Raw genomic sequence first — 72,089 nt, 5'->3', positions numbered from 1 at the left:
TTTGTTGATAACTCATATATTCAAGCGGGATTAATCTCGTACAAGGCTTACCGGTTTGATCAATGTATAGGTATATTTCGTATCGGTTAATATCGGTGTACCGTTTCGAATTTACCGCTATTTTTTATATTTATAATAATAATAAATAATATATAAAAATAAAATTTACTATAAAATATTATTCAATTTAGAACAAATTATTCATGGTGTTAGACTTTAGCATCAACTAAAAGGAAAAAAAAAAACAAAAAAAATAAGAAACTTAATTGTTTATTACTAAGAAAACAAATAATACAAATAAGTTACTCATTCTCTCTTATAAAAATTAAAAATAAAAACAAATAAAGGCTTTTCTCTGTACCGACTTGCGTACCTATCGAAATGCCGAATTAGCTGTAAAGCGTATGACTAGTATTTAAACGGTAAGAAAAGTTGGAGTTTAGTACGATGCACTACGTACAGTACATACTGGTACGGTATGGTATCCTCTTCTTGTATTCAAGTTCTTTATTTATTAAATTGTGTTTAATTTAAGTTTCTTAGTACCCTCTTAAAAATTTCATCGAGCCTTTACTCACAATGTACAATTCCTAGGTCAAAAATATTTAGTGTTTCTGAGGGCACTTTAGCTTAGGCCACTTAGGTCATGACATAGGCCCCCTATTAGAGAAAAACCCCAAATGTAGGGGATATAATTTTTTTTTCTTTTATTAAAAGAAATATATGAGGTATAATTTTTCCTCCATCTTAAGAAGACCAAAATAATTGACTGATGTTAAAGATAGTGCAAAAATACATTAGTCTACAAATTGATGTATTATTAATCAAAGAAGTAATTCAAAACTCATTTATTATCTTTTCAAGTTCCACCAATAAGTGTTTTGAGGTCATTAGGTAAGGTTTGAGCTCAAATCTACTTGAACCAGAACAAAGACCCTTCATTGACCGAGTGCACAACGGGTTAAATTAAGTTGGATTTTCCATGGTCGAGTTGGTTTTGGTCGAAATGAGAGAGGGTGTTGAGATCTAATCAATGGTTCTTACTCAAAGATCTTATGATCTCCATTAGATTTGGTAAAGTTCTCTCAAAAATCAACCTAACTACCATTAAGTGAATTTGTCATATAAAAATAAGAATAGTATATTTTACATAAATAAATAAAATATAGAAACTAGATATTATTTTTAGTGATATTTGTAAATAACAAAGGAATTATGGTTTTATAAAAAAAAAAAAAACTCACATAATTAATTCAAACACACATGATTCTAAAAAAAAAAGTATCCTACACACTCATACACATATAATATAGATTTATAATAAAGCGAGAGATACCTACTACTCACAAACATTTCTTTACTCTTAAAGTCAAAGATATCAAGATAGTCAAATAAAAAAAAAAAAAGATGAGATGAGAATCATGATAATAAGATCAAATATCATATCAGAAAGAGAGATTAATTTATAATTTGTGTTGTTGTTTGGATCTGGCTCATCTTCGGGCTTGTAAACAAACGTAAGAAAGTAGGTCATTTTCCAAAGAAAAACATTTCCGAGTGAGTACAAGTTGACTGATGACTAGTGAGTCTAGTCGTCCAATATGACTTAACAACTAAGGTATAACGTATGAGTTAGATTATCCAAAGAAAAACATCTTCAGGCTTGTATTATTGTTTTGTCACTTTTTGACCGTGGTCCGTGGGTGGAAGTTTCTATTTTCATATTAATTTTTGGGTTAAACGACCATGAATACTTGTCGTACGTATGAATGGGTGAACTTCCATGAATATATGTATATGGAGACTGATGAAGCGTGAGTTCGTCAGTCGAAGTGATCAAATGGAGATACCCTTCTGCCTGCGTGAGAATGCTTTCCAAAGGTGGTCACCGGTGTGGTGCCTGCCACAGCGCCTCCGATGCCAAAGTCAATTTATAGATAAAAGTGCAGTGTCTCAAGATAAAAAGAATTGCTATTGGTTTTTCGTACCTTCCGCCTTGCGATGTGTGGCCTTTATATATATACTCTTAAAGCTCCTAGCCGTTTGAGTAGTTATGGAGGTCTAAATACTTTTTTTGGAGTAACGCTTGATGCTATGTAATGGCCCTTAATGTGCTCCAACGGCTCGTACAGTCGGCTTTGTAACCGTCTTACATTGAATAGTGGATCTTGTCCTCGTCCGTGATGTGGGAGTCTTTGCTCGTCTGGATAGGTTCGTCATTATAATTAGCTTCGTCCATGTAAAGCAATTGCGTCAGTCCTGTCAGTTACCCCCCGATTCTATGGTCGTCAAGGAATGACAGCCATGGAATGTGGAAGGTTTTGCTAAAGGTGAGCGACTCTTGGGTTTTCGTTCCATATTGAATGCGCAGTGGCAGCGTTTTCCGGGTTACAGCCCACGTGGCACACCTTGATTGGGGAGGTTAACACACCATTTGTTGGGGCGATTGGCCTTCCCGCTGCTTTTTCAGTTTCCAAGGCCTTGGTTTTTAAACCTCTTTCCTTCTCAATTTCCCTTTTTACTTTTCTCAAAAACACCCAATCATTTTTCTGAGTGTCTTCTTCGCCATCCACTCCTTCTGCAACTTTTCTTCTAACCGATATGCAGCGCGGCAGTTTTGTTTGAGGTACGTTTTTCTTTTCACTTCTTTTCATTTTGCCTATATACATTGTAGTAGATTTTTTATTTTCCATTTCTTCTCCCTTTGTTTTGGCTTCCTTTTGATTTTGGGGTGTCTAGATTTTTTCTTTTTGCGTTTTCTAGTTCTTCCATGGTCAGTAACTCTGAGGTCAGATTAACTTGCCCCTCGATTTCATTTCTTTTTGCTCGAATAGGGGGATCGTTAGGAAATTTTCCACATCTTGAAAATTTCGTTTACGAGGGTAATAGTTTGGTTGCTGTATTGGTTGATTTACTGCCTCTGTTGCGTCAGTCAGTTGTTTGGTTTGATAATTTGAAGAAGGGGGGTAGGACGATGTCAGAGATTAGGTCCAATGAGCTCGAGACTGGGTTATCGTCTAGTGGTAACCCAGTGGAGGAGGATACGACCCTTTCTAATCCCCGAGAAGTTAGGGCTTTTTATGCTCTCGAGGAGGAGTGTGGGCTGGACGCTGATACGCTGGGTAGGTAGATTTAGGGACAGATTCCAGTTCCCAGATAGGGTTAGGGTTCATTTGCCTGATGAGGGAGATCGGGTCTGTCACTTTTTTCCCAGTGAGGTTTGCTTCTACGAGTCTGCCTTCGTCTGTGAATTGAGGCTCCTGGTTCATCCTTTCCTTATGGAGCTTTTGGACCGTTTCGGTATCGCTCCTAGGCAGCTTATACTGAATTCATGGAGGATTCTGGTGAGTTGTATGGGGATTTGGTTGGCTGCCAATGACAGGGACATGCTCAGGGTTGACGAACTTGTTTATCTTTACCGTCTTAAAGCGTCTAAGGAGCGTGGGTACTACGAATTGGTGCCCTGGGAAAGAAGGACTAGGATCGTCAAGGGTTTACCGTCCTTTTTTAGGTACTGGAAGTCCAGGTTCTTTTTTGTGTCTGGGGACGATTTTGAGACACCCTTTAGCGAGTTCTGGGGTGATCTCCCAAGGTTACGTCGTCGGTGGGAAACCCCGACTTTAGGTGCGTCAACATTTCCACTTCATCTCTTGAATTCTGTTGTGCTTACAATTATGGTTGCTAAATTTTTTTTTTTTTTTTTAGTTAATCATTTTATTATTTAAGTAATGTTATTGGTTTTTTTTTTTTTTTTTTTGTTTATCATACATAAGATAGCATTAGATAAAACAATGAATAAAAAAAAGAGAATATTGCATTTTATTATTTAAATGATGCTACAATGAAGAAAAAAGAGAATATTGCATTTTATTATTTAAAATATATAAAGGGACATTAAAAAATAAAAACTAATCATTGAGCTTGGAATCTTCTTGAAGGCGCCAATAAAGCGCTAATGTATGAGAGTGTGAAGTAAGGAAGAGTAGAATTGAACATTGTGTTTGAACCCGATCTTGCTCTGAGAAATCCGTAAGGAGGAGGAAGGGGTAGTGTGTGGATCTAGTTGGTAGAGGTTGAGAGGAGACATGGGATGACAATATGGAATTAGGAGAAGATGATGTTTTACTTTTATAGTCTTTCTCATTGAACTCCTTGGTTCTGGTTGTGGAATTAGAAGAGTTCCAGACTCTATTGAGATCACCCATAAAAGTGTGCAGGTGAGATGTTCTTACTTAAGCCAATGAGTATTATTATTGTGGTTTTCTTGGCTTCCGTGTTAAATGTTAATGCATAATTTATTTAGGCACAAAAATTAAAAAATTTAGATAAGATACATGACACAAAATTGAAGTTCAATTTATAATCTCCATAAAAGTGTGCAGGTGAGATGTTCTTGCTTAGGCCAATGAGTATTATCATTGTGGTTTTCTTGGCTTCCGTGTTAAATATTAATGCATCATTTATTTGGGCACAGAAATTAGAAAATTTAGATAAGATACATGACACAAAATTGGAGTCAAATTTATAATCTAATTAGATTTTTTTTTTTTTGAGTTTTGGTTAGGACAAGTGGCGCAAAATTGAGAATCCAATTGAAATTTAATTGGATTTTCTCTCTGCTTCACCTATTATTATATATATAGATGGGACATGTAAACCTACCCTTCTTTAAAATAAAAATAAAATAAATAAATAAATAAATAAAACAAAATTCAAACATTACAAGATATGGAGGAAGGGAGACTCAAGATCTAGTCTATATATATATATATATATTATATATCTGTAAAACCGAAATTTTTGAAACTCCCATAATTTTTCACATCAACAATACTAAAATAAATAAATATAAATATTATATAACCAATATCATCCCTTAATTTAAAAAATAATAATAAATAGTTTCAGCCTTTTTAATTCCTTTGATTTGCAACCCGACTTTTTTTGTGAAATAGTTCTTCTCCTTGCTACCCAGCTTCTCACCCAATTCATAAAATTATCTTAGACAACCCGTTTAGAGAAGGAGGAAGATGAGAGGTATGGTACCCCCAAACTAAAAACCTAATAAAGACCCACTATACATGGTAAAAATCTTACGAAATCTCTGTAAGCTTGAACACAAAGTAATCCACTTCGAGTGCGAACTGCGAAGCCTCTGTGAACAACGAAATCTCCTCTAGTGAGCCATGAAGCCTTCTCATATACGAAGCTTAAATCGAGACCCTAAACCCAGAAAGTTTGACCTCTCGAGCTGGCAAAAATTGGTTTGAGCTCGCACCATGAAATCTCATCGCATGCGAGCTATGAAGTCTCCTCACACACGAAGCATAATTCGAGACCGTAGACCCAGAAATTTTGACCTCAATGATTCGAACTCAATAGAAATTCAAACTTATCAGCCCATTAAAGCAATATTAGACAAATTGTTGCGATGGTGGTATGATCAGTAAAGTGTATGCCATGGTTAGTTTCAAAAGTGAGTTAATAAGGCCCGTGTAAAGGAAAAGGAAGGGTCAGATTAAGATATAAGGAACTAAAGAAGTGAATGGTCTTTAACCACGTGGATGGATTGAAAAAAGAGGAATGTTGATGTGGAATTCTTGCTCATCTTTTAGACCCACTACAAGTGAAGGCACTGCAATTGGCAAAGCCACATATAAAAATGTTTATTCAGATAAGATTTATGTATGCTTCATCAAAGTGCATCAGTTTTCCTCAAATTATGCAGAAACTGTAATGCTGAACTTGCACCACTATCTGCAATTATGGAGACTTAAAAAAAAAATAGTGTTTTTCAATTGAGTAAACCTTCGGTTTGGATGTGGCGTAAATGAGTTAATTTATGCCACCAATAAAACACTGCCACGTCCGTCTTGTATTGAAAGAGTAATGCATACTAGCATGCACAATCACATCTCAATTAAACTCAAAATCCTTCCCATATGATTCAGACCTGAAGAACAACTCCTCCGACACCTAAACATAGGGACCACTTTAGGTCTGAATCGAATGGGGAGGATTTTGAGTTTAATTGAGATGTGATTATGTGTGCTTGTATGCATTACTCTTTCAATACAGGATTGACGTGGCAGTGTTTTATTGGTGGCATAAATTAACTCATTTACGCCACATCGGGACTGAAAGTTTATTATTTTCAATTTATTACATATTGTTCATTTAAAGTTGCAATGTCTATTGGATAGTATAGTACGTTGTTATTCATTTTATTGCTATTTTTTATGGTTGAATAGTATCGTGAATAATTGCTACATTTAGTAAACAACGTAAATAAATAAATAAATAAATATATATATATATATGTGTGTGTGTGTGTGTGTGCGTGCGCGCGCATGCGCGCGCGTGCGCATTCTTTAAAGTCTCAAACTTAATAGTTTTTCCGTGCATTGCACGAGTTAGCAATTAGTTTTTCTTATAAAAAAAACTAAACAATTCTAAATTTTTTGGAATACCTAAACTTTGAACTTTAGTCATTTAATTAAATTAGACTAAGAAGTCCAAGACCAAAAATAAATAAAATTTGATTACCCATTGCATTTTGTCATGGATTTGTAGATCCATCAATTCTTGAATGGATCAGCTCACAAGGATTACTACACGTCATGGAAACAACCAAGGCCAATCCAATACAGTCTAAGGCCCAAGACAATAAGTTCTACTGGGCCTTTTATTATTTAAACTAGCTTATAGCTTCTGCACATAAATAGGTACATTTTAAAAATATGCAATTATATGCATTTTGTATAATGAAAATTTAAATGATGTGATACTATATGTCTTTAGATTCATGAAACTAAATCTAAATCACTAGCATTAACCCTCTCCATTCGTGGTCCCAACTACAAACCATGAAACACCGAAGCTTTAATAAAAATATAATTTGAAAAGAAAAATCATGTGAAATGGCATTCGTCTTTTGTATTTTAATGAAATAGCATTCCACTTTAGTGTTTCCTCAACAGCTATGTTAATGTGTAATAAATTGTGGGCCTTACACCCGCCTTGGTTACTTGTATAACACGCATACTTGTACTACACACTATCTCCTATATACATGTATGTTTTATTATTTGAGAAATACAGTACATTCATTCAATACTTCTAACAAGCTAGCACCTCTTAAATCTCACATACATTTGAGCTACTACTCTGATGAACTTTCTATAAATGCAAGTTGAGGTAGGCAAATTTTTTTTATTGCTAAGAAAAATTTATAGTAAAAACTCAAAGCACTATAAACTTGAAGAACCTTATAAAACAAATTGAGATCCATGACATATGGATGGTCTTGTGACTCTTGTCCTAGGTGCACCATTGGAGAATCGAGTTGTGCCTCTTTCAATTTCTTCAAATGTTAGATGAGTTGGATATATATACAGTTAATCCCTTGGCAGTGTCATCTATCATCTAGCTATCTCTCCAATCTCCATCTAGGGAATAACCAAAGAAGAGAACAACTTAAGAGGTCTGAGAGGAGAAATATGCTACAATTAGACTATATATGTCAACTAGAGTAAACGACAATTAATTGAAAGTCCACAGGTAATGTGGGTGCATCCAGAGCACTTTCCACAATTTAAAATTATGTTGTAAGCATACTGTGACATCAATATGGTATTACCTTGGCATTGATTTCGAATTTCAAATTTAAATTAGGCATTAGGTAATATGTTAATGTCACTAAAAGGCTAAAGGATTTGGGAATTTATTTGATGGTTTTGTGGGTGGCATTTTTTACATCTATTGAAAAGTGCTGTCTTTGTATGTCTAGGTACCCAATTAAAATATGCAAAAGAATAAAATGGAGCGTCTGATTTTGTTTGGTTTTTCCATAATAAATTTTTTTTTGGTCCTTTTAAACACTTCTATTGCCCATCCTTTGTATTGACAAAGAAATCTTTAATCCCCCTTCAACCTCATTCCTTAATAATAGTATTAGTGAGCTACTAGGCTGTTGGTGTTGACCTTCATGGTACTATTGAAGCATTTCATTTTCCATATAGTTGTTAGCCTATCTTGATTGTAAGTTGCTATCATTATGGAGTGGGCCAACTCGGCTACAAAATTATCAAACTGAGGTCCAAAGTAAGAGAGTTGCCTCTCAAACTGAGGTCCAAACAATTTGAACGTGTAGCTTATAGGACTAATGGGCCTCCAACTCCAATGGACCAAAAGTAAAAGTTCCAAATTAGCAAATACACTAAATAATATCCAATATAATACACTCTCCTTGCCATTTTCATGTTCTGTTGTCATATTGTTTCTTTTTTACTTGAGGACCCATGATGTTAGACCGTATAGGTGGGTAACATGGGATACTATGATTGTCTGCTGTGCTGTCCAAATTCTCCAAAAGCTTGGGGTAAGATGATTTCTTAAACTATGGGGATTGTATATCTCTTTTTCCTTCCAAGCAATAACAAAACATACTTCTTGCTGCATTAGCTTCCCCAAAAGCAAAACTAGAGCTACCCCACATCATCTTTTGCTTGTTTTATTAACTTCTCTATGTCTCAGACTCAGAAACTTATTCCTTTTACCCACATGACCTCTGCATCACTTGTGCTTATAAACACAAAGCTTGCTACCCCACACTTCCACTTTTGCTTATCCATAGACACGTGCACCCAAATTTTTTTATGGTATTAAATGTCCGTTTAGGAACAGTTTATTTAGTTGAAACTAAAATTTTTTTACTGAATGTATTATAAATAAAAATAAAAACTAGCTAAAATAATACAGTAAAACTTATGAATAGTACCAGAAAGTACAGTAAAACTCATGAATAGTAGGAAAAATAAGCTGAATAATAACAAAAATAAGTTAAATAGTAAAATAAGCTGACTTTAAATTCACTTTCCAAATGCAACTTAAGTGGTTGAAAAATGATTTATATTATCACATTTTAATGCCAAATCTTGACTCAAATATAACATATGTAGTGTTGCGGCATTAGTTTCAAAAAAAAAGAAAAAAAAAATAGTGTTGCGGCATTAATACCTCAATTCCATTCGTTGGGCTCTTCTATGTATTAATTACTTTGTCTTTCTTTATCTTCTTGTTTGTATGATGAATGATAAATAATCAGCAGCCTCCTTATCTTTGAAACATGTTTCAGTTTGACCAATTTTACTTGGAACAACTTGACTTACAGAATAAGCCCACCAACTAACTTGCTGCCAGAATGAGGTTGGCAATTGGGACATGTTAAGTAAGAATACGACACTTTTGCTCTGCTACCACTTTAGCTTAAGGAACATGTTAGCAATTGGAGTTTAAAGCAGCATATGGTTTCATAGTTGGAAAGAATCAAAATATCTTTCAGTGTAAAAGTCAGTGAAAAAGGCCACACGTAGATGTATATAAGTAGTCATGAAGTAAAGCATACGCAGCGTGTATGTAGAGTATGTACCAAGTAACAGTTTCACTTCACTCAACGAAAGAAACTAAGAAAGCCAGTGTATTTATCTGGCCATTGCTGAGCCTTTTCTTTTTCTTTTTTCTTTTTTTAATTTGTTTAATAGAGTGGTGATCCAAATGCCTCTATACCATCCATGTGTCCTTAACCATATATGTGTGGAAGAGGATTTGTTCACGTTCAAAGAAGTTAATGACATCTCTTTTTCTTCTGTTTTTTTTAGTGTTAAATGAGCAATCATCATTATGGCTGATTAGGTGAATATATTGTCAGTATCACCACAGTATGGAAGTACCACACATGATGGGAGCTGGCTTAATTAAATAGAGAAAGTCAAAGTATTGTATTAAATAAGATTATGATGCGTTTAGGATGCGAAGAGTCAAAGTAGTTTTTTTTTTTTTTAGTAAATAAGGAAATTGCATTAAATGAAAAATAGTTCTAATACACTTTAACTCTGATTTGTCAAAAGCTAACAAATCAAGATAGGGAATATCTTACAAAATAATACTAATAAGGAGGCGGTATACCATACATTAAAAGAGATACACCATACATCCTGTGAGGTTCACTTCTATATAAAAGAGAATAAACTTGCATCGGATACTTAGTGAATTTTTTTGTGGAGGGAAAAGTTGATTTTTTAACTACCTCATACAAAGTGTCACGGGCAAATTTCTTGCCCAAATTTTCTACCAATAAGCCAACACAAACACGAAAAAAAACCAACCAACAGTTATGAATCTTAGAATACACGGCACACAGAAATTACATAGGATCATTTTCTCATAAACTCATCCAAAGAACGTTCACCTTCCATGATTTAGAAACCACACTCTAATACCGATTGTCATTAAAAAGTTTCTCACCACTAAATAAATTAAATCCTACTTAATCTCAGTCAATAACCCTACAGTACACAAAGCAAAAGGAAAACAACTAACTGCTTGTGTGAAAGAGTTCACATCACAGAAAAATTACAAGAGACTACTCCCAACTTTTAAAACTTTACCACAAAACACAGAGAAATCACAAGAGAATACTCCCGACTTTTAAAACTTTACCACAAAGTACGATGGACACAAATCACTCACTTGGGATATGCCTTAGTCAAAATCAGCTACCAAGACTTACAAAATTTACACAAATAGACATAATATATTATTTTCCCTTATGATATATTCTATTTTACCTTCTCTTTAATGATGCCCCCCAACAACTTTAAGAGACATATAGGAAATTACCATAATGGCAGCTATTTGGGTATACTGAACCTGGATTTGCTAACTAATTAGGAACTGTCTTTGGGACACAACTGGTTTTCCATGGAAGCATTTTATGCTATTCCATCACATTGACAAGGCTGTTCATAACAAGTAACTACTTGGTAACTGTTCTACCATGTCGGCATGTTGCTACTTGCTACCACCTATTTTATACTTGTACACAATATGTGCACATGTTTAATATTTAACACACCACAGGCCGTGTAAACACATCGAACTGTTCAAAGTAAACTGGCTAGAACTCAGCATTGTTCCATGCGCACCAAGTGGAAGGTGCCACCACGTTCAATCACCCATCTTGAAAATCAAGGGTCTAACATAAAAAGACATGTGAGATATAACTTATAAGAGTCTTGTAAAATAAAATTCCCCAAATTAAGTTCCTTCAAAATGTATATAGAAAAATGTCTGATAATAGGGCAAGATTGTATTAAATTTCATTAACTTTTTTTTTTTTTTTGGTAAACAAAAAATGGGTAGAGGGGCAACCAATGTGGCTGCTTTCTTACTTGGACATGACTATAGTAGTATCCTACCCGCTCCTAGGCAAGACCTCATACCCCCGGTCTGTGTCAGGAACTCACTTATTTTTTAGGTCAACTATTTAAAATGGAAATTGGATATAAGAAGCACCAATACATAATTAATTGTTGAAGTTCGAACTGAAGTCCTAAGACTTTTTGGCCCAATATCCTACAAACTAAACCACCCGAATGTTGGTATTGTATTAAACTTTATTAGTTTTTTTTTTTTTTTTTTGGGTAAACAAAAAATAGTTTTTCTTACTTTGAAGGAAATTACATTAATTTCTCTTACCTGTTTTGAACTTTTTCTAGATTTTTATACTTCTGGAAATGAATGGTCACATGAGGATGTACCTTTTTTTTTTTTTTTTAATTTATCAATAATCGAACTTTACTTCTTTCACTTTTATCCCCAAAAAAAAAAGAAAAAAAAAATCGTTACTTCTTTTTGACTTCTATAAGGACTTACAGTTACAGTTTACAGGCTACATGGTTGATGGTGGTACGTTTAATAATTTCGTTTCATATTGGTGAGAATGACAATAAAGAGCCAACGACGGTCAAAACAAAAGCCCCAATCGAATCAAGGCACAGAATTGGCCTAAGCTTGATGGATACTGAAGAACCGAATACCAAATATATAGTAGCGACTCTAGGAAATTTTTTCAGGCTGTTCCTTAATAAGCATAAATTACACAATCTAATAAAAAGAAAATTTTATATATTGACAACAACAATAATAAAAAAACACACAAATACATAAAATTTACAATTGCTTTTTATGAGTTTTCATATTTTGAAATCGTTGCATGATAATCTCATTATCAACGCTACAAGTTACATCTTTTTCAATATACGCAACCAAGAAATCATTCATCCACTGATCTCCCATTCAATAGCGCAGTTCATTCTTTATATATTTCATTGTTGCAAAAATTCTTTCTATTGTTGCAGTAGCAACTGGAAGGGTCAAAGCTTGTTGGAAAATTTCGACCCCTATTGATAGAAACAACATGTTTTAAATCCAAGTTATTAATTAGATTTATTATGAATAAAACTTATTAAAACAAACAAACATCAATATCATGTCAAAATAATATGCAGCAAAAAAGTAAATAAGACAAGATATGATGACCCAAGAAAATCAATGAAACAAACTAGTTTCACAGTAAAAAACTTGGGGGAAACCTTCCCAAAGCAATTCACTATCGTAAAGAGAAGTTTCAAATCTAGTACAAAATCTTTGTTCCTAGACTCTACAATCCTCGTAGATGAACTTACAGCAGAAACCTTCTACCTCTTCAGAACCTTTGAACTCTTCAATATATGAACGCCACTCTTTGATGCATAAATCCCAGTACATGACTAACCAATTGCATGGATTCCAGTACGCGACTTAATCATCAACTAGAAGAAGATTGTTGGCTGCAAAGTTCTTCACTTCATTAACAATGAAGATCAAGAAGCATTTGGTTACAAAACTCTAAGGCGCAAAGACACAGTAGCCTCTTTTAGAGATAATAAGGCATCGGTCACCTTTTGAATGTGTTCTCCTTGTATTTTCCTATGTGATGACCTCTAAAATAAGCCTTATATAGGTCTAGGGTTGTAAGAAAAGAAACCCTACACAAATACATAAGCTTTGCCTGAAAATCAGATTTGAAAATCAAAATTCCTATAACCTCGACAGATAGGAGGTATCGAGAAGGTGTCGAGTTTTAAANTAGCTATCTATCTGCAGCTAGGTTGCACGAACACGCCATTTTGGCGTCGTGTCGGTGTCAGACACGTGTCGGACACCGGAACGGGTACGACTCGCTGGATTTCGGTGTCCGGCGAGTGTCTTTTTTTTTTTTTTTTTTCGTTTTCTCCGACAAGCGCCGACGCGGCGCCGACCACGCTCCGCATGTACGCAGTTCCGACGCGTCCGACATGCCAGCAGTGAAGAAAAAAAATAGAAAATCACAGATTGAAGAAAAAATTTGGCCGAAATCACTCATTTTGGGCTTCTTTCCTCTTAAAAAATAAAAAGAAAAATCACGCCACTGGATCTTCTATAGAGGAGATGAAAAAGAAAGGAAAAAAAACAAAGAAAAAAAAAGAACGAGATGAAGGCATGAAGCAAAGCCGGTGTGAGAGAGAAAATACAGAAGAGAAGAAGAGAAAAAAGAGAAGAAAAGAGAATGAAGAACCTGAGCCACTGAAGATTGAAGAGACGTGGGAAGTGGAACGTTGGAAATGAGAAAAAGAAGAAAAGGGGTCAGGTGAGAGGTGAAGTAAATAGTGTAGGCCATGTGAGTGGGTTGGGAAATGGGAAAAGTTAGTGGAAGGAAACTTTTGCCCAACTTGTTTCTTTATTTACAAAAAGACATTACTAATTATATTTTTAATAAAGTTAAAATATATTTATTTACTTTATTTTATAGGGAAAATCATATGCTTACTTTATTTGAGTTTTTTTTTTTTTATATATAAAAAAGTGTATATATATACACACAAGGTAATATATATAAAATGTTTACCAAAAATATATATATATATATATAATATGCCTAAATATAAAATATAATTAATTATTTAACCGTCGTGTCTCCGCCGTGTCGTGTCCTTATTTTTCAAAAATTGTCGTATCCCCGTATCCGTGTCTGTGTCGTGTCCGTGTCCGTGTCCGTGTCTATGCAACATAGTCTGCAGGTGTTGAGCTATTTGTCCAGCTTTATTGAATAGCTTTTCTTCACTTGTTTCTTGGTCCAATCTTTATAGATTTAATACTAGATTTGAACAACATGTTTCTTAAAGTATTAAACACATCCTAGATCTACCCAAATACAAGTAAAGTGCGTTTTGTCAAATGATTAGCCAATTACATAAAAGAATGACATGTTTTTAACAAATGAACCACATATGTCCCAACAAAGCTAACTTCACAAGCAAATAAACTAATGGATAAGTCTCATGCTTCCTTATGCTCACTAACTTTTCAGCAAGTTCACTAACTCCTTGAAGCTCTAAAAAGAAGTCATTGCTGCGCATATCAAAAATGTAATTCTGCAGTTGAGAGTCAAGTGTCAAAATATTTGTCCCAAGAAAATCAGAGGGATAGAATTTAGCTAGACGTATCAACTTTTCCTTATCGAAAGCCACAAATGAATTACTTGGATTCAAGCAAGCCATACAAAGTAGCAAATCAATATTCGCCCCAGAAAAACGGTTGTTAAGCTCTTGAAGTTGCGTCGTGGCCTCCCACTAACTACAAATATTTCATACATGTTCAAAATAGGAATATCATGTGAGTTATAAAATGAAGTCACTTCAGCCAATAAAGACATCCATTCATTATCTCTGATCACTTGCAACCGTTGCTTAGACACTTTAACAAGATCCATAGCATTTACTATATCTTGACTTTTTTTTTTTTTGCAATGCTATTGACAACTCATCTGTGGTCCCTAAAATGTTTTTCATCAAGTGTAGAGCAAAAAAAAATTCAAAAATAAAATTGACCTCATAATAGATCGAACTTCAACTTTTTGGTCAGAGAGGCCATCTTCTTCAATAATCTAAAGTACATCAACAACAGCAGAGAATATCAAAATCAAATTGAGAATAGTCCCATAATATGATCTCTCAACGTGTATCACTAGTACGTTTAAGATTTGTCTCTTGATTCAAACCTTGCCCACTTCTACATACACCATTCTCTACATCTTCTTTAATTTTGGCAAATTGTGCATCTCGAAGAGCATCTCGTCTCTTACAAGAGCCTCCAACAACAGTTACTAAATTACTAACCACATAAAAAAATTCAGTAATGTTAATGTGATTTTTAGCAACAGCAACAAGTGTCAATTGAAGTTGATGTGCAAAACAATGGACATAAAATGCTGATTTATTCTCTTTCAAAATTAAATTTTTGAGACCATTGATATCACCTTTCATATTACTAGTCCCGTCATAATCTTGCCCACGTAGGTTCGATAAACTCAAATTATGTTCACAAAGTAAACATTCAATAGCATATTTGAGTGACAAAGTAGTGGTACTTGCTACATGTACAACACCAAGGAACCGCTGTATAATAATTCCTTTTTTGTTCACATAACGAAGAACGAGGCTCATTTGTTCTTTCACTGAAATATCACATGACTCATCAACTAATATTGAAAAGAACCCATTGTCAAGATCCTTGATGATGACTTTGGATGTTTTACTTGCAATTGAATTCACAATGTCTTTTTGAATATCAGAGTGGGTAAGCTTGCATTTTTTTCGGAGCGTTCTACAACACTCCATTGATAGATTCATTGTGATCCCCTAAAAATTGTAGAAGCTCAAGGAAATTTCCTTTATCACTTGAACCTTGAGATTCATCGTGACCACGAAAAGCTAATCCTCTGCATAAAAAAAATCTTATGCAATCAACTATTGCATTTGATTGAACCCAATATTCAAATTTATCTTTATTTGATTGCTTAACCAAAACATTTTGAATGTGTTACTTTTCCTTCAGTATATCTGCACTCTTCTTGACAGCTTGGTTATAAGCACTATTAACTCCTTCAACATGGGAATCTAACTTCATAAGCTGATTCCAAAGTTTGAATTCATTCGTTACAAAAATCTCACCTCCTCCTTGCTTACCAACATCTTGCCCAACTAGGTAGCAATAAAAACAAAATGCCGCATCCTTGTCTATGCTATATTCCAACCACTTTCTATTTACATACCATTCAGATCTAAATCGACAGGGCTTTCTAGAAAAATATGATACAGGGTAATTATGAACAAGTTGACAAGGGCCTTTTGTTAAATAATATCTTCTTATTTCATCATGATTATTAGGATGATAAGATAATATCTTTTGTCATAGCCTAGGATCTGAAGAAAGATTTTCTAAGTTAAAGTCAACACGAATTCGCTTAGAAGATGAAGATGAATCGTGCACAGGAAATTAATCTTGCACAGGAGATGAATCTTGGGTACATGGTTTTCTTATTAAATATTTGTCCATAATTCTAGTAAAAGAATAAATAATAAACTATAAGTTCATTTGAAATATTAATAAAATTATTAATTATTGTTGTTTAGTTATTTTATTAATTTGTTTGTCTTTTATAAATTATAATTTGTTATATTGTTGTTTCATTAATTATAAAATTATTAATTGTTATTTATCCTAACATAATTTAATTTATTTGTCTTTTATAATGTATTGGTTAATTTAATTATACAGCTTTAATTATTGTTGTTTAGCGTAACAATAAACTATATTGCTTTAATTTGTTTGTCATTAATTGCACTGCTTTAATTTGTTATATTGTTTAGCCTCTTATGCACATTACACTAAAAGAGTCAGACATTACACATCCCATGTGCAGCACAATAATTAAAGCAATGTAATATGCAGCACATTACACTGCTTTAATTATTGTTTACCCGGCCCCATGAGCCCATGAGCCCATCTGCCCCCTCCCCCCTCAACAGACAAGCATAAGCCTCATGCTTGATGCCCTAATCACAATAGCCAGTTGCCAATCAGAAAATTTCACAATCATAAATCACAATACACATTACACTAAAAGATAATCAGTATCTCACCAACATCAACACACTGACCAACACCAACAGATAAGATAAAGCCAAATTCAAAAAGAAAAGAAAAAAAGGCAAAAAGAAAAATATAAATAAAGCTAATTTGGCCAGCCAATCAAAGAATTCAAAAGAGAGAGAGAGAGTTACTGAGTTAGACTATTAAAGAATAAAGAGAGAGACTCATTCATTAATTTCATTTCACTTTTTCATTTCAATGAGATAAAAAAAAAAAAAAAAAAAAAAGAAAAAAAAAGAGAGAGATTGAGAGAGTTAAAGAGAAAAAGAGAGTAAAATACCTTGAGGGAGCCAAGCACCAAGCACTGAGCACCGAGCACCGGAGCAAAGCGATATGCGATCTGCGATAAGGGGCGAGTGAGCGAGCGACGAGGAGGAGGAGAAAGCTACGGCGACGACGAGTGAGTTGCGAACAACATGACCGTGGGTTTGGTTTTGCTTTGCTCTGTATTGGGGGCTTTTTTTTTTTTTTTTTGATAAACACCTCTGTATTGGAGTTTGTTTTGCTTTTGCTTTGTATAGACTATATTGGGGTTTGGTTTTCTCTATCAGCGACGTGACTGTGGGTTTGATTTCTGATTCTTTGTATTGGTTTTTTTTTTTTTGAGAATCCATGGGTTTGCTACCTCTGTAATCTATTGGGCTCATCTTGGGCTTGGCTCTGTTACAATTTTTTTTTTTTTTTAGATTTCAGTTCAAATTTTTTTTTTTTGGCTTTTTTTTTTCCTTAAAAGTAGAACAGATAATTTTTTTTTTTTTTTTAATTTCAGGGTGTTCCTAATTTTGTGACTGAGGGTGTTCCTAATACAAATTAAATATAATTTTTTTTTTAATTTTTTTTTCCAGATCAGGGTGTTCCTGGGAACACCCTGAGCTATACGTGGCGTGACCACTAGGTAGAGGTTGTAATTTTGAGTTCTGACCCTTGATTTGCATCGCATGCAATAATTTATCTTTTTCTTGAATAATCACATGCCACACCGCAAAACATAAAGAAATTGAGCTGGGCTTGAGAAGTGGTTTCCATTCATAGTAAGTACTTGAAGGTAAAAAATAAATTTTTTAAAAAAAGGACAGGATTACAATTCGAAATTATGGCTCAAATATGAGTTTGGATTGGGTAGAGCCATTTGTATTTTTTTTTTTTTTTAGATGACACGTCACTGAAAATAGGCCATTTTTTTTTAAAATTAAGGGAACCATATGGAAAAACTAATAGACCTTATTTTTTTAAAATTATGAAAAAAAATCTCATTTAAAACATTAAGGACTAAAAGCACTCAATGCGTAAACTTTAAGGACCTATAATGTATTTTAGCCAAAATTAAAACTTTGGCAAGGAACAAGGGTTAGAATAGTTCTGAAATTAACCAAACACCAAGTGCACACTTATAATAATGGAAAAGTTTAGTTACAAAATTGACTACAACCTTACTTAATATCTTTTTATTGAAAGTGAATTTTGACAAATCCACCATTAGATTACATCTTCTCTTTATATCCTTCATGTTAGGTTCTAAGGAATTAGGAACTAATATATTAGAACTTCATTTTGTAATGTTGCCAAACCATGATCAAAACGTTTTAGTCGTGTTTAGACTTGCTCAAAGTATGTGTTTTTATGTAAAGTTGGAATCGAGTTACTGCAAGATTTACTGTGTAAATTTGCCTGGCTTGATCGATCAAAAATTATGCTCGATCAATCGAAAGTTGTGCAGATTATTTTTTCTGCAGAATTTCCAACTTAACCTAAGCCCGTTTGATGTGTAGGGTTTTATGTTTTGTTTTAAGTATAAAAGGGAAAACCCTAGCCACGTTTTGGGGTTGCTCTTTATGCTATGTGTGTGAATCTTCTGTGAGATCTAGAAGTGTTTACATTCACACATACTTAGGGTTTCCAATCTCAAGATTGATGTCAAGAGTTTGGTGATCGATTCAGTTGCAGATTCAGGAGCTTAAAGATACACAAGCGAGAGTGCTTGTACTTGCTAGGAATCAATAAAAGAAGTAGTCTATGGACTTAGAGCTATCATGGGGTCGTGGTAGTAAGTTTTCTGCTCGAGGTAGCAATAGGATGTTAGTGGTCCAAGTCGCTATTGTGTGAACTTCAATTCTTTCATAGTGAATTCAGTTTTACCTTAAGAATAGCTAGATTAAATCCTCCCCATGTTTTTTTCTAGTTTGGTTTTCCTGGGTCATCATATCTTTGTGTTCTTTATTTTCCGTACTTTACATTGATATGTTATATTTGTGTTAACCTAGATCTGTTTAATTTGACTAAATAATCATTTGGCTAATTAACTAGGTTAATCTAGTTGTGTTTTAAGGGGTCTAAAAACATACAAGTGGTATCAGAGCGGGTAACTCTCTTGTTGTAGATCCTTTGATCTTAAAGCTGATCCTTAACCCCGGTTGTCATGGATTCTTGGAAAATCTTTTTGCTAATATGTCAACTTATCTACTTGTCATTTTTTACTCTTGTTGCTTTTATTAAATCTTTCCTTTAGCATCTTGGTATAATTACATGTGATGATAATTATTTGTGTTATACTGCTTTAATCACCTTAAAGGCATGTGATTCTTGTCTTTGGTATTTGGATAGTGGTTGTTCTAGGCATATGACAGGAAATAAAGCTTTGCTTAAGACACTCTTTGAAAGAAATATTGGGACAGTCATGTTTGGAGATGGAAGCAAATCTGTGATCAGAGGCATTGGAACTATAGACATTCGAGGGTTGCCGATTTTTGAAGATGTTTGGTATGTTGATGGGTTGAAGGCTAACTTACTTAGCATCAGTTAGATTTGTGACAATGGATTGAATGTTCTCTTCACCAAGTACGAATGTGAGATACTTGATGGAGGAGGTGACTGTATGTGTATTGGTGTGAGGACAGCTAACAACTGCTATGGTATAACACCAAGTATAAGCAACAAGTGTTTCAGTGCAAAGATTAATCAAGTTGACTTATGGCATCAATGGTTGGAACATGTAAGTCACAAGAAAAATTAAAGCAGATTTCCAAGTGTGATGCAGCTATTGGTTTGCCTAAGTTTGAGAAGATAGAAAAGTGCATCTGTGGACCATGTCAGATGGGTAAACAAGTGAAGTCCAAACATCCGTTTGTAATTGATATTCAAACTTCAAGACCTCTAGAGTTGTTACACAATAATCTCATAGGTCCTACCAGAGTTCTGAATTTAGGTGGAAAGAGGTATATTCTAGTGATTGTGGATGACATTACTAGGTATACATGAGTTGTACTTTTGAAAGATAAAGCTGAGGCTCTTGAAAAGATGATTCATTTGTGCAAAAATCTGTAAGTTGAGAAAGGTACTATGATAGCTAGAATCAAAAGTGATCATGGAAGAGAATTTGAGAACATAAAGCTAGCTACCTACAGCAATGATCAAGGCACACATCAAGAGTTCTCTTCACCCAAGATACCACAACAGAATGGAATAGTGGAACGGAAGAATAGGGTTGTTCAAGAGATGGCACATGTCATGCTACACAATAAGAAGTTGCCCAAATCTGTCTGGGAGAAGCAGTTAACACTTCTTGCCATACACTTAATTGAGTGTATTTCAGACCTGATTCCAAGCAAACTCTATGAACTCTGGAGAGGAAAGAAGCCGGTTGTCAAGTATTTCAAGATATTTGGTAGTGATTGTTACATTCTACATGATAGAGAGAACCTAGAAAAGTTTGATGCAAAGAGCGACAATGGATACTTTCTAGGATACTCTTCCACTAGTAGAGCATATATAGTGTACAATTTGAGAACCAAAACAGTCATGAAGTCTTCAAATGTTGTGATCAATGATGAATTAAGTTCAGAAAGCCATTCAGAAAACACTTCTCCGGTTCAAGAAAAGATCATGGAAGCTGATGATTCACTACTTGATGATTATGTGGGGAAGCATACTGAGGAAGAGTTGCTGTTGTTGAATGATCTATACCATCAAGTTCAGAACCATCAACACTAGTTCATGAAACTCAACAAGAACAGAGTGAGCTTAGTCCTTCATTAGAACAAAAAGGTACCTCCACATCCTTGGTTAAAGGTCCATCTTCTAGAGTTAAGTTGAATCACCCTGCCACAAATATTTTGGGTAGTCTGAATGATAACATGAGACTGAGATCCAAGGCCTTGAATGTAATTACTCACTCATACTATTTACACCAATTCAAACTGAAAAAGGTGGATGAAGCAATTCAAGATGCTGGTTGGGTTAATTCTATGCATGAAGAACTTCATCAATTTGTTCAGAATTATGTGTGGGAATTAGTTCCTAGACCAAAGGAAGTCAATGTGATTAGAACTAAGTGGATCTTTAAGAATAAGTCAGATGAAAATGGTATTGTCATTAGCAATAAATTAGGACTTGTTGCTCAAGGCTACACGCAAGTGGAAGGGATTGATTTTAATGAGACCTTTGCACTAGTAGCAAAACTGGAATCCATTAGGATACTTTTGGCCATAGCAAGTCATCTGAATTTCAAGTTGTATCAAATGGATGTCAAGAGTGCTTTCTTGAATGGCATGTTGCAGGAAGAGGTATATGTTGAACAACTAAAAGGTTTTGTTGATCCTCATAGACCAGATGATGTCTACAAGTTCAAGAGAGCCCTTTATGGTTTGAAACAAGCTCCAAGGGCTTGGTATGATAGGTTAACTACATATCTCACTGAGCATGGTTTCAAAAAAGGTTTTGCAAATACTACTCTCTTCATACGAAAGGATAAGGATTATTTTGTAGTAGCTCAAATTTAAGTTGATGATATTGTTTTTGGTGCTACTAATGATTCTCTTGCTCAATCTTTTGCAAATAAAATGAAGGCAATGTTCAAAATGAGTATGGTTAGTGAACTAAGTTATTTCTTGGGATTGCAGGTGAAGTAAACAGATTCTGAAATTTACATCAACCAAGTAAAGAATGCAGAAATCTAGTCAAAAGATTTGGAATTGACAAGGATGCACATGCTAGAACACGAATGGTTGCAAATGTAAAATTTACCAATGATCCATCAGGTGAGTTTGTTGATGTTACATTATATAGAAGCATGATTGGTTGTCTTTTGTATTTAACTACTAATCTGCTTGATATTGCTTTTAGTGTTGGTATCTGTTTTAGATTTCAATCTAATCCTAAGATTTCACATTTGAATGCTATCAAAAGAATCATTAAATATGTTGGTGGAACTTGTGATTATGGATTATTTTATAGTAAAGAGTCAAATCTATCTCTTGCTAGATTTTCTAATTCTGATTGGGCTGGCAATGTTGATGATAGAAAAAGCATCACTGGTGGGTATTTTTATGTAGGAGCCAATCTTGTTGCTTGGATGAGTAAGAAGCAAAATTCTGTGTCTTTGTCTACTGTAGAGGCAGAATATATTGCTGCTGGAAGTTGTTGTTCAGAGCTTCTTTGGATGAAAAAGCTTTTGAGTGATTATGGGATATCACAAGACACCATGGTTGTTTATTGTGATAATTCTAGTACTATTGATATCTTTAAGAACTCTGTTCAACATTCTAAGACTAAGCACATAGAGATTAGATATCACTTTATTAGGGATTTGGTTGAAAGAAAGATTGTTGCTCTTGAGTAGATCCCTACTGAATGTCAGAATGTTGACATCTTCACCAAACCACTTGATAGAAGTAAGTTTGAGACACTTCGTCAAGTAATTGATGTGATTCTATGTCCCTAGTCATCATTGACTTTCATGGTCCTTGTGTTTTATTGCTCTACTCTTTGTGACCATTTTTCTTGCTGATTTGTTTTCTTTTTTTTCTAGGATTTGCATTGCATAACATTCATACATTTCATTCTAGGATTTTTTTTAATTAAAAAAAAATAAAGAAAAATGTGTTTTGCATTATTTTTCTTGGATTTGAAATCAAGGTTGGCCAATTTATATTTACATAACATGTTTATGTACTTTGTTTAGCTTTGATGAGCTTATTTATTGCACTTTATTAGTTTGAGCTTTGTAGTGCATGTTGTGTGGGAAGATGTTTATAGTTTTTGATTACACAATCTTGATCTTGAAGTCACATGTCTTTTATTATTGGACTTGAACTTTTTGAGAAAGGTGTAAATAACCATCTCACTTCTATTTACTAGCCAATCATGAACACCTTAGTACATATTGTAAGATTTTGTGCTTGAGAAAGTGTAGCACATGCACAAAAAGAACATAAGGTGTAGCCTCGGTTTAAATGCTAAAATTGGTGTGTACATTATTAGGCTATAATAACTTTAAATCAAATAAAATTGGTGTGTAAATTATCCCGGCTATTACTAATAAGTTTCTGATCAAATAAAAATGGTATGTACAATATAAGGCAAATCAAGAAACTTACATGATTGCAAACTTTTATTCTAGGAGATGTGGGAGTTATATAATGTAACTCTTTAGGTGATAGTCTCTTTCAAACTCTATGTGATGAATTTTTGTAGAGATTGTGATTGTTTACTGTTTACATATCACCTCACATGTATCTCAAGTTTTTGCTAGTTACACACACTACACAAGTTACTTTTTGCTAAACTTTGTACATGTTATTGTGTGATTTTGGTTTGGCCAACCAAGTTTGAAAATTTCTTGAGTTTTATGCAAAACATGTTTGTTGTTTGAGAATTTAAGATGAATTGATTGAAAATCTTAATTTTGGGAAAACTGGGTTCAAAACATGTGTTTTTGAAAAGTATTTCATCTCATACTTATGCATTTTATTCATAATATTCAATGCTTTGAGGAGTTTTTTTCTCCAGAATTTCGATCGATCGAATCTATTTCTTGACCAATCGAAATTGTAATTAAAATTTTGGTTAGCCTCTGTCTATTTCGATTGGTGCTCGATTGATGTTGGATCAATCGAAGAATTTTTTATCGATCGAACCTATTTTTTGATCAATCGAAAGTCGTATAGAGAGTTTTTTAAAAACTTTGTTTTTCACATGTTCTATCACTTTCAAACCTTTTTCAAACACTCTTTTCTCTCTCTACTCGATCGGTCAAGGCATCCAACCAATTTTTTGTCATTTTCCTCCGATCTTTTTGCAAGGTTTTTCTCTCCCAAGGTCGGTAAGACCATATTATCCCTCCTTTTTTTCATTTATTTACATGTTTCATGCATATTTTTCATGCATTTAAGGGTGATTTTCGAACCTAAGAAAATTGGGGTTTTTACTGATTTCAATCATTTCTTTCAAAATTGATCATTGGGTTTTTGTGTTGGGATGTTATTAAACTGATCTTTGATGATTAATTTGGTCAATTTTATGATTTGGGAAAAATTTGAATTTCTAGGGCTTGAAACTACCCGAATTGGGGATTTTGTTCAATTAAGTTTTATTTGATGAAATTAGCTTGTTGGATTGATTCATATGATCAATATATTGTGTTATCTATCTTGATTAATGATCAATTGGTCAATTTCTTGAAAATTGTACAAGTGGTTTTTTGAATTTTGGGGTTTTTGATATAATCCTTATGCTCAAGCCAATTTTGTGAATTTAAAGTTAAATTGAACTTATTCTTACTACATTAGAGCATTCATCATTTGCTTATACTGTTCATGAATCATATAGAATTGTTATTTCTATATTTTTGTGCTAACTTACAGTTTACCCTTGGTTTTTTTTTTTTTCCTCTTTCTTTGTCTCTTTTTGGTTCTTTTCTTTGTATCTTGCCTTTTCCTTAGCACCATGCCTAGGAAGACTAGAGCTAATAGGAATGTCTCCTCCTCTTCTGTCCCTTCTTTTGAAAGTGAGAGGTTTCCGAGTGAGAAAAACAAAGAGACGTATGAGAAGCTTAACCTAAAGATGAACATTTAGGCTGAGAGAAAGGTTCTATTAGATGAGCTTAATCCTGAGATTAGGCGTAACTTTAAGCGTAGGGGCTGGTTGCCATTGTTGGATATTTCTTATCCACCTTTGGCTACCCTGATTAGAGAGTTCTACTCGAACATCTCTATCCACACCTATGATTCCAACACTCAAGTTAAGAGTTGGATACGGGGTGTAGAGTACACCATTACTACTTCAGTAGTGGTAGATGCTCTTGGGTGCCTATGGTCTAGTATCCTGTCTACCCTTATAATGAGTCTTCTCCCTTGGATGACATCATGTCTTACATCATTGGGTCTTCTATCCAGTGGGATTCTGATCCTTAGATCACTACTACTGAGCTCATTGAGATTCACTATCCTTTCTTTCGGATTGCTTGTCATTCCTTGTGGCCTATCTCTCACTAGCACACCATTCCTTTGGAGCATTGTGCATTTTTGTATGCCCTTGTTACTGATGCTCTTATAAGCTTTACTCATGCTCTTTTCTTCCTTGTTTATATTCACCGAATTTTGTTACATCTAAGTTTAAATGAGTTTTCGGCATCTGAACCTGTTCACATTATTGCTCTAATAGGTGCCACATTTCTTAGGCAAAGGGTTGCTCAGTTGAGAGCGAGCTCTAAACGTCCTAGGATTGAGTCTTCTAGCATCACACCTCCTCCTCCCTCTTATACAGGTGATACTACGGCTGAGGATTCTATTGATCTTGCTGCTGGTGCTACTATTCCTCCACCTTCTACCTCGGATGATTCAGACATTCGACGTATGTTGGAGACTGTCATGACTGTTCAAGCGGCTCATTGTCAGATTTTGGTGGACATGCTTGATGAGCTTCATGCTTTACGAGTGGATTTGGAGCATGTTAGACGGATGCCTCCGCCACCTTCTTTTAATGATGAGTTTTGATTGCCCTTTGGCAGTTTGTCACAAAAAAGGAGAGTACATTTGTAGAGGATTTTTATTGTTAGGGGAAGATTTTGTTAGTTTGGAGCTATAGAGCTATAGATTGTATCTAGGTGCTTCATTTTTATATTTATCTTTTTTAGCTCATGATGTATTTTGTTTGGGCTGTCTATGATAGGGGGAGATACATTGATTGTATATGTTTCTTGTTTCACATTGCTTATTAATTTATATTTATGAGATTATTCATGATATATGTCTTTATTTTGTGTTTTATGTGAAATCAAGAAGTTATTTTGTTTTACTTGTATTTTCCACACATAAGTTTATGTGTTTGTTGAGTGTTTCAAGAAATATACAGGTTGATTCAGTCATGTTGCTATCTACACTTGCAACTGATAGATGGTGGTAAGGTTGAATTTATTTTGTGGCAATGTTTTGTAATGGGCTGTTTTATGTAAACTTTGAGCACTTTGTTAAGTTTGTGTTTTGTCACAGATTACCAAAGAGGAAGTTTGTTAGGTTCTAAGTGATGGAAATATGCATGTGCGCAGCGAAAAATTAACGAATCTACTTCATTCGATATTGATAAAATGCACTATATAAATTTCAGAATACAAGAACAAGAGAGTGTACCTTGGTGTGGTAAATTTCAAAACAAAGATTGTAAGCACTTGGAATACTTTTAATCTTCACTCCAATTCTACTAACGTCCAAGATGTGTAATATCTTAATCAGTTATATGAATTTGTTCAAGGAAGAACTAGAGAGTGTCCAACACTCACATACACCATTTTATGTAACTTGTTCATCTTTTAAAATTTGTATGTTTCTCTCCTAATAACTGATTATCTAATTGGGCTAGCCTTTTGGGCCTTTTCAATTGGGCTCTAGTATGTGGCTTGAAGTGGGACCAAAAGGGACCAATAAGACACTAGCTTTAATAGGCCTTGAGCTTTTCTGCCAACTCTTGACAAGTCCAAAGTTACTATTAACTATATTTAATACCACTATATAAATATAGTTGCACTCTAGGCCTTATCTATCAATTATATCTCAAGACTTTATTGTATATGCAACCTCTTCATAAAATATTCGTAGTAACACAAAGTCATAAATGTAGACTGCCACTTTGTAGATTACTATATCTTAATCCTTGAGTACCTGGTTTAATCCTTTTAAGTTATTCATCATATATTTATGAAATCCAATTTCATAAATATATATACTTTAGTAATTTCTTACCAAAGTGGTTAGGCCTAACTCTCTGAATAACAAACCTATTAAACTTATCTTAAGGGAATATTTTGTATCTCCATTAAGAGACTATGAATTTCATCTTGAGAATATATGTTTCATCAACGCTAAATGTGGCTGCCCAACATACTGAGGCTTTGACCGTAACTTTAGATCTCACTCCTGATATATCAAAGCAACCTACGCTTCATGATCAGATCCATTATTCTCTCAGGATTAAAAGTTCATGCAAATATAAGTCGTGAGATTTATTATTCATTTAACAGTTATTAGGAGAATAATAAATCTCACAGCGGTCCAGTTCAATATGTCTTAACTCTTAAAACATATCAACATATCAACTAGAAGTCTTCACTTCCATGACCAAGACAAATCATCGTAGTTGATATGTTATAGTCTTCGTAGATGAAATGCCCAATTTCAGCACCAACTGCTATCTATAATTCTAAGTTTACAAAGAACTTGTGATTTATATATTCTGTGACTTTTCACATAAATCACATACTATGCATCTTATGGACTATATGATAATGTCCAAATATTCATGTTACCATTATTTTAGATAATAATAAAACAAATTTATTAATCATAATATTAAGTCATACAAAATGTCATATATAATGTCACACTTGATATCATACATAGCATCATACAATAAGATTTAAGGGCACTAATCCTAATAATCTTCCACTAGCCCTAAAGACTATTGTGCACTAATCTAACTCTCATTCCCTCCAAATGTGACTCGAAAGCCCTTTGAGGCAAGGTTTTAGTAAATGGATTTGCTAAATTATTTGCACTTTCAATCTTTGCTACCACCACACCTCCACGAGCTACAATATCTCGAATGATATGATACTTCCTCTCAATGTGCTTTCCTTTCTTATGATTCCTTAGCTCCACTATTGTCACAAAAGAATGTGATTGGAACTTGCTCCATTCTCATTACACCAAGGTCAGAAAGGAATTTCTTGAGTCATACAGTTTCCTTTACTGCCTTACAAGCAACAATGTACTCAGCTTTCATGGTGGAGTCTACAATACAAGATTGCTTCATACTTCGCCAACTAATGGCTCCACCTCTCAAGGTGAAACACATCCTGAAGTGAATTTTCTGAAATCTAGATCTGATTGAAAATCTGAATCTGTATAGCCAATGGGAATCAAATCCTCACACCATTAAACAAGCATATAATCTCTCGTTCTCCATAGATACTTGAGAATATGCTTTACAACTTGTCAATGTTTTGGTCCTGGATTTGATTAATATCTGCTGACCATGCCAACTGAATAACAAATATCTGGTCTAGTACAAAGCATGGCATACAGGAGACTTCCTATTGCAGAAGCATAAGGAACTTGTCTCATCATATCTTCTTCCTCTTAAGTCTTAGGCTTTTCTTCATCAGATAGAGAAACTCCATGTCAGAAAGGAAGTAATCATTTCTTGAAGTTTTGCATGCTAAACCGTTCTAGAATCTTATCTATATATCCAGCTTGTGATAAGCCTAACATCTTATTTTTGCGATCTCGCCAAAGCTTGATCCCTAGAATAAAGTTAGCCTCACCCAAGTCCTTCATATCAAATTGGCTTGACAACCAAACCTTTACTGATGACATTACCCCTACATCATTTTCAATGAGTAGAATATCATCAACATAAAGCACTAGGAACATTACTACTTTATCTCGATGTCTTTTGTACACATATGGTTCATCAAAATTTTGTTCAAAACCAAATGACTTAATTGCTTGATCAAATCTTATATTCCATGACCTAGATGCTTGCTTAAGTCTATAAATGGACCTTTTCAACTTGCGTACCATATGCTTTTGGTTCTTTGCTATGAAACCTTCCAATTGCATCATATAGATTTCCTCTTCAAGATTGCCATTAAGAAATGCAGTCTTGACATCTATTTGTCAAATCTCATAATCAAAATGAGCAGCAATGGATAAGAGAATTCTGATAGATTTAAGCATTGCTACTGGAGAAAAGGTTTCATCATAATCAGTACCTTCTTTTTGTGTATACCTTTTTACCACTAGCCTTGCTTTAAATGTTTCAACCTTTCCATCTATCCCTCTTTTTTTCTTGTAAACCCATTTGCAACCAACATGTTTAATGCCGTTAAGTGCCTTTACAAGATCCCAAACTTGATCGGAATACATGGATCCAATTCAAATTTCATAGTTTAGACCCAATGATGTGCATCTATACCATTCATTGCCTCTTCATAACTGTAGGGATCTGATTCAGCCTCTTCTGAAATAGTTTCATAAGTTTCTCCTAAACCTATGAATTTTATAGGAGGCCGAACAATTCTCCCACTATGACGAGGCACTTGTGTACTAGACATTTCATGAGTAGTATCTTGTGGTCTATCTAATACAGCCACATCATCCCTAATTTCATCTAGTGGTTGTTTATTTACAAGTTCATTCATTTTAGCCAACACAACTCTACTTCTAGTAGTAAAATTATTTATATAGTCATTTTCCAAGAATTTAGCATTTGTACTAACAAAAACTTTGTTATCTTTACGACTATAGAATAAATAACCCCTAGTTTCTTTTGGATAACCTACAAGCAAACACACTACTGATTTTAGTTCCAATTTATCAGGCTTCCCTTTTAACACATGTGCAGGACAACCCCAAATGTGAAGATATTGGTAAAGTTAAGTAACTTATCATGGACCTAATTATTTCTAAAAGAATCCTATTCCTTCTTTCTGCTACACCATTCTATTGGGGAGTTCCAAGTGCAACTAATTGGGATACAATCCCATTTTGAATTAAGTAATCCTTGAAATCCCCAAGAAGATATTCACCACCACGATCAAATCAAATGACTTTTATGCGTTCACCTAATTGATTCTCAACTTCAGCCCTAAACTCTTTGAACTTTTCAAAAGTTTCGGACTTCCGTTTCATTAGGTACACAAACCATATCTTGAGCAATCATCGGTAAAAGTGATGAAATACTCATAACCTCCTTTTGCTTGGGTTGACATAGGACCACATACATCAAAATGCACTAGCTCTAGCAAATCTTGGGCTCTTCTACCTTTTGCATTAAAAGGTCGTTTGGTCATTTTACTTTCTAAACAAGATTCACAAACTAAAAATTCATCAAAGTCCATGGGCTCTAAGAGTCTATCTTTGATCAGTCTTTGAATCCTATTTGAATTAATATGACCCAAACGCAAGTGCCAAAGATAAGCATCACTAGTAGAAGGAAACTTTCTTTTTAATGATTTCACATGAGAGTTATTATCTAATTCAAAATTATATAACTGCTGCTTATCAAAAGATAAAATATAAAGACCATCCACAATATTGCTTGAACAGGTAAACAATTTATCCTTCTTTATTACAAAATTGTCTTTTAGAATAACACAATATCCATGTTTACCTAAGTAAGTAGCAAAAATTAAATTCCTACGAACATTAGGTACATACAAACAGTCTTCTAATATTAGAACTCTAGATTCAAAACATAAATTATAAACACCAACAGCTACAACCGGAATCCTATTCCCATCAACCAAGGTAAGAAATAACTCTCCTTCTTTAAGCTTTCTGGTCTCCTGGAACCCCTGCAAGGAATTGTAGATATGATTAGTACAACCTGAATCCACACACTAGGAATCCGTGGGATTCTGTACCAAACATATTTCAAGAAGGAATGTATTATTCATACCTTTATTCTTGGTAGACTTAAATATTGGACAATTCCTCTTCCAATGTGCTTTTTCACCACAATGTAAACATTTTCCTTTGAGTTTCTTTCCTTTATCAGCAACCCCTAAGGCAATTTGTTTACCCTCTTGCTTAGTGAAGTCCTTCTTCTTCTTTTTCTTACCCTTGCCTTTCGACTTAGGTTGAGAAGTAGAAGCTTCACCAATATTGGCTTTAACATTGGAAGTACCAAGAATGCCTTCTGCCGCTACCAATTCATTCATTAATTCAGACAATGTATAAATATTTTTGTTCATATTATAGTTAAGTTTGAATTCCTTGAATGATTCTAGTAGTGACTAGAGTATCATATCCACTTGGGATTCTCCATCAATATCGGCACCTAAAACTTTTAATGTATTCAGATTAGAGATCATTGTAAGACAATGCTCTCTCATTGAACTACCTTAAGCCATTTTGGTATTATAAATTTGCCCCATGGTCTCTTGCCTTGCAGAACGGCCTTGCTCACCAAACATCTCCTTCAGACTTAGCATGATGTCTGAAGCTAGTTCTACATCCTGCATTTGATGATATAGAACATTTGAAATAGATGCTAGGATGTAGCACTTGGCCATCTCATTAGATTTCTACCAACGATCATGTCGTTATTTTTCCTCAAGAGGAGCATCTAATGAAAGAAAGCTTGGACATGGTTTAGTAAGCACCAAAGTTATTAATTCCATTCCATTACGGCCGGAATGGCCGAAAAATACCGTTCCAGCAAGTTAATTAGAATGGTATACCCCCTTGTTCCACCTCGGGACAAATTCTGGGTCATTCCGGGTGTTCCGGCCATTTTGGGTGATTTCCGGAAATACCAGCTGAATTTATGAATTCAGCCCGAATGAGTTTCATGTGAAAAAAAATTGACAGAATAAAAGGAAAAATCTTATGAGCCATGGTGAGGAGGAAAAATAAAAGGAAGGATGAGGAGGTGAGAAGAAAAAAATCAAGAGAAAAAACAAAAGGAAAAAGAAGATAAGAAAGAAAAAAAAAATCAAGAAAAGCTCACGGTAATGAGATTTATCATTTATGTATGGTTGTATGCTTACCATGTCTTTGCAAAGACTCCACTAGAACCTAGCTGAGAAGATCTTTGAGAAGTGAACTTTTTTTTTTTTTGAGAAGTGAACTTGAGATGGCATTTCAGACTTTTAGCTAAGTAAGGGGTAGTGTTTTATTTGCTTTATTGAGTTGACCACACAATCCAAGTAATAAGTTAAAAAAGATGAGTTAGTATAAAAAGTAGAAATAGGAAGTTATTGAAAAGACAATCGCGTGGGGTTGGTAATTTCTTGGAAGCTTCATATTTTACAATGCCCAACATCCATGTTCATTTACCAAAAAAAAAAAAAACCCAACTATTCTGATTTAATTTAAAAAAAAAAAAGCCATCTAACTACTTGGATAAGTTGATTAAGATTTCTTTTCAAACCTCCCAATTGAGTTCATTAGTTAATGTAATATATATATATATATATATATTAGTGGGCAATTTCAAAGCAGTATAAAACGGTACGCCGAAATAGGCCGGTACCGAAATATTCCATTCCAATAGACAAATTGAAATGGTCACTGAAACATTATTCATAACATTGGTAAGCACATATTTGTGCTCTTCAGCAGTAAGAACAATGTCCAAATTTCTTTTCCAGTCAACATAGTTAGATCCATTTAGTTTGTTTTAATTAAGAAAAGTTAGAAGTGGGCTAAATGATGCCATGTTCAAATCTGAAAACAATAAACATAAATATAATAAGTAAACTGGACATTATCAATTTAGCATATAAACATATAGTATAGAACCTTAATAAAACCATAATATAATATATGCAACGACAACCCAATCCTGCAATTAATATTCCTCGGAAGTGAGGTCATACCAATTACTATGATCAAACGAGAATTATTCTCATTATTAATACTATTATGGTAACTCTTACCAAACAAAAATAATTTGCCACTTTTCCTTTAGCCTCTGAGTAATAATGACATAGCTCCGAAGGGAGGTTAACATTACACTTAGTCTAATGTACACCATTGTCTAGAATCAATGTGAATCACCAAGTAACTCCACGGAAGCGAGGTCGTTCTCAATGTAAAAACACACTTCATCCATCATTAAGAAGTTTAACTTGTAGTACCAGGAATTAAACACCCTCCGAAGGGAGCAAGGCATATACGCCAAGGCGAGGTGCTTAATCACACTACTATAAACTAACAATGAAGGCCTTGAGATCCAACCCGTTTATCTCTCTCCCACTAGATATTTTAAAATAAAGGTTTTTAATTTTGAAACATGCATAATCTAATTACACATAGCCTTGCTCTCTATACATGTGAGAACACTTAGAAAAAATTTCTGATTTTCTTTCTTTCGATCGATCGAATGTGCCCCTCGATCGGTCGAAAAAAATTAAAAAATTCGAACTTGACCACTTGACTTGTTCAATCGATACTAGATTGCCTCTCGATTGATCAAAAACAAATTTGATCAATCGACTAGCAATCGAAATCAATCTATTTAAAAAGTCTAATCACTGTTTCACTCGATCGATCGAAAGTGATTTTCGATCGATCGAAAGTGATTTTTGATCAATCGAAACTCGTGAAACTCGAATTTCTAGAAATTTTCTAAGGTAGTTTTCTACAGTTTTTCTTAAACAAACAACTAACATATGAACATGATAGTCAGAGAATGATATCAAAACTGAATTTCATTCATGTTATAGCCTTAAAGATCAATTTAACATACTTAAATTCAAATTTAAACAACATCATAAACCAATATCAGTTTTTATCAAATCATAATTTCAACAACCATGCAGAAAATTAAATGTGTAATCTTCTAACTACATGAAACTATAACCTCTAATTCCAAAATTCACACAACATGTTATACAATTCGAAATTGAAGACCGCTCTGATACCATTTGATGGAAATATGCATGTGTGCAGCGAAAAATTAATGGATCTACTTCATTCGATATTGATAACATGTACTATGTAAATTTCAGAATACAAGAACAAGAGAGTGTACCTTGGTGTGGTAAATTTCAAAACAAAGATTGTAAGCACTTGAGAATACTTTTAATCTTCACTGTAATTCCACTAACGCCCAAAATGTGTGGTCTCTCAATCAGTTATATAAATTTATTCAAGAGAGAATTAGAGAGTGTCCAACACTCACATACACCATTTTATGTAACTTGTTCATCTTTTAAAATCTGTATGTTTCTCTCCTAATAATTGATTATCTAATTGGGCTAACCTCTTGGGCATTTTCAATTGGGCTCTAGTATGTGGCTTCAAGTGGGACCAAATGGGACTAAAAAGACACTAGCTCCAATGGGCCTTGGGCTTTTCTGTCAACTCATGACAAGTCTAAAGTTATCATTAACTAAATTTAATACCACTATATAAATATAGTTGCACTTTAGGCCTTATCTATAAATTATATCTCAAGACTTTATTGTACATACAACCCCTTCATAAAATATTCGTAGTAACACAAAGTCATGAATGTAGATTGCCACTTTGTAGATTACTATATTTTAATCCTTGAGCATTCAGTTTAATCCTTTTAAGTTATTCATCATATATTTATAAAATCAAATTTCATAAATATATATAAATATATATATATATATACACTTTAGTAATTTTTTACCAAAGTTGTTAGACCTAACTCTCTGAATAACAAACCTATTAAACTTATCTCAAGGGAATATTTTGTATCTCCGTTAAGAGAATATAAATTCCATCTTAAAAATATATGTTCCATCAACACTAAATGTGGCTGCTCAACATACTGAGGTTTTGACCGTAACTTTAAATCTCACTCCCGATATATCAAAGCAATCTACACTTCATAATCAGGTCAATTATTCTCTCAGGATTAAGAGTTCATGCACATATAAGTCGTGAGATTTATTATTTATTTGACACTCATTAGGAGAATAATAAATCTCACAACGATCCAGTTCAATATGTCTTAACTCTTAAAACATATCAACATATCAACTAGAAGTATCCACTTCCATGACCAAGACAAATCATCGTAATTGATATGTTATAGTCTTCGCAGATAAAATGCCCAATTTCATCACCGACTACGAACTATAATTATAAGTTTACAAAAAACACGTGATTTATATCTTTTGTGACTTTTCACATAAATCACATACTATGCATCTCATGGACTATATGATAATGTCCAAATATTTATGTTACCATTATTTCATATAATAATAGAACAAATTTATTAATCATAATATTAAGTCATACAAAATGTCATACATAATGTCACATTTGATATCATACATAGTATCATACAATAGGATTTAAGAGCACTAATCTTAACACTAAGGAATTAGGAACTAATGTATTAGAACTTTATTCTGTAATGTTGGCAAGTCATGATCAAAATGTTTTAGTCGTGTTTAGACTTGCTCAAAGTATGTGTTTTTATGTAATGTTGGAATTGAGTTACTGTAAGATTTATTGTGTAAATCTGATTGGCTTGATCGATCGAAAATTAGACTCGATCGATCAAAAGTTGTGTAGATTGTTTTTTTTTGCAAAATTTCCAACTCAACCTAAGCCCGTTTGACGTGTAGGGTTTTATGTTTTGTCTTAAGTATAAAAGGTAAAACCCTAGCCACGTTTTGGGGTTGCTCTTTATATTGTGTGTGTGAATCTTCTGTGAGATCTAGAGGTGTTTGCCTTCATACATACTTAGGGTTTCCAATATCAAGATTGATGTCAAGAGTTTAGTGATCGATTCAATTGCAGATTCAAGAGCTTAAAGATACACAAGCGAGAGTGCTTATATTGGCTGGGAATCCAAGAAAGAAGTAGTCCATGGACTCAGAGCTATCATGGAGTCGTGGTAGTAAGTTTTCTACTCGAGGTAGCAATAGGATGTTAGTGGTCTAAGTCACTATTGTATAAACTTTAATTCTTTTATAATGGATTCAGTTTTATCTTGAGGATAGCTAGGTTAAATCCTCCCCAAGTTTTTTACCAGTTTGATTTTCCTGGGTCATCATATTTTTGTGTTCTTTATTTTCCGTACTTTACATTGATATGATATATTTGTGTTAACCTAAATCTATTTAATTTGGCTAAGTAATCACTTGGCTAATTAACTAGGTTAATCTGGTTGTGTTTTAAGGGGTCTAAAAACGTACCCTCCATTCTTGCAAAATTTCTAGAAAATTAAAGATCAATACCTACATCATCAATAAATTTTTTAAATTGCAAGTTTTTGTAGTTTAAAATTATGCATAAAATGTAAGCTTATATATCATATAGTAAATAATATTCAATTGACACAAAATTCGACTTGTATATTAAAAGTGTAAATAACATACAATTCAACAATTATATTTTCAAAACATTTAGTTATATTTATTTTATTGAGTAAGGTTGTAGCTTTAAACTACAACAAATTTTGTAGTTAAACTTTGACCTTAAATAATTACTAAAAAAGTCTTAATTTATTAAGATACATGAAACATGTAATCACAACCCACCATCCCAACCCAACCCGCGTAAGTTGAATTGGGTTGGTTTGAGTTAGGAATTCCACAACCCAACAAGCTTGGATTAGGTTGAAAAATACTTCCAATCCAACCTAACATGACCTATGCACAACCTATTTTTTTTATGAAGAGGAATTACAATTTACAACAAACAACACACCCAAAAAGCTTAAACAACCTTTGGAGACTAGAATGTAGCCTATAAACCAACACACGCATCCATTTAAAAAAAAATTGATTGTTGGTTCATTTATGTTTATTTTGAAGTACAAATCAAGTTGAAGCTTATTATTAAACTAGTCACAGACCCACACAATACGTGGGAATATATAATTAGTTTGTAATATAGTATAATGTATAATTTATTTTCTAAATTTTATTGAAGATAATTTGTTCTCCTTAAAATTGAACTATTTCTAAAAGTATTATCCATTTCCATTCTATTATTTTGGTAGGCACATTTAAATACATAGCCATGTAGTTTGTTTTTCGATATAAACTTAAATTCTCACTTCCAAAATATCTAAGAATTAACTCAATAACTAAAATTATAAGAGGGAGAGAGTGTGCATGTGATAGGAAACTCAAAAAACACACCAACTCAACCAAAAGTAGAGATGAAAAAAACAAAAAAAAAATTCATCAATCTAAAGGGGAGGGAGAGAGAGAGAGAGAGAGTAATCACATTTTTCCTAGCAATTGAACAAAAAATAAAAGTTTCACCTTGATTAACATTAGCAAAATAAACATATTAGAAACAAAGTATATTATAACATAAAATCATTGAACTAAAGAAGCAATTACTGAACAACAATAAGAAAACAGTATTGTGTATTGGATTGCAAGATCAAATTATTGTGTTGCACGTAATAAGAAAACAGTATGCGAAATTATTATGTGGCCGCCGCTTGTCACCACTATCGATCCACACTTTCTACACCCAATCTATCCCTTTTCTCACTCTTCAATCTAAATGAGGCGAAGCCTCCTTGCTCCGCCGTGGCACTCGCGAATTGCCACCATCGCGGTGTTGGTCTACACCTCTTAATGCGTCACCTCCTCTACCTCGGTGAAGACGATGATGAATCCTTAGGAGATGGAGGGTGGTTAGTGGGTTTGTTAGGTCAAAAAAATTTTGGAATGGAGGAGGAATGTTTTAAAGTGTATGATCTGGAGTAGGTGAAGGATTGAGTCCACCGATGATCTTACCTCCATTGTTGTAGCTGCTACGCTGTTACCAAGGACTTGTTGCCTTTTGGGTTTCTATCTACAAAATGGGTACATGGATCTACAAGAAAGCAATGATTTCTTCAAAAATGAAAATCCTCTAGGTTGTGTCTGGATGGCAACATTTGGGTTTGAAATCCATTGATTTAAAATGCCTTGATTTGAAATCCTTTAATTTTAAAATTCCTTGTTTGGGTCTTTTTAAACAAAGAATGATTTGAAATTCATCATTTCAAATTCCATTGTTTGGGTGCCTAAATTTAGATTTGGATTTGGATTTGGATTTGGATTTAAGATCAATAAAATATATTTTTTAATTGTTATTTTTTTAATCCTTCTACATCTTAATTTTAGTAACATTTTTAATAAATAAATGAGGTAATATTAATAATTCAATTTACTAGATAATAACTAAATATCTTTAGTCATAAACAACTAAAAAAATATATTGCCAATTATTGACAACTAAAATTTTTACATCAACTAGAGAGAAAACCCAAATGCATGGATTTTTTCATAAAATTCAAAATCTCAAACTAAAGTTCATAACAACTAAACAGTTATATATCAAGAGAGACAAATTAAATATCCAAAATATGTGTATTTTCTTCCCATTTCTATTATATTTTTCAAATAATACAAAATTCAAAATAAGAAAATTACAATACATAAATATAAATATAAAGTCTCAAATCTCATTGCCCCTTCCTCGTATACTTCCATCTCCTCTCTTTTACATTGTCATTGAATGGATATATCTTTTCCATCGTTGGTCATTTTTGTCTCTGTTTATTTTTCAAAATACAAACAATAAGAATATATAACTAATAAAAAGCTACCTAATGCTACAAAACTGATCTAGGCTACAAGATTGAAGCTAACTATGAAAGCTAGACTAAAATCCGACGAAGCAAAGATGCATCACCAAATGCAGCAAAGAAAGTGAACTACATTAACTCAAGACAAACATAGAGTAGGCACACATTGTCAAAAAAACGACACCTAGGGAAGCCAAATTGTTTAACTACAAAAGGGGAGCTCAAACATGACCTCCATTCCTCATAGATTATTTTATTTTTATTGTCAATTCACTCCACAGTCCACACTGGCCTGCCTAAAGTTCCACCGTCTTCATCATCCATCACCTTGACAGCAATAAACTTAATGTTGTCCATTGGCATACAATGAAAAGTTCATACTCAGACACTCTTAGGACACCCTCTGAGCAAACGCCTCCAAGTCTTCCATTAAACTATTAGTGAAAGGTTTGAAAGAAAGAAAACCAAATCATATGTGAATATACCTTTACCAATGGACCACTTACCCACTGATAAACCAATACTTGAAGAGTCTAAATAGAGGACAACAGAGGACAGGGGACCATTGGTGCTTCCTCATGTAAGTTCAGCCATAACTTAATCCCAACTCTTTTGGAGTCCTAGTAGCATTAGTTAGTGGATATCCTGAGAACAAACTCCATGCTCTCATAGTTGACCTCAATCAAATCATATGAGATTGGCCTTTCTCATTGGACCACTCACCTTAGTGGTGGTGCCAAAACCAATTTTTCACTGTGCCCCAATGGACAACAAGTTAATTCTCTTCATCTATATCAAAACACCCATCAAATTTCAGTAGCATGGTCATGTCTTTGAGCATTAACTAATCCAAATTCAGTTTGTCAACTAGGTTTATTGCTTGCCAAATTCACCAAAACTATATATATATACCTTTGCTTATTACTTCCCAACTCATAGATAGTTCATAGAAGCATTTCATCAAATACATAATTTGCATTACAAATCCACAAATTAAAATAGAAATAGAAAATAAAGACAAACCCAAAACAAATCATTGAAAATACCATGAAACAAGATGCACAAACAAATCAAACAAAACCCACAAATAATCAAATTGAACCCAAACAAACCCACAAAAAAAATCAAATAAAACCTACTGGAAAGACCCACAGCCTTTGTGGATTTAGATTTAGTAGAAAGAGAGAATTAGAGAGGTTAAAGAGGAAGATATGAGTTGAGAGAAATAAATCTGAAGTTGCTGAGAGAGATAGAGGGAAGAATAGCTTGTGAGTTGTGGCTAGGAAGAGAGACACAGAGAGCCCAGAGAGAAATAGTGCGTGAGAGTGAGAGTGAGAGATTTTCCAAATTCCACCATGTAGGAAGGTATTTCAAATCCATGGATTTGGGCCTATCAAATTCTGGTTGGATTTAGGACCAAATCCAAATCCATTTCTTTTAACTCACCTAAACAAAGGATTTGGATTTGGCCCCCTCAAATCCAAATCCAAATCCAAATCCATGTGATCCAAACAGACCATTAGAGGATTTCGGCCCACAAGAGATCAAACCATGGAGAAGGTAAACGCTGAGTCGGGCAAGTTGTAAACAAATCGATTGGGGTTTGATTGGGTGATTTTGGGTTCTTTTGCTGTGTATTTCTTTGTAGGTGTAGTTATTTTGAGTTCTCTTTTGTTCTGTTGTGAAATTATTAGAGTTAGATTTACAAATTTTTGTGTTTGAAACAATGTGATTTATGTTACTTTGCTATTGCTGGGACTAGATTATTCTTTAGTTACCCAAAAATTGCAAGAAAGGAATAAAAACAAAATTATGTTGATGTTAAAATGCAGATTCTAGGTTTTGGAGAGGAACAGAAGAACATGAACATGGTGAGAAAATAAAATGAAGTTTCTTTTGTATAAAGAAATTGTAAGAAGATTAAATAAAAATAAATAAATGAAGGAAAATTTGTTAAAGGAAAGAAAAATATTTTTAAAAGCTTATGTGGCTGTATTTTTGCCGTTTAAGCGCTGATGTGGCCACTCAAATTCAGACATATCAGCATCTCAGTTAAATTTTAATATTAAACATGCTAACAATGCAATTAGTTAGCCATATATGCATTTTCCGTTAGTGAGTTAATGGTAGGGACGAAATTGACTACAAGTTAAAAATAATAAGGACCAAATTGATTGCTATTAAATGTAAGGATCAAAATGGTATTTTCACCTTATATATACTCACCTTGTTATATTTTTTTTTGGTTAAAAAAAATTATATAATTTTTACTATGAAATGGACTATTTATTATCAATAAATTACTAAAAATAGTCTAATATCTTAAAAAATTTACTTACACACAGCCCAATATCAACTTTATACAAGTATTTTATCAAATTGACCAGAAAAAAAAAAAATCAAAAGAAAATAAGCTAACAAAGTTGTATATGCAAGACGAGAATGAGAAAAAAAAAAAAAAAAATTATTGAATACATTTTTACAAATTCATTTTCCATATCACCATACGTAATGAAAATAATCACATTCACATCCCTTAGCATTAAACTTCCCAATACTTTTTCAGTGCAAATTGCGACTCCCCAATTTTTTTTTTTCTTTATCCTTTTTATAGTGTACTAGGCCGCTTATTTCGTTATCTTAAAAAAGAAAAACGAAAGAGGGAACAAACAATGGAAGGGAATAATCTAAAATTATAAAACTTACAAAAATTTCCAAGAAAATGCAGCTCTCAGAAATCATTATTTTTGAAGCCAATTCAAGTTGATATCTTCCTTAGCCACCATCACGTTTAAACCAGAGAAACTTTCCTTGATTGGCTCCCATAATTTGGCCCTCTCTTCATCACATACCACAAGATTCAACCGCTTGAGATCAACAGTTGATGGCGGCAACTGCTTACGCAATTGCAAGCACTTTTTCATGTGTAGCTCTTCCAAATTATGCAACTCACCAATGTGTTTTGGCAACTTAATAATGCTTAGGCAGTCAGATATGTCAAGGATGCGTAACTTATGGAGATTTCTGATTGACTCTGGCAACTCTGACAATTCAGTACAAGACCTAAACCTTAGCACTTCTAAATTCACCAAGTTTCCAATTCCTTCAGGCAATGCAGACAACTTATGACAATTGGTGATGTTGAGTTTTTCTAGGGAGAGAACCTCACGCAACCATGTAGGCAATTCCACCAGATCATTGCAATAGTCAATGTTTATCTCCATTAGACTTGGCAATGAATCTGAAACCTGTATAGTAGAATTCCCAAAAGCTTGACCAATATTACACATAAACAAGGATATTTTCTTCACACTTCTCAATGGTACAGGGGCATTGCAAAGGGAAGGAATTGAAACCTTCTCTAATCTAATTCTCTTTAGATTGGGGAGAGACTTGAGTAGCTGGAAATTGCTTAATTCAGCAGGAAAAAAACCATAATTAGTGATAATTATGACCTTCAGTTCAACCATTTTCTCCAGAAACTCAGGTAAGGTATAATTCCTTGATTGAATATTCAGAACTAAAGCCTCAACTTTGGGTGCTTGAATGTTGCACCAACTTGATGAAAACGATTCATCTGCAAAAAAAGCATAATATGGTGTTACAAGATACTCATTTGTAGGTTACCTAACATGTGTGCATGTCTGTGTGTTTTAGTCCGAGAGAAAACGAACTAACCAGTTGAGATAGATAATAAGCGTGCATTGATGATTTGTTGCTCCTGTTTCATCCACCAGTTTGGTAGTTTGTTTCCACTTATGTCCACAATCAGTCTTTCCCTTTCTGTTATTGGCTCCTGGCTGCTCAAATGGATAGCTAGGTCTCTAAGAACATCATGTTGCGTGACAAAGTCTTCATTGTAGTAGTTGTTGACCGCACTGATGTCATTCCTGGTGAATGGCCAAAAATATAAGGTTAGAAGAGATTAAGATTCTTCAATCCTCACATAAGAAAAAATATGTATTCCATGACAATCGAACATAAAATTGCGGAATCAGTTTCTATCCATCATAATTGAAATCAAATGGTCATAAGACAAGCATAAAAAAGAATAGACTACTAAAAGTTAAAATCACCCCCTTTTCTTAGGCAAAGTAACATAAGTTTCCTTCTAACTCTTTTTAGTAATAACCTTTAGCATTATTTGTATAAAAAATTCAACATTGGCCCCTGACATGTCAAAGAAGCTATAATAATATATCATAAATTTTGATCAGAAGTTAATCTACCAGGAAGACATAATACAATATTTTGGGCCTTTGGTCATGTATAGAGTTATATCATATCAAAACTAGCAACTAGCAAAGATTACATGAAAAACTTATCCTACAAGTAAATCACACTTCAGAAATCAAAATTCTGAACAAACCTTGTCATTACAAGACTAGCCAAATTCCTTGTGGTGAGTTCATGCAAATCAGCAGTAACATGGACATCATTTTGGTCTGGTTCATGTAATTCTGTCCACAGATCAATAAGGGCTGTAGCAGGAATTCTTTGGTCTTCAGGAAATGAACCTAGGTCCATGAAATACTCTTTGAGGATGCTCTTTTCATCAGAAAATTCTAGGCTTTTTTCAAGACAGGTAAGCACTTCCCTATCAGACTTAAAAATAGAATGACCATCATCAGACCATCTCATCAATGTACTTTGCCAAACTTCTACAGGCCTCCCACAGAGTGAACCACCAATCACTTTAAGGGCTATTGGCAGCCCCCCACAGCCTCTTACTATCTGCATTTGAAGGAACCAAATTAAATCAGTAATTGTGTATTGGTTATAAGGATAATATTGGCCAAGATTTTAGTTATCTACACCACACTTTGTTCTGAAATATGAAAACGTGGTTTGTATTACATTTTTTTTTTCTCTCTCTTGTCTTCACTCAAGTTCTGGGAAAAATTGGTTTGTCGAAAACAATTTGAACAAGCTTAAATGCATGTGCAGGGATGAAAGCATGGTTTTGGCAGGTATATATGGTATAATGTACTCATCAACACAAAAATAGAATTTATATGATTATATCTTTAGTCATATGCATACCGTGCCCGAATGGCAATAGTTCAAACAAAATTAAGCATATTTCATATATATATATATATATGTCCCAGATTGAAAAAGTACCTTTTCGATTTTTTCTTTAGAAAAGTAAGAGCTCACGTCTTTGAATGATGCTGAGCGGCAAAAAAGACTCATTGCATCTTCAGGATCTAATGGATTTAAGTTATATTTAGACTTAAATTTTGGAAATGCAGTTCTTGAAGTCACCACAATCTTGTAAGCTGGAATATCAAACTTGAACTTCTCAATAAGGGATTCTGATCCGGGCCAGACATCATCCAATATCAACAATATAGGTTGTCTTTGTCCAATTTCATCCAGCAGTTGCTCTAGCTGGTCAATTGCTTCTTCATCACTTTGAAAAACAGGACACTCCTGACCATTATGATTATGATTAAATAGTTTTTGTACCATGACCTTCAGGTTGGGAGCTTGTGAAACGTTGACAAAAAATATATTTTCCCCATATATGCCTATCCAAACACAATGCAGTTAGAATACACACACTATTTAAATATTATTTTTAAATAGTTTTATCTACCCTATTTAGAGAGCAAATAGTTTTATTTATCTACTTTTTCAAATATATTTTCTAATAAACTCTAACCACTCTCTATTACATTTAAATATTATTTTTTTCATCATTTCTTTAATATTATTTTATTTTTTATTCTTAAAGTGCGTAGAAAAAGAGATAAGAAGTTGAATATTTTAGTCATAAAAATTCATTTAAAAAGTTGTGTGTAGAGAGTACTATAGTTTATCTACTCTATTTTTTAGAATTTGGAGAGATTGTTAGAGCTAATTTTTGTGAATTTGCTCTCCAAACATAGTTTTTAGTGAGGTTTTTTTTTTTTTTTTTTTTTTTGGGTTAAAAGGACATAATTAAAACAAACAAATAAATAAATATTTTTGTGAATTTGCTCTCCAAACATAGTTTTTAGTGAGGTTTTTTTTTTTTTTTTTTTTTTTGGGTTAAAAGGACATAATTAAAACAAACAAATAAATAAAAGGACATAGTTTTTTTTGGTTAGTGAGGCTATTGAAGATGCTGTAGGTGTCTTCTCACTAAATAAATAAATAATTAAGGCGAGAAAAGTACCTTTAATTTCGTCGTCCCAACAAAGCATTTTGACCAAAGTGGTCTTCCCGCAACCTCCAAGAGCAGTCAACAGAAGCACCTGCTCCTCTTTCTTCTTCAGCTCCATCTTCAACTCCTTCAAAGGCAAATCCAACCCAACAATATAATCCCGGGGTCTAGACACCGACAGTGTCCGTAACCCAAATCTCATCCTCTGATTATTCATACGCTCCCGAATATCGTTCACACCCACCAAAGTCTGCAATGTAGTCCTTCCGATCTGTACTTGCAATTCAACCTTACAGAACTTTTCAATGGCTTCGTTCAACTCCTTAATTTTGAGCGCGTAATAGGCTTTGGAAAAGATGTTATACGGCTGGATTTTGGAGCATTTGTCGACCAACTTCGTGCCATTCTTCATAAGTTTGACCAACCTCTCTATTTCCTTTTCTGGGAGATCAAGAGCCAAGTTTAATCGTCTTATCTCTTTCACCAAAGATTCTAAACTCTCTAGCGTGGCACTCAAGTCTTCAAAAACTGATTTGAACATAATGGCTTGGCCTATAACGTTCTTAACCGTTTCATGCAAAGTAGCAAATCCCTCTCCAAAGGCTGCCCCCACAACACCCCCTGCAACAAGTGACATAACTTTGGAAACAACCCCAATTAAGAAACAAATACAATACTAGATCTATCTACCCAACTAACCCAAAAAAAAAAAAAAAATAGACACGAATTTTTGCGTGGATGAATTAGATTTTCATCCAAACAAACAAAAGTGCAGAGAGAGACCGATCGAGAAGCTGCTGAACAGCGATTTAGATCTCAAAGCTCTCTCTTCTATTTGCTCTGCTCTGCTCTACTCTTAGCTTTGATGCAAAGCAATTTGAGAAAAAGATGCTCCTTGTGTTTCCGAGTGAGAACAGGTTGACGAGTGAGTCTAGTCGTTCAATATGATTAACAACGAAGCAAAGGTAATGTATTGAATTGTGTGTCCCATTTTCACAGCGGTACGTGGGTGGAAGTTTCTATTTTCATATTAATTTTTTTGGCATACGACCGCGAATACTTGTCGTACGAATGGTTGGACAGGGAGTGCTAAGTCCAGTAGAGCACAGCCCAGCCCAAAAAACGTGTTTTTTTTTTTTTTTTTTTTTTTTCTATCTACTGCACTGTATGCAATAATATATATATATATATATATATTAAAGAGAAAAAAGCATTTTCTCCTCTTTATGTTTGGGGTAGTTCACAATTCCTCATTTATCTTTAAAACCAACCAATTTCTCCCTCTATATTTAGAAAATGAGCAAATATCCTCAATTTGTTATTTTCTCAATTAAATCTAACAAATTTTTATGAAGAAATTATTAGTTGTACACCACAAGGAAGAGAAAAATTGAAGGATTGCACTCAATTCTTTTGGTCTTCTTAAGAGTGGAGGAAAAATTATACCACTCATATATTTCTTTTAATAAAAATAAATAAATAAATAAATTATATCTCCCACATTTAGGGGTCTTTCTCTAATTCGGGGCCTATGCCATGACCTGAGTGGCCTAGGCTTAAGGTCAGCCCAAAAACAACTAAGTATCATTTTGACCAAGGGAAGTTGTACATTGTGTAGTGAAGGCTTAATGAATTTTTTCAAGGGGTCATTATAAAAATTGAATTAAACAAAATTTAATAAATAGAGAACTTGAATATATCGAATAAATTGGAGGTATTACACAAAGTAATGATGAAAGAACAATGTTAATACAAAAGACAAACATAGAGTAGATAACTTGGAGACATAATATCGTTTTCCTTAGACAATATTTGCCCTATACTATTATCCCTAAAGGGTTATCGCAAATTTGTCTGCATGATTCAACCAAGTTGTTCTACATATAGTAATTCTAAAGAATAACCACAGGATTTCTTGTGTTTCTTTATAACTTATTATTTTGGGGAGATTTGGAATAAAAGCATCCCAAACTTATGGTTTTCTTTAAATAACCAAGAACTCTACCAATTGCTTTCTAGTGATCCACACTTAGATTACTTGTAAATCTAGAAAGTTTGCTCACTGAAAAAGATGTCTAATCTAGTACAATGCATAACATACATCATGCTACCAATAGCACTAGCATACTCGAGCTATGCTATTGCTCTTCCATTGTTGTCATCCAGTTTTATGCTCCGATCAAAAGGTGTATTTGCTTCTTTTATATTAAGATGTTCAATCTTTGAAGAACTTTCTCAACATAATGAGATAGACACAATGCAAAACCCTCACTATGTCTTTTAATTTTGATTCCTAGAATAGTATCTACTTCATTTAAATCTGTCATTTGAAACATAGAAGAAATATACTTTTTGGTTTCACATGCACCTTTCATATTTGTATCAAATATGAGCATATCATCCACATAAAGGCAGACAATGACTCCATATTCTTTTGTAAATTTGGAATACATACATTTGTCAGCATCATTGTGCAAAAAGCCATCCGACAAAATCACTGAGTCAAATTTCTCATGCCATTGTTTTGGAGCTTGTCTCAAGCTATACAAAGACTTGACTAATTTGCAAACTTTCTTTTTATTTCTAGAATGTACAAAACTCTCAGGTTGTTCCATGTAAACTTCCTTATCAAGATCACCATTTAGGAAAGTTGTCTTGACATCCATTTGATGTGCAATTAACTTGTATATGGATATAAGTGCTAACAGTACATGAATAGATGTGATCCTAGCTACCGGTGCATAGGTATCAAAATAGACTATCCATTCCCTTTGTTTAAAGCGTTTTGCCACTAACCTTACTTTAAAGGTTTGAATTTACCCATTAGTATTGTATTTACTTCTAAATACCCATTTACAACCAATTGGTTTGAGCTAGTAGGTAGATCCATTAGAACCCAATTATTAATGGATAATATTGAGTCCATCTCATCATTTACAATTTCTTTCCAAAAAGCTGAATCTCTAGAAGCCATAGCTTAATCCTCAAATGTTTTAGGATCATCCTTTGTGTTAAACACAATGGGTTTTTTATTTAGAACTACTTGTCTATTTCCTTCAATAAGGTACTGTGGGGATAAAAGCCCAAGTTCGTATATTGGGCCTTAGGCCCTATATTTGAGAATGTGGGTATGTCCGAGAGAAGTGAACGATTGGGAGAGGTCCCATAGTAGAGAATCACGTAAGTAAAGGATGGAAGAACGTAGTCCGATGAGTGTATCCTTCTCGGATATGATAAATATCGGTCAAGCAAGTATTTGAGCGATTTAGGTGATCTTCCAGGAAGTTCCAACGATAAGGATGAACTTTAGACACGTATAAAGGTGATAAGAAGGTAGGAATATATAAAGGAAAAGCTGTTACCACTTCATTAAATGCACTGCAGCAACTTTTCTGGCCGCATTTATGTAGAGAAGATCCCTGAACAGTGCAAACTCAACCACCACCATGCACAGAGAGCCAAAGAAGATGCCTGATGGGACATATACTCAAGTGAAGATTTAGATGATTAACAAGTGTACGATCAAGATGGTCTAGAAAAAAATTACATAATGTAAAAGACCCCTCATAAGAGGGGGATGGGGAGAAAAGGAGGGGAAGAAGAGAGAAAAAGATTTACTGTAGTATTAAGGATTGTATTAGCTTTCTGACAGTTCATAGTTCATCTCCTCGGACACTAATTTAATCAAGTTCTAAGTGTGTTTTTGTACTTATTCATCTTTTAAGTCCTTATTAGCTGTTGTTTAATTCACAAATTGCCCAGTTTTTTCACCTACTCTCTACAAATTCATTGTATTAGGCTTATTGGGCTCACATCCCATCTCTTTTAGGCTTGGGCTATAAATCATAACCCTACGATTGGCACCGTCTGTGGGAAGAGCTTGAGTGAAAGTGAGATCAAACGATGGCAGAACCAGTACCACAACCAGTAGAATCCAAGGCATCCCAACATGTTGATCCTTTCCTCAATTTAAAGCAGATAGGTGATCGTGAAGGTAGTGTGCATACCACACATACTGACCGAAACCAACCTCGAGGTGGAAGTCATATGTCCCATGCAGAGAATAACAAGAACATGCAACTAGAGATTGATCAGTTAAAAAGGTAGTTGCGCCACGCAAAGAGGAAGCGAACTTCTTCAAACTTTGATGACGAACCAGATGTTAATTACAGGCAGAGGTTTCAAACCCTAACTAGTGAATCTTTTTCCTATGAAGATGAACATTATCATAAACAGCAGTCTCGAAGCCCATCATGTGGAGGTGTAGGGAATGACGCTATGAGCAAAGCCCTAAACCAAATCTCCAGATCGCCTTTCACGTATAAGATTGAAGAGGCAAGACTTCCTCGTTGTTTTCATCAGCCAACGTTCACTATCTATAATGATCGAACAAACCCTATGGAACATGTGAGCTATTTCAACCAAATGATGGTTGTTCATTCCAAGGATGAAACTTTGATGTGTAAAGTTTTTCCCTCAAATCTGGGACCAGTTGCAATAAGGTGGTTCGAAAGCCTGAGAGCAGATTCTATAAGCTCCTTCAAAGAGCTCACTCAAGCATTTGGTTCCTGTTTTGTCACATGTCGTAGAGTCGCTCGGCCCTTGGCTTCCCTGCTATCCTTGAACATGCAAGAGGGTGAGACCTTGAAAACATATTCAGATAGGTACTGGGAGATGTTTAACAAGATGGATGGAGATTTTGACAAAGTGACCCTCAGTACATTTAAGCTCAGCCTCTCCACTGATCATGGTTTAAGAAAATCTCTAACTGGAAAACCTGTCACTAGTGTGCGTCAACTGATGGATGGGATTGATAAGTATAAAAGGGTTGAAGAGGATTAACAACAGGGGAAAGGGAAGGATAAGGTTATCCCTCAAGAGAGGAGGGATTTCAGGTCGGATCGTTACAATAACAATAGAACACGTAAGGATTTTGCAGGACAATCAGGGTTGGTGAATCTTTAAGCAGTGAATGTTGTGTTACGAGAACCAGTGCATCAAGTTTTGGAGAAGATTAAGAATGAACCGTTCTTCAAACGACCAAATAAGATGATGGAAAATCCTAAAAGACATAATCATAACCTCTATTACCAATACCATCAGGATCATAGACATACCACAAAAGTTTGTCGGAGTCTCTGGGATCACTTGAACCAGCTTGTCCGCGAGGGCAAGTTAAAACAACTCCTGCATCATTCCAGTGGCTAGGGGAGTTAGGCAAGGTCAGTCTCAAAAAGATGTTTCTTCGAGACCCCCCTTGAGAACTATTAATGTCATCTTTGCTGCACCAAGGAGAATAGGATCTTTTCCATCCAAGGTAATGTTTGTAGCCCATCTATCCACAGGAGATGTTAATCATGATCCGAAGAGGGCTAAAATGGATATTCCACCAATCCTAGGCTTCTCAGATGAGGATAAGATTGGAACCATCTAACCCCATGAAGACGCTTTGGTAATCACCCTCAAAATTGGAGAGTATGATGTAAAGAGGGTAATGGTAGACCAAGGCAGTGGAGCAGAGATAATGTACCTTGATCTCTATAGAGGGATGAACTTGAAACCTGAAGACTTAACGCCCTATAGTTCCCCCTAGTGAGTTTTGACGGAAAAGTTGTTGTCCTAAAGGGCAGACTGGTTCAGAAGTAGTGAAGGTAGATTTCATTGTCGTAGATGCGTATTCACCCTATACTGCAATCGTGGCCAAACCCTGGCTATATATGCTAGGCGCTGTTTCCTCTACTCTACATCAGAAGATTAAGTATCCATCTGAAGGTCAGGTTAATGAAATTTTGGGAGATCAGTCTATGGCCAGGCAATGCTTAGTAGCTGCCATTCAACATAAGCCCGAGGCTGAGTTCTCGGCCCATGTTGGAAGGGATTTATAGCAGTTAAAACCTCCGGAATTGCCCATTGATGATTCGACCGAGAAGGCGAGGTATGAAGATTTGGTAAAAGTTGCTATCGGAGACGATTCGGAGAAGTTCTTTTAGGTTGGATCTCAGTTAACTCTTCAAGAGAAGGAAGAGCTGATAGAATAACTTAGAAGAAACGTTGATGTATTTGCCTAGAATGCTTATGAAGCCCCGGGGTGGACCTAGAATTCAAATATCACCACCTGAAGGTCAACACATTGATCACCCTTAGGAAACAGCCCCCTCGGTGCCCATCCAAGGAGCACGCTAATGCAGTACGAGAGGAAGTAACGAAACTCAAACAAGCTGGAGCTATTAAAGAAGTGTTTTATCCTGAGTGGCTAGAGAATACTGTGATGGTGAAGAAGAAGAATGGAAAATGGCGAGTGTTCGTAGATTTCACGGACTTAAATAAAGCTTGCCCTAAGGATCCATTCCCTATGCCCAAAATAAACCAGCTAGTGGATGCCATTGTTGGCCATCCTCGGATGAGTTTCCTAGATGCCTTCCAAGGTTATCACAAAATACCTTTAGCCATGGATGATCAGGAGAAGACTGCTTTTGTCACCCTTATTAGAAACTACCACTACAACTACAAAGTGATGCCATTTGGCTTGAAAAACGTGAGATCCACCTACCAAAGAATGATGACGAAAATGTTTGAGCCACAATTGGGTAAGAGTATTAAGATTTACATAGATGACATGGTGGTGAAAAGCAAAGTTGTTTCTGAGCATGTGAAGGATCTTGGAAACATTCTTGAAGTTCTTTGAAGGTACAAGTTGCATCTAAACGCTTCCAAATGCTCGTTTGGCATGGGGTCAAACAAACTCTTGGGTTATATGCTAACTCACAGGGGAATTAAGGTCAACCCCGACCAGATAAAGGCCATCAACAATTTACAACCACCTCGAAATTCCAAAGAAGTCCAGAAATTAACTGGAATGGCTGCCGCTCTGAACTGATTTATCTCTCGATCAGCAGATAGGTGTAGGCCTTTCTTCTTGCTGATCAATAAGTGGAAAGAATTTAAGTGGACTGAAGAGTGTGTTTTAGCTTTCCAGCAACTTAAAGACTATCTAGCTCGGCCACCAATCATGTCCAGTCCTGAGCTAGATGAAGTCCTGTTTGCTTACATTGCTATGGCCCTTTATGCTGTAAGTTTGGTGTTGGTACGAGTGGATCGTGGTGTACAAAGGCCAGTTTATTATGTGAGTAAGTCGTTGCATGAGGCCGAGATTCGTTATCTGCCACTGGAGAAAGCCATCCTGGCAATAGTGCTTGGTACACAAAAGCTGCCTCATTATTTTCAAGCACATACGGTTGTTATTCTTACCCAACTTCCGCTTAAAACCATACTCTGAAATGCTGACTACACAGTGAGGATAGCTAAATGGGGTATAGTTCCAGGGGCTTTTGACATAAAGTATAGGCCCGTACCTCTACAAAAGGACAAGTCCTCGTGGATTTAGTGGCCGAGTTCACTAAGCCTTCGTTAGAAGAATTGAAACCAGCACAGAACATGGATGAAAAATTGGTTGGCATGATCTCTCAACAAGGCCCTTCATTCTAAGAGGTGTATGTTGATGATGCAGTAAATCAGAAAGGTTCTGAAGTGGGGTTAGTGCTAATATCCCCTAAAAAAATCGTTATTGAAAAGTCATTAAGGTTGAGCTTCACTGCCACAAATAATGAAGCTGAATATGAAGCTCTACTGATGGGAATGTCAATAGTTCAAAAAATGGGAGGAAAGTCAGTGGAAGTGTTCTCGAACTCGAGACTAGTCGTCGGCCAAGTAAAAGGGGAATTTAAGGCGAAAGATGAAAGAATGCAGGGGTACTTGAGTCAAGTTAAATGTCTGCAATCAGAGTTTGAATCTTTTAACTTGTTGCACATCCCCATAAATGGTAATGCACATGCTGATTTTCTAGCCATGCTTGCAACCTCCTCGGCACAAAGTCTGTCTCGAGTTATCCTCGTTGAGGACTTGCACAAACTCACGGAGATAAGAAGAAAGGCAATCCGAGTCCATCAAATTAGAGCTGAGCCAAGTTGGATGGACCCTATAATTCAATTCTTGAAGAAGGATACTTTGCCTGAAGCAAGGTTAGAAGTTGACAAAGTTCGGAGGAAGGCTACTAGATTCTGGCTATTCAAGAACCAGAAATTATACAAGCGTTCCTTTTCAAGGCCATATTTGTTGTGTATATATCCTAAAACAGCTGAATCGCTCCTCGAGGAATTACATGAAGGGATCTATGGAAGCCATACTGGAGGCAGATCTTTGGCACATAGAGTCATTACCCAAGGCTATTGGTAGCCAAATATGCAGAAGGAGGCCCATGAATATGTTAAAAATTGCGATCAGTGTCAACGGTTTGCACCAAACATACACCAACTAGGGGAAATCCTTAATCCATTATCCAGCTCGTGGCCATTCACTCAATGGGGCTTAGATATCATGGGTCTATTCCCTAAAGCAGTTGGAAACAAGAAGTATCTTCTAGTTGTCACAGATTATTTTACCAAATGGATTGAAGCTAAACCCCTAGCTAACATCAGAGATGTGGACACAAAGAAATTTGTCTGGAAAAATATTGTCACTCGGTTTGGGATTCCTCATACCCTCATCTCAAACAACGGCCTTCAGTTTGACAGCAAGGCGTTCAAAAGTTATTGTTGCGAATTAGGAATCACGAACAAATACTCTACCCCTGCTTATCCCCAGGGGAATGGGCAAGCGGAAGCTGTTAACAAAGTCATAGTAAATGGACTAAAGAAAAGACTAGATGAGGCAAAGGGTAAATGGGTAGAAGAATTGCCACATGTCCTCTGAACATATAGAACTACACCTCGTAGGTCTACTGGGGAGACCCCCTTTTCAATGACTTTTGGGGCTGAAGCTGTTATCTCTCTAGAGACTGGTTTCCCAACGTTAAGAACTAGTTCATTCAATCTGAGTAGCAATAATAAGCAGCTAGAGAAAAATTTGGACCTGATTAAAGAAAAGAAGGAAAATGCAATGGTCCAATTGGCATATTATCAACAAAAGCTCAAACAAGGCTATGATGCCAATGTAAAGCTAAGGCTTTTAACATCCGGTGATCTAGTGCTTAGGAAAGTTGTGGGCATTACAAAGAACCCAGCTTAGGGAAAGTTAAGACCCAATTGGGAAGGGCTATATCGTATTACCTTAGGAGCTGGCATTGGAGCATATTTTTTAGAAGACTTAGATGCTTATGTAATACCACACCCCTAGAATGCAAACAATCTTAAAATGTATTATTATTAAACGAGTTTTTTCTTTGATCAATACGTTTATTTATTACATAAAGGTTGGGGGAATTCTTATAAATGTTTAAACTTAAATTCAATCATGCCTGAAGTCCTCGGACCAGATAATGTGAGTTAGTTAACACTCCATTACATTTGTTATAAGTGTTTAAACTTAAATTCAAGCATGCCTAAAGTCCTCAGATCAGATGATATGGGTTAGTTAACACTCCATTACAATTCTTATAAGTGTTTAAACTTAAATTTAATCATGACTGAAGTTCTCGGACCAGATGATGTGGGTTAGATAACACTCCATTACAATTGTTATATGTGTTTAAACTTAAATTCAATCATACCTAAAGTCCTCGGATCAGATGATATGGGTTAGTTAACACTCCATTACAATTCTTATAAGTGTTTAAACTTAAATTCAATTGTGCCTGATGTCCTCAGACCAGATGATATAGGTTAGTCAACACTATTATAGTTCTTATAAGTGTTTAAACTTAAATTCAATCATGCCTGAAGTTTTCGGACCAGATGATATGAATTAGTTAACACAGCATAACAACTTTCATAAACGCTCAAATGGATCTTAAACCATGTTATACTTCTCGGACCAAATACTTGGTTTAAAGTTAACTCTATTTATCTAAGTTATCTGTATCATTAGCAAAATATTGTTGTTGAGTTTGCTCAAATTAAACTAGTTACAGATCAACATTATTTGCAATAACAATAAACTTTATAAGGTGTGCAATGTGGTAGGACATATATGTTTTAACTTGTTTAAGAACATATGTCACTTAGTTATGTATATTGGCTAATCCTTTGACAAAACGCACTTTGCTTGTAATTGGGTAGTTCTAGGTGTCTTTAATATCTTGACAAATCAATGTTTCAAGATCAAGTGTTGAAGTCATCAAGTCTGTCCAAGAGAAAGCAAGTTGAAGTGCAAAATTTATAAAGCTCGACACCTCTCGACAGCTACCTCGACACCTGCTATCTGTCGAGATTTAAAAAGTCAGATTTCCAATCTAATTTTCTTGGGATCCGTGAATATGTTTTTGGGCCTTCTTTTCTTCTAACCCTAAACATATAAAAGGATTATTTTAAGAGCCGTTTTGGGTGACACAAGTTGCATTATCATTGAGCAATCTCTGTTTAAGCAAATTGTGATCAACAGACGAAGTTCTTTTCGAGATTTAAAAAGTCAGATTTCCAATCTAATTTTCTTGGGATCCGTGAATATGTTTTTGGGCCTTCTTTTCTTCTAACCCTAAACATATAAAAGGATTATTTTAAGAGCCGTTTTGGGTGACACAAGTTGCATTATCATTGAGCAATCTCTGTTTAAGCAAATTGTGATCAACAGACGAAGTTCTTGACCTAGTTCATCTTCCATCAAGAAGTTGCTGTGTATTTGCACCATAGGGTTTTGTAACCAAGCATCTTCCTGCTATTCATCAGAAATGATGATCTGAAGAACTTTGTAGCCAACCATTCTTCATCAGTTGGTGTTCTGAAGTCGCGTACTTGGATCCACGCATTGGTTAGTCACGTACTTGGGAGCCGTGCATCAAAGGTGGAGACTGTCACTACAGATCAAGTCCAATTGGGTATTGGGGTAAGGGTTCAACTGTAGGTTGGTTAGGTATTTGGGATTCCTTTACTTGTAACCGCTTGATTTGATAATAGTGGAGTTTCGGGAGTGGTGACCTGAAAATCACCCGGTGGGGTTTTTGCCATTAGGGTTTTCCCCATTCGTAAATAAATCACCGTGTTATTTATTTTCCGCTACATATTTAGTTGATTGGTGATTTGTTTGTGCTTCCATAAAATTGCATGATTAATTGATTAATTAATTACTTGGCTAAATTAATTAATTAGGGTTAATCACAAGGGGTCATTCATATTGTGACCTATCACAATGAAAATGTAGAAAATAAAATAAGAACGCTTTCATTGATCAAAAAGATAGTATTTTTCAGTTCCTTACAACACCAAAATAACAACAATAAAATTTTAAAAAAAAATTAAAAAAAAAACAATAAAAATCCTAGTATCTAAGCCTTCTTTGTGGAGACTATGGGGTCAATAGTCTGGCTGAATTGGGTGGCTGCAACATCTGGAGCTTGGTTCTTGGGTTCAAAAGGAGTTTTCTTCTTACCCAGGCCCTTGCCCTTGTCTTGAAGATCCTCAGCTTGCTTGCCTCGACCACTAGCTTGATCAGACTCCTTAAGAGCTTCAAGGAAGGCAGGAGGGACTTGGCTGACCAAAGGCTGTTCCGATGCCTCTGGAAGTTGTTTGGAGGGAGAGGGGTCTGAACCTGGGAGTTTGCAAATGTCAAGATTGTAGTAGACGCTCCCAGGTCGCCTCAAGTCTGAATCAACAGGTACCCCAGCAGCATCAAGGGCTTTACCCTAAGATACGTCACATTAGTCCCTACATACTGCAGAAAGCTCTTCTGTGAGTCTGGCTTGAGTCTCCTCTACCCCAAGTTTATATGCTGCCTGCTCCTCAGCCTCAGCTGCCTCCTTGGCCAGTTGGGCAGTTTCCCTGTCTTTCTAAAGCTTGACTCGAAGATCCTTCACCATTTGCCTCTCTGTTTCCAGATTAATTTCAGTCATACGCAACTGCTAGCGTTGATCTTCGGCTTGCTTTTCAGTATTCTTAAGGCCTACATTGAAACTGTCCTTGGCCCTTATCGCCTCTTTTAGCTGCTCGAACAGCTTAGCGTAATCTTCCTTAAGATTACCTAGAGATTTCTCAACCTCGAACCGAGAATGGGCCTCCTCCTTGGCTTCATTGTGGGCGTCTTTATTCCATTCTTCAGCCACATAAACTTGTTGGGTAATCTGCATACTAGAATGGGAAAAATTTAATATAAAACAAAGAAAAGGGACGAATAAAAATGACCAACGGTTTATTTGGAGAAGCAAATCAAATCACTTACCTTGGCCAAGTCCCTCTTAAGGGATAGGAAGATTTCGTGTTGGCTAAAGCGCCTGATCCATGTCATTTGGTAGGAGAAGTGATTGCTCCAAAGCCTTAGCAATAAGACCTGCCTGCCCCCCTTGATAATTCCTGACTGAGGTGTCCCAAGGAAGGGGGGCACCATCCAATTCCAACTTAGGGGACTAGATGCGCGGTCTTCGGTGCACATCAGCGGCAAGAGAGTCCTCTCGGCTTTCAACAAACGAAGCCCTCTTGTTCCGTTGGTCCTTAGCCACTTTCTGTTGTTTGTTTCCTTTTGAGGGTTCCACCTCACATTCCTCAAGGGCTGTATTAGGCCTTTTCTTTTTCAACTCAGGGATTGGCTTCAAGTCGAGGTCGGTAGGAGGCTGAGGAGGGGGTGGGGGAAGATTGAATGGAGCTAAAAAATTAGGCCGAGATACATCTATCCGGATTATCCGATGGTCTCCCTGCCTTATAGCATTACTGACTGGTTGAAACGTGTCCGAGAGAGGCTTGAAATCCAGAATAAGGTGGACGACCCGAAGTTGCCAGTATTCACTTACAAAGATCTCTTATCTTAACAGATAGTTAAGCGTGGCAACGTTAGTCAGGCTGAGCCGAGGAGCAACGTGCCGTCTATCTATTAACACCACAACAGAGCTAAGCATAATCAGAAACTTAAAGTAAACCATTAATAGGAAGAGGATAAAAACAACGCTAATGATGAAAACCCTAAATCTATTGTTAGGGAATCTAAATCTAAGATATCCCACCTGACTCTCCTGGTTAGGTTGGGCAATGAAGACCGTCATGCCATGCTTTCGAGACGATCAGGTAGTCGTCTTTCATCCCTTTGTTAGACTTGAGAAGATAGGAAATGAGTCTGAGGATGTCGAATCGGGATTTAAGGTAAAATCCCGCCCCTTTTTGTTGGTGTCATTCATACATATAGACAACGTCTAGCCAGGTGAGCCCCAAGCCCAAATGTTTGTTCAAAGCATCAACTGCTCCTAAGATCCTAAAGAGGTTAAATGCGCACTGGTGGGGACAAATTCTATGGTTACGTAGGTAATCTCTGGTAATGTGACCCATGGGGAGAGTCATTCCCCCCTCTATAAAGGCTATCATAGGGATTATGACCTCTCCCACCTCTCGGTCGGTGTTTATGCCTTTCGGGGGACAATACCTCAGGTTTACTCCCTGCGGTATGTCATATGTTTCCTTAAATGTCTCTATCAAGGCAGGACTATCAACTAAATACTTAAATCTACCCATTTTGGATAAGCAAAAAAGAGGAGACACTAAAAACGGCAACTGGGAAATTAGAATTTGAAAGCCAAGGAAGCTGGCCAAGGAGATAAAGCAGGGTTCAAAGAAGTTAGAACTTACACGAACTAGGTTGGAAAATGATCCTTGAAATCTTCAGAAGAATTTTCAGGGATTTTTAAAGAAATAAGATTGATGATTTTACAATCTTTGTAAGTTTGAATGCTTGAATTCATTGGAGAGTCTGAGAAATTGTGAAGTAAAGAAGAAATGATCTCCTTTAAGGCTTTATATAGGGGCTAGAAAATGAGTGGAAGTTATCCCGCCCAAACCCTGAGGAAAAATGTCATTCATTGGATCAATAGTTCACCGTTGGATGCCAAAGACATAGCGCCGCCTGGAGCAATTAATAACGCTTCGCAAATTCTGAAACGTCAGCAGCAATGATGAAGCATCTAAATCTATGCTCCCACACGTGTAAACTTAGGTATCTTTACATTTCTAGCCCTTGTTTCTGTGGCAGATCAAAATCCTCTTTGTTCTCCTCAGATGCGAGGGAAAAATTAAAATTTTGAGGGGCTATTGTGGGGATAAAAGCCCAAGTTCGTATATTAGGTCTTAGGCCCTATATTTTAGGATGTGGGTATGTCTAAGGAGGAGTACACGATTGGGAGAGGTCCTATAGTGGAGAATCACGTAGCTAAAGGATGGAAGAATGTAGTCCAAGGAGTGTATCCTTCTTGGATATGATAAATATCGGTCAAGCAAGTATTGGAGCGATTTAGGTGATCTTTCAAGAAGTTCCAACAATAAGGATGAACTTCAGACATGTATAAAGGTGATAAGAAGATAGGAATATCTAAAGGAAAAGCTGCTAGCACCGCATTAAATGCACTGCAACAACTTTTCTAGCCGCATTTATATGGAGAAGACCCCTGAGCAATGCAAACTCAACCACCACCATGCATAGAGAGCCAAAGAAGATGCTTGATGGAACATATACTCAAGTGAAGGTTTAGATGATTAATAAGTGTACGATCAAGATGGTCTAGAGAAAAACTACATAATGTAAAAGACCCCCCATAAGAGGGGGATGGGGAGAAAATGAGGGGAAGGGGAGAGAAAAAGATTTATTGTAGCATTAAGGATTGTATTAGCTTTCTAACAGTTCATAATTCATCTCCTCGGACACCAATTTAATCAAGTTCTAAGTGTGTTTTTGTGCTTATTCATCTTTTAAATCCTTATTAGCTGTTGTTTAATTCACAAATTGTCCATCTCTTTCACCCACTCTCTACAAATTCATTGTATTGGGCTCAGTGGGCTCACATCCCATCTCTTTTGGGCTTGAGCTACAAATTGTAACCCTACAGGTACAATTGAGCTTAATAAGAAATGAAATATGGACCAAAATCCTTTTCTTTTCTTATCCTTTGACTCTTTCTTTGTTCACCTGGTGAACTACTTTCAATCATTTTAGTACTACCCAAAGTAGTATTAGGATTAGAGTCACCTTGTTGTGTTTGAGTAGATATCAAAGCATCTATGGAATCTTTACTGAATTTATCATCTATAAATTCAACATCTCTTGATTCCACCACTGTAATAAAGCTTAAATCTAATAATCTATATGCCTTTGAATTTTCAGCATAACCTACAAACACACTTTTCATAGCTCTTCGTCCTAATCAAGGTTTGGTTTTCTTCCATTCCATAACTCATGTAGAGATACTTTAATATTCTTGGAAGATAATCTATGGTGTACATGACATGCTTTAAGCAATGCCTCTCCCTATAAATTAAAAGAACGTTCTATACTTAAGATCATGGCATTTAACATATTTACAAGAGTCCTATTTCCTCTTTCAGCAACTTTAGATAACCCAAATCTGTATTTGAACCCCGATTTCACATTCCCTCAATCTCTTAGCCCTAAGCGACTATGGTCTAAAATCAAATATGGCTTCAAGTATGAATTTTTGGGGAGCCATCTTTTTTGTGTGATCTCATGCTTTTAAGAATTATTGAAAATTATAATTAATTGGTCGTTATTTTATGCAGAATTTTATATAATAAAAAAATTTTAATTAAAGAAGCTTAATTCTGTTAAGAAGAGTATTTGGGAAAGAAAGAATTGAAAGTAATATATAAGAAGTACATATGGGTGTAAATTGCTTGTTAATGGCGGGAAATCAACAATGTGGATGGAGGTGGAGGTTGTAATTCTGAGTTCTGACCCTAGGATCAAGGCCTTGATTCACATCACATGCTATAGTTTTTCTTGAATAATCACATGCCACACCGCAAAACACAAAGAAATTGAGCTGGGCCTGAGAACTGGTTTCCATTCATAGAAGGTACTTGAAACTAAAAAAAATAAAAAGGATCACAATTCGAAATTATGTCTCAAATATGAGTTTGGATAGGGTAGAGCCACTGTATTTTTTTTTTTTTTTTAAATGACATGTCACTGAATATAGACCATTTTGTTTCTCTATTAACCTGTGTACATAAGAAAATTATGGAAATCATATGGAAAAACTAATAGAACTTAATTTTTAAACGTTATGGTAAAAAAACTTCTCATAAAAAACATCAAGATCTAATAAAAACACTCAATGCATAGACTTTAAGGGCCGACACTGTATTATGGCCAAACTTAAAACTTTGGCAAGGAACATGGGTTAGAATAGTTCTGAAATTAACCAACCAACAAACTCTTTAGTGGATAAGTTCACAAAGGTCGATACACATCATCAAAACAACTAGGGTTGACTCAATATAATTTAAGGTCTAAAGCGATAAATTCAATTGAGCCTTTTGTTATTTAAATATCACTTAAATAATATTTAGTTCTATATTTTATTTATTTTTATGTAAAATATATTATTCTTACTTTTAATATGACTAATTCACTTAATGGTAGTTAGGTTAATTTTTGAGGAGAACTTTGCCAAATCTAGTGGAGATCGTAAGATCTTTGAGGAAGAACCACCAGATTATCAATCTCAGACGCCTCTCTCGATTTCGACCAAAACCAACTCGACCATGGAAAATCCAACTTAATCTAACCCATTGATGCACTAGGTCAACAAAGGGTCCTCTGTTCTTGGTTCGAGTACGATTTGAGTTCAAACCTTACCTTAATCGACCTATGAACACCTCTATTGGTGGAACTTGAACAAGATAATAAATAAGTATTTGAATTACTTCTTGTAATTAATGACACATCAATTTGTAAGACTAGTGTATTAAAATTTGTATTATGGGTCAGTTTGGATACCGCTTATTGCTGAAAACTGAAAATTTTTGGCTAAAAAAATTGTAAAAAAATAATTTTTAAATGTATGAATAGTGCCGTGGGATCCAGTTTTAAAGTTACAAATGCATTTTTCCATACTTGCGAGTCTCGTGAATAGTGTACGAGACCCACTGTTTAAAACACCAAACACAGACGTGGGTAATTTCAATGCAATCCAAATTCACTATCTTTAAGATCAGTCAACTATTTTGGTCTTCTTAAGAGTGAAGGAAAAATTATACCACTCATATATTTCTTTTAAATAAAAAGAAAAAAAAAATTATATCCCCTACATTTGGGAGTCCTTCTCTAATAGGGGGCCTATGCCATGACCTAAGTGGCCAAGGCTTAAGGTCGCTCTCAGAAACAACTAAATATCATTTTGACCAAGGGAAGTTGTACATTGTGCAGTGAAGGCTCAATGAATTTCTTTTTTTTTTAAGAGTCATTAAGAAACTTAAATTAAACACAATTTAATGAATAAAGAACTTGAATACAAGGAAGATGATACCATGCCATACCAATATGTACTGTATTGATACGTGCACAGGTACCGAAACTCCTACATTTCGTACAAGTTTAAATATTGATTGTACCGACCGTATACCAGCTATTTCGGCCGATTTTCGGGCATTTTGACCAGTATTGAGTGTACCGGCCGATATAGAAAAAAGCTTCTTTTTTTTTTTTAGTTTTGTAATTTTTGAATTTTTGTAAGGGCAGAATGGTAACTTATTTGTATTATTTGTTTTCTTAGTAATGAACAATTAAGTTTTCTGTTTCTTATATTGTGTTTTTTTTCTTTTAGTTGATCCTAAAGTCTAACACCATGAATAATTTGTTTTGAATTGAGGTAATGTTTTATGGAAAAATTTTATTTTTATTATATATGTAAGGACACATTTTGCAACCCAAACCCAAAATGTATGGGATCTTGGCTTAGTGAGCCCAGTACAATAAATTTGTAGAGAGTGGGTTGGAGAACTAGGCCCTAATGAATTTGACAATGGCTAGTATGGATTTAAAAGATGATCAAGTAAGAACAAGAAAAAATAGTGCTCAATGAATTTTATGTCCGAGGAGGTCTTTCTGTCATATAAATCAATAGTAGTTGGGTACAACTAAAATTTTGATTGCTACAGTATTCTTTTCCTATTTTTCCGATCCCCGCCTCTCATGAAGGGTATCTTACATTATATAGATCCTCTTGGGCCATCTTAATCCTACATCTGTCGATCATTTGAGCCCTTACTTGAGTGTCTGTCCCATCAGACACCCTTTTTGGCTTTTGGTGAGTTGCGGCAGTCAAGGTAGTACTGTTCAGGGGTCTTCTCCACATAAATGTAGTTAGAAAAGTAGCTGCAGTGCATTCAACGTGGTGGTAGAAGTTTTCCCCGAGATATTTTGGGTTCCCTTCCTTCTCGCATGTTCATGAGCCCATTCCTATCATTGGAGCTTCTTGGAAGGACACTTCGATCTATAGGGCCTACATTTGATCTGTGTTTAGCTTGTCCGAGGAGGTATTCCCCTTCGGACCACCATCCCACTTACATCCGGCTCCTTAAGTCATGAGTTTGAGCCATTTATTTTCATCCTCGGACTACTAATGCTCTTGGTCAAGGCTCAAGGCCCAATATATGATTTTGGCCCTTCACCCTACAATAGCCCCTCAAAATTCCAATTTTTCCCTCTCATTCAAGGAGAAAATTGGGGTTTTTACTTTTAAAAGATAACACCAAATGATTTCTTGATTTGCACGTATGGGAGTGCTGTTCAACGGGCCCCATAATTACCATTGACACCTCGAAACCCACGGGGTGCCATTAATTGCTCTAGGCGGTGCTTTGTTCCCCAGATCTAACGGTGAGGTGCAGATCCAACGGTTGATCTTTTTCTTGGAATTTCGAGTGGGATAACTCCCACTCATTTTCACCCTCTATATAAATCCTTGAGGGAAATAATTTTCCCCTCATTTTTATGAACTCTTAAGCTCTCCAAAAATCCCAAGCATTCAAACTCACAAAGCTCTCTAAGTTACTAAGCTTTCCACACCTTTTCTCCAAGAAATCTTTGAAGATTTCTCTAAAGGTTTCAGGGACCATCATACATCTTAATTTTTCGTAAGTTTTTATCTCTTTAAACCTCTTTTTCTCCTTGACCAGTCTCCTCGACCTTCCAGTTCTTATTTCTCCATTTATCACTTTCGGTGGTTTCCCTTTAGCTTGTCTAGATGGGTAGATTTAAGCATCTAGTGAACTCCCCTGCTAAAATAGAGGTCTTTAAGGAAAAATACCACATACCATAGAAAGTTGCCCTGCGATACTATTTCCCAGAAAAAATACTAATAAACCGAGAAAAGGGAGAAGTCGTTATCCCAATGATAACTTTTATAAAAGGGGGAATGACCTTCCCTATGGGTAGGATAACACGGGACTAACTTATCAACCATAGGATATGGCCCCACCAATGCGCGCCCAACCTATTTAGGGTCTTGGGTAGCGTTGATACTCTCAATAAGCATCTGGGGCTGCAACTCACTTGGCACGACGTGATTCACATGTACGAGTGCCACTCCTTAAAAAACGTAGGATATTATCTCAAGTCTTGCTCGAACGTTGTCAAACTAGTATCATGTCTACCCAAGTCTAACAAGGGCATGAAAGATGACTATCTAAGCCTCAGGAGCGTGGCATGATGGTTTTCATTGCCCTGTTCGAGAAGGAGTGCCAGGTAGGGTACCTTAGAGTTAGGCTCCTTAGCAAGAGATTTAGACTCTCTAACTTTGACCATGTTTTTCTCCTTTTTGTTTTGATTTTTCTAATGATGGATTCCCAATTTCTAATCATGTTCCACTCCTCGATTATTTTTGCAGATAAGAGGCAGATAGCTCCTAGGCTTAGCTTAACCAATGTTGCGACTCTTAATTATTTGCTGAGATTAAAAATCTTTGTAAGTGAGGACAGACAGCTCCGAGCTGTCCACCTGATTCTATACTTTTAGCCTATCTCAGAAATATATCAAGAGATAGGCCACACCATAAGGGTAGGTGACCCCTGATTGGCTTGAATTGATGTGTCACAGTCCAGTTTTCTATCCCGAGATGATCTTTCACCGGTCGTGCATCCATACCAATAGAACCTACCACTGATAGTACGACAATTTTAGCAGGTTCTACCTAAAGTAGCAGCAAGAGGAGAAGAGATTGCCTCATCGAATTCCTCACTCGAAAAGGAAATTGACAAATTTCATTTTGAGGAGAAGGAGACTTAGGGAGTGCAAGTAATTCCCATCTCGAACACTGAGGACAAACCTGACAGGCAATCCAGCGTCCACGTTCCATTCCTTATGGTTTCTCATCCAGACAATACTTCCGAGGAAGAGGAAGGTGAGATGGCTTCAAACTGAGGCAATAAGAGTCTAAGAGACTTTATGGCTACAAGGGGAAAATTTTCAACTTCAAAGGAAACCATCAAGTCCTAAATGCCACCTACACTTCCTTCTGCTCCTCCACTTCCCACCGATCTCGAGCTAAAGGCCACATCAGACCTGAAGAAGAAAATGCCACTTCAGGAGCCTGAAGATAGGGAGGTGGGTCCTCAGAAAGGTTCTAAACAACAGAAGGTGGCTAAAGACCCCCATGACAAGAGGTAAACCTTTGTGGACAGTCGGGAAGAGCAAAACTGGGCCGAGGTGCGCCTCCCACAATGTACCTAGTCCCCTCGGCTGGAGGTAGATGGGGCTACCATCCCTTGGAATGCCTCGATCAGGGACTTCCAAAGGGGCCATGCTGGTTACATCGCTGAAGCCTTAGAGCAACCTCTTCTCCTCCCCCGAGACATGAAGGCCTATAGGCGTTTCAAGCAGAACGACCTATTCTTGTCCTTGAAGAAGGATCTTGCTATGGTAAGTAATCTGTCATACCCTTGAACTTAAATGCAAAGCTGCACTTTTGTCTTTCCTTTACTTTTTCACTCAGGTTATTCTTCCATTGTTCTTGTGCAGGTTACTCAACAAGTTTTTGTAGCCGAGGAGTGGGTCCACGACACCTGTAATGAGGCCAACGTCGAGGCCCTCTCTCGTGCTGAGGTTGAGAAATTCATAGGGGCCCTTAAACAAGAGTAAGAAAAATTGCCTAAGAAGCTGAAGGAAATGGTCCAGGCTCGGAATAGTGCCGAGGCTGGTTTAAAGACCGTGGAAAGGCAGGCCGAGGATCAGCACCAACAACTACACCTGATCGAGTTAGATCTGGCCACTCAAAGGCAACTGGTCATAGATCTAAAAACTGAGCTGCAGAAGGCCAAGGAGGCAGCAGAGGCCAAAAAGCAAGCAGCCTATGCCCTTAGCGTGGAGCAGACACAGGCTAGGCTTACTAAGGAGCTTGCTAAGGTGTGTAGGGACTACTGCGACGCAACATGGGATGAGGCCCTAAATGTTGCAGGAGTCCCTGTAGACTCAACATGGAGGCAACCTGGAAGCAGATACTACCATCCAGATATTTGTGAGGTTCCAAGTGCTATCCCTCTTCCCTCTGCCACTACTCTGGAGTCCTTAGAGCAGCCCTTGGCTGCCCAGGCTACTCTCCCCCTCCTTGAGGCTTCAAAAGGACCCAGCTAAGTTGGTGATCAAGGCCAAGCGGTCGAAGGGGTCAAGGACGAGGGTAAAAGCAAAGAGGCTAAGCCCTCCTCAGTGGCCAAGGATGCTGCTAAGGCCAATGCGAAGGAGATAAAGGCCAAGACCAAGAAGACTGTCCCTCAGGCCAAGGATGCTCTTGCCTTACAGCAGAGCCAACAAGAAGATCCCTACAAGGCCAAGTAGTACTTAGGATTTTATTTGCAATTTCTTTAGTAGTAGTAGTAGTTTTTTTTTTTTTTTTTTTAATGACATTCTGTCAATGTGTATAATGTATTCCCCCCCTTTTTTTTAATTAATGAATGGGTTTTCCTTTCTATCTCTTGTGTCTTTGCTTTACATGCTTTCAAGCTTACTGTCATTTGCAAATAAACTTGACTTGTTGCCACTTTAGTTCTAGTAAAAACTAACAACAATACCTTGCCACTAGTGTAAGTAATTTGACTAAGTACCAACAATGAATAATTTAACCTATATTTGCACTGCGAATTGCTCTTTTTGTAATGAGGGCTGAATCTAATAAAGACAAGTAATAAACTTACACTTGGATAAATAATTAAGAATTTTAGCTTACTCAAAGCTACCAATCCGAGGAGTTGGCTATAACTTTAGATCTGTCTTGACACTTAGGGAGAATCGAACAAATAACGCAGTGTTAATTTTACCAAAGTATGCGATCTGAGGAGTTTTACATAGCTTAGGTTCTGTTTAAACACTTATAAAAGATGTCATAGTGTATTAATTTTCCCAAAGCATCTAGTCTGAGGACTTCAGACATGACTAAGGTTCAGTTTAAATACTTATAAAAGATGTCATAGTGTATTAATTTCCCCAAAGCATCTGGTCTGAGGACTTCAGGCATGACTAAGGTTTAGTTTAAACACTTATAAAAGATGTCATAGTGTATTAATTTTCCCAAAGCATCTGGTCCAAGAACATTAGGCATGACTAAAGTTCAGTCTAAACACTTCTAAAAGATGTCATAGTGCATTAATTTCCTCAAAGCATTAGGTCCGAGGACTTCAGGCATGATTAAGGTTCAGTTTAAACACTTATAAAAGATATCATAATAGGAAGTACGATGACTTTATATAACAACTGGACATATTTGATAAAGGAAACTGCCATTAATAATAATATCTTTTCAAATTGTTTACATTCCAAGGACGTGATATTACATGCTCATCTAAATCTTCCAAGAAATACACTCCTATACTAGCCACTGAGGTGATACAATATGGTCCTTCCCAATTAAGCCCTAGCTTTTCCCATGCTGGGTTCTTTGTTGTACCTAGAACTTTTCTTAACACCAAATCACCAGCTGCTAATGGTCTCAACTTCATGTTGGTATCATAACCCTGCTTGAGCTTGTGTTGGTAGTATGCCAATTAGACCATTGCATTTTCCCTTCTCTCTTCAATCAATTCTAAACTCTTTTCTAGTAGCCTGTTATTAGTGATTGGATTGAATGAGCTGGTTCTTAATGTTGGGAAGCCAGTCTCTAAAGGAATAACAGCCTCAGTCTCATAAGTCATTGAAAATGGGGTTTTCCTGGTTAACCTGCGAGGCGTGGTCCAATATATCTAGAGGACATGCAACAGCTCTTCTACCCACTTTCTCTTTGCATCATCCAACCTCTTCTTGAGTCCATTCACTATGACCTTGTTAACGGCCTTAGCTTGTCTATTCCCTTGGGGATAAGCTGGGGTAGAGTATCTATTCGTAATTCCCAAGTCACAGCAGTATCTCCTGAAAGACTTGCTATTAAACTGAAGGCCATTGTCAGAAATGAGGGTACGTGGGACTCCGAATCGTGTGATAATGTTTTTCCAAACAAACCTCTTGGCAACCACGTCTTTAATGTTTGCTAGGGGCTCAGCTTCAACCCATTAAGTGAAGTAGTCTGTGCCAACCAGCAGGTATCTCTTGTTTCCTGTTGCTTTGGGGAAAGGGCCCACAATGTCTAGGCCCCATTGAACGAATGGACAAGGGTTGGACAGAGGATTAAGGACCCCCATCAGTTGGTGTATGTTTGGTGCAAATCTTTGGCATTGGTCGCACTTCTTTACATAGTCTTGTACTTCCTTTTGCATATCTGGCCGCCAATAGCCTTGAGTGATAGCTTTGTGCACCAAAGATTTGCCTCCAGTGTGGCTTCTATAAATCCTTTCATATACCTCCCCAAGGAATAGCTCTGTTGCTTTAGGGTGTATGCATAGCAAGTATGGCCCAGAAAAAGAGCATTTATACAATTTCTAATCCTCGGACAGCCAGAACCAAGGAACCTTCCTTCGTACTTTGTCAACTTCTAATCTCTCCTCGGGTAGGATATCCTCCCTCAGGAATAGTACTATGGGGTCCATCCAGCTAGGCTCCACTCTAACATGGTGAACATGAATCACCTTTCTGTTCACCTATATAGGCTGGCACAAGTCTTCCACAAGGATGACTCGAGGTAAGCTTTGTGCCAAGGAGGTTGCAAGTGTGGGTAGGGAATCAACATGTGTGTTTTCACTTCTAGGGACATGCAACAAGTTGAAAGATTCAAAACTGGACTGCAGACGTCTAATCTGACTTAAATACCCTTGCATTCTTTCATCTCTCACCTCAAATTCTCCTTTCACTTGGCCGACGACTAATCTTGAGTCTAAGAACACCTAAACTGCCTTTTCACACATTTTTTGAACCATGGTCATTCCCATTAGCAAAGCCTCATATTCGGCTTTGTTATTTATGGCGAAAAAATCCCAACCTTAATGATTTCTCAATGGTGACTTTCTTGGGTAAGACCAGAACTAGCCCCACTCCGGACCCCTTCTGATTTGCTGCACTATTAACATATACCTTCCAAAATGGAGGTTCTTACAGGGAGATTATGCCACTGATTTTCCATCCATGTTCTGTGTCGCTACTACTTCTTCTAATGGTGGTTCAGCAATAGAGGTATGAGGCATATACTTGATATCAAAAGCCCCTAGAACTGTGCCCCATTTAGTAATCTTTCCCGTGTAATCAACACTTCAAAGTATGGCTTTGAGCGGAAGCTAAGTGAAGATGACAACTATATGTACTTGGAAGTAATGGGGCAACTTTCGTGTACCATGCACTACTGCTAAGATGGCTTTCTCCAGTTGTAGATAATGAACCTCGGTCTCATGTAGTGATTTGCTCATGTAGTAAACTGGTCGTTGTACGCCATGATCAACTCGTATCAACACCAAACTTATAGCATGAGGGGCCACATCGATGTAGGTAAACAGAACCTCAGCCACTTCAGGGTTGGACATAATAGGTGGCCGAGATAGATATTCTTTAAGTTGCTGGAAAGCTAAGGCGCACTCCTTGGTCCACTAAAACCCCTTCCATTTGTTCATCAGCAGGAAGAAGGGCCTACACCTATCCACTGACTGAAAGATAAACCGATTCAAGGCAGTGGTCATTCCGGTTAGTTTCTGGACTTCCTTTGGATTCCGAGGTGGTTGTAAATTGTTAACGGCCTTGATTTGATCGAGATTGACCTCAATTCTCCTGTGGGTTACTGATAGGCCACAATCTGAATGACTCCTTGTGATTAAACCAATTAATTACTTAGCCAAGTTATTAATTAATCAATTTATCATGCAATTGCATGGAAGCACAAACAAATCACCAAAAACTAAATATGCAGCGGAAATTAAATAACACGGTGATTTGTTTACGAATGGAGAAAAACCTCGTGGCAAAAACCCCACCGGGTGATTTTCAGGTCACCACTCCTGAAACTCCACTATTATCAAATCAAGCGGTTACAAGTAAAGGAATCCCAAGTATCTTACCAACCTACAATTGAACCCTTACCCCAATACCCAATTGGACTTGATCTGTAGCGACAGTTCCCACCTTTGATACACGACTCCTAAGTACATGACTAACCAATACGTGGATCCCAGTACGCGACTTCAAAACACCAACTTAAGGAAGAAAAGTTGGCTGCAACATTCTTTAGTTCATCCTATACAATGAAGATCAGGAAGATGCTTGGTCACAAAACCCTATTGTGCAAATACACAGCAACTTCTTCAGAGAAGATGAAATAGGTCAAGAATTTCGTCTTTTGATCACAATTTGCTTGAACAGAGATTGCTCAATACTTTTGCAACTTGTGTCACACTTGACGGCTCTTAAAACAATCCTTTTATATGTTTAGGGTTTGGAGAAAAGAAGACCCAAAAGCATATTCACGAATCCCAAGAAAATCATATCAAAAAATCTGAAATTTTAAATCTCGACAAATAGCAGGTGTCGAGGTAGCTATCAAGTAGGTGTCGAGCTTTAATGAAATTACACTTCAGCTTGCTTTTTCTTGGACAGACTTGATGACTTCAACACTTGACCTTGAAACCTTGTTTCTTAAAGTATTAAAAAAACCTAGAACTACCCAATTACAAGTAGAGTGCGTTTTGTCAAAAGATTAGCCAATCTACATAAATAAGTGACATATGTTCTTAACAAGTGAAAACACATATGTCCTAACAATCTCCCCCTTTGGCAATCCGTGACAAAACCACAACAAGCAAATGAACATATGAGAGAAGTCATAAATCACTAAACTCATATTTACTTGTTGAATACAATAAAATCTATCCTAATACAAACTCTTGAAAAACTTTGCAAGAAGAGAGTTTATGGCAAGTAGACTTTGACAATCAGTATTTCTGAAACACTTTAAACAAAACTCATCAAGGCATCTTGTGTGAAATAGAAATAATAGATTGCATACAAATATAATGAACATGTGTATAAAGATAGAGAAGAAACAACACATGAAGAGAGATGTGAAAGAAACATACATCCACATATATAAAGAAGTATAAGTACAATGTATGTAAAAATGGTCAAAGGACCTCATATACAAGATCAATGTATCTATAAAGAATAGAAAAGAAAAGATACATAAAAACCTTACTACATCCCTCAAGAATATCAACACTCCCCCTATCAAGATGTCTTATACTAACTCTCCCCCTAAGATGACTACTCTTATAACCCAAAACTACTCCTCCTTTTTGTCACGAGTGATAAAGGGTAGAGTGTCATGTAGACATCTCATCAGTAGAGCTAGCATCTCCATCATCATCATCCTCATCATCCTCAGAATCTGAAGCTGCTGGAGTAGGTGGTGAAAGAGTAATCTCTGGAGCAAAACCACCCATGGTCACCTGCCGTCATGCAATACGATCAACACGAATATTCACCTGATACAAATTAGCAAAGAATGTATCAAGGCGAGTGTCCATGCGCTGCAGCTGCGCCATAATGTCTCTTAGAGATACATCGCCTTTAGAGGAAGAAGGAGCTGATGTAGATGGAGCTGATCTGGATGGAGCCGAACGAGAGGGAGGAGTGGAATCTGTCTATCGCGACCTAAACTGCGCCTCACTACGTTTTATGGTAGCGGCATCTATGGCACAAATGTGTGTGAAGTGGTCGAACACAGGAAAGTGAATAGAAAAATGGTGTAAGATCCTCGTGATAGCGGAAGGAAAAATGAGCTTATCTCGGGACGCCGAATCAAGATGAACATCTATGATAGAAAGAATAAAGTGAGAAGGAAAATCTATAGTAAGATACTCAAGAAGAGATAACAAAAACCGAGCACGAGGCTCTGTGATAGAGTTGTAGTGAGAGAGAGGATGGAGTACAAACGTTATCACCATGTTTAGGAATCTAAGACCTTTAGCAAAAGGCCTACATGATGTGTACTGATGCTCACCCCAATCAGCAGGGCACTGATAAAAGGCAGAGATGAGCTCATCTTTGGACACAGTCCTCAGATGCTTACAAGAAGGATAGTTAGGAAACTCTATCCTAGGAACCCTAAGCACATCTGCAACTAGCTGTGGTGTGACAGGGATGCGCGTACCTCGAACGCGAGTGAAAAAGAGAGGTACTGAACGATCTATCCCGTGCATGTTGGAGTAAAACTCCTAAATCAGCACAAGAGGACAAGTGACCAGGACGTCACACAGTGACTCCCATCCCCTACTGTGAATGACAGAGGGAAGGTCAGTGTCAGCGAAGTCCGCCAGAATGACTTGGCGTTCCGAATGAACACCTCGTCGAGAAAAGTTCTCCATAAATGCCTTGTGGGCATCTCCATCACGGAACCGAAGGTTAAGAGGAGTAGAGTCAGAAGGAAGCTCCAGAATGCAGAGGGTTCTGAGCAAGAGTGGATTTACGTTTGGGTGCCATAGACACTACTAACGTAAAAGAATGAGAAAGAGATAGAGAGGGAGACAATCAGAAAGTCCCAACACAGTTCAAATAGAGCAAATATGATGAACAAAAAGAACGTATGCATAAGAATGCATGAGCATGTGACATGCAAAGCAAAAGGCATCAT

The 72,089-nt window shown here is 36.0% G+C and overlaps 2 protein-coding genes across 3 annotated transcripts; both read right to left on the bottom strand.

Annotated features, from left to right (window-relative positions):
• Positions 1-14,873: 14,873 nt before the first annotated feature.
• LOC112027227 (uncharacterized) lies at positions 14,874-19,581 on the bottom strand. The gene is made up of 4 exons (XM_065775964.1): positions 19,417-19,581; positions 16,683-16,757; positions 15,578-15,717; positions 14,874-15,525 (listed from the first exon to the last, which is right to left on the bottom strand). The coding sequence occupies exons 1-4, from the start codon at positions 19,579-19,581 to the stop codon at positions 14,874-14,876; spliced, it is 1,032 nt and encodes a 343-aa protein (XP_065632036.1).
• Positions 19,582-38,071: 18,490 nt separating this feature from the next.
• On the bottom strand, positions 38,072-45,303 carry LOC111989151 (probable disease resistance protein At5g66900). 2 transcript variants are annotated; one of them, XM_024020939.2, is made up of 6 exons: positions 44,378-45,303; positions 43,339-43,748; positions 42,584-42,948; positions 41,893-42,104; positions 40,921-41,791; positions 38,072-38,181 (listed from the first exon to the last, which is right to left on the bottom strand). In XM_024020939.2, exons 1-5 carry the CDS (start codon positions 45,000-45,002, stop codon positions 40,956-40,958), a joined length of 2,448 nt encoding a protein of 815 aa, XP_023876707.1. In that variant the 5' UTR covers positions 45,003-45,303; the 3' UTR covers positions 38,072-38,181; positions 40,921-40,955. The 2 variants fall into 2 exon arrangements, with proteins under 2 accessions (XP_023876707.1, XP_023876706.1); XM_024020938.2 differs by lacking the exon at positions 38,072-38,181 and having other exon boundaries at positions 40,727-41,791; positions 44,378-45,302.
• Between the last annotated feature and the right edge of the window lie 26,786 nt (positions 45,304-72,089).

This window comes from Quercus suber, unplaced genomic scaffold, assembly GCF_002906115.3.
Source record: "Quercus suber isolate HL8 unplaced genomic scaffold, Cork oak 2.0 scaffold_124, whole genome shotgun sequence".
NCBI classification, from domain to species: Eukaryota; Viridiplantae; Streptophyta; class Magnoliopsida; order Fagales; family Fagaceae; genus Quercus; species Quercus suber.
The sequence above is the reverse complement of the archived record's forward strand: the minus strand, read 5'-3'. Positions and strand labels throughout refer to the sequence as shown.

Bases quoted from the DNA above. Each gene is read 5' to 3' on its own strand.
- LOC112027227 (XM_065775964.1), bottom strand. From the start codon at position 19,581: ATGTCTATAGTTCCAATGCCTCTGATCACAGATTTGCTTCCATCTCCA. The intron at 15,718-16,682 runs GTAAACAATAAT...GTTTTGGTTAAG, and splicing joins TCATGGGCTCATGGGGCCGG to CAATCAAATAAAGATAAATT. The intron at 15,526-15,577 runs GCTTCTACAATT...GGAGTGTTGTAG, and splicing joins GATAAAGGAAATTTCCTTGA to AACGCTCCGAAAAAAATGCA.
- LOC111989151 (XM_024020939.2), bottom strand. From the start codon at position 45,002: ATGTCACTTGTTGCAGGGGGTGTTGTGGGGGCAGCCTTTGGAGAGGGA. The intron at 42,105-42,583 runs GTTTGTTCAGAA...GCCATTCACCAG, and splicing joins GCTAGTCTTGTAATGACAAG to GAATGACATCAGTGCGGTCA. The intron at 41,792-41,892 runs GTTAGTTCGTTT...CTTTTTTTGCAG, and splicing joins CTTATTATCTATCTCAACTG to ATGAATCGTTTTCATCAAGT.